Consider the following 61,911-nt stretch of genomic DNA (forward strand, 5'->3'; position numbering starts at 1 on the left):
TGACCCGGGGCCATGTGCCCACGGCAGAAGCTGGGCCCCGGCCTTGGCAAGGGCCTGTGCAAAGGAAAGTGCCCAAGGCCGGTGGGGACATATTTACCCCTGAAAGCACCTTGCTGCAAAAATAGCAAGTGGCCAGTGTGAGGCCGGGGCTTCCCAGGGGAACAATGCCCGGCAGGAGGAAGCGGCCGCGGCCGCCCCGCAGCTCCATCCCTGCCTCGCGCAGTGCTGAGCTGTGAGCCGTTCTGTGCCGGCCCGGCAGGGACCTTGAACCTGCCACAGATTTATTTTCTCTGACATTGGCATCGCGTCGGAACATCTGGCATGCGGCTGATAATTGCTGGGGATCAGGGCGGAAGCCACTCCGGGCCTGGCGCTTCTTCCAGAGCTCTGTTTTCATTAGTTTTTCTCCTCTCTTCAGCTGCAGAGCGAGGAAAAAACAAGCAGGGCTGTGCAGCTCGCCACTCCCGCTCCTCTCCCCGCAGCCACAGCACCGAGGGTCTCCCTGCTGCCCCCCACCCGGCGTGGGTACACTGCAGGGCTGTCACCGTCACCATCATGCTGTGTCAGGGCTGCGGCAATGCCGAGGGGGGACGAGTCTTTCCCTGAGCCCTGAGCCCGGGATTGCGGGTCCTGCTGTGCCACCCCAGGTGCCATCGGCTGCCCGGCCGGGGCAGACCTGTGGCACAGCCCTCGTGGCTCTGGCATGGGGCTCAGAGCCGAGCGGCCAGCCCGTCCCAGGGGCTGTTGTTGCAGCGGAACAAGGCAAGGAGCAGGACCCTGTGTGTGCAAACACGGGGAGACACCGCGGTGATGGACGGCTGGAGCGCAGGGCCGGCGGTGGGGGCAGATCCCCACTGTGGTGGCAGGAGGTGTCGTGCGTGGCCTCTCACCCCGACGCCCGGCCTTGCTGCCCTCGTGTTTTCACAGGGCACTGGAAACCCGAGCCCTGCGCTCACTGTGGTACCCGTGGGTCAGGACTGTGCCCGGCGCTGGAGCGTGGGGAAGCAGATGGCAAACACAGCCCCGCTGCTGGGGGCTTGGCTGCCCCACCGCCTCCTGGCCCAGGGGCACTGGCTTCCTACAAGCACTGGCTGCAGGCACCGCGAGGTTGCGGGGACCCCAGGCATGGGACCCCACATGTGGAGGAGCCACCTCCCACCCTCCCCTGCAGAAAAGACCCCTCGGGGCCACAGAGGCCCCAGCTGTGGGTCCCAGAGCTGGGTGGGTACAGTGGGCTCCCACTCCTCCCGCAGGCACCCTGCCCCATGGCCCCCTCCCTCCCACCCCATGGCCGTAAATCAGCGGGGCCATGGGTGCTGGCGCACTCGCCGCCTGCTGGTGCCCCCCGCCTCCCCGCAGGGTCTCTCTCCCATGGCGCGTTATCTGCTGTGGGGGTCCCACTTATCTCCGCTGTCACTTTCTAATGCTAGTTTATGGGCAGCGTTTTGTAGTTTAATTATGATGTTTTTCAGCGCGGTCACGTGGCCACAGAAGCCAATAAGGCCCCGAAGTGGGTCCATCCCAGCTGAGCCTGGCCCCCATGGGGAGGAGATTGGCTGGTGTCCTGCCCAGGGCGGTGTGTGCGCAGCCAGAGCCCCGACACCTTCCCAGCGGACGCAGGTCCCATAAATCCCCCAGCCCGCTGCAGACAGGGCAGCGGTGCCCAGCACCCCACGGAGGCTTCTCGGGTCACAGGTCCTGGCTGGTGGCGTCAGTGAGGCTCTCCTGCCACACCGGCCCATACTCAGCTGCTTCACGGTGAGTATGTATCCACAGGGAGAACCGTGGTCCCCCACCCCACTCCTCTCCAGGCCACTGCCGCCATTCCCAAGCATGGTGGCGGCTGAGGCCAGCGCTGGGGACGCAACAGGGCTTGGCGAGGAAGCGGGAGCCATGTGTGGGCCTCTGCTTCCCGTCCCGTCCCCATGGGTGGGTGTGGGGATGGAGGCTCCGCATGCTGCGGGCAGCACAGCGAGGCCTCACCGTAGCCTTGGCCCCTCAGCCGCGCTGCTGCCCAGAAATGACAGATCCGGCTGCCGAGGGGCTCTGGGAGCCCCGCCTGTGCTGGCTGGGGGTCCCCGGTCGCCCCAGTGCTGTGTTACCCGTGGGAGCCCAGGCACCCCCCACGCGCTGGAGCAGGCATGGGAGGTGGCTGGAACCCCCCAGCACCCAGGGCTGGCCAACCCCTTATCCTTTCCCCAACCCACGCTGGCAGGCACCGCAGCTCTCGGCTCCGAGTTGCTTTTGTTCCTCACGGTGTTTGCTCGGCTCTTCTCCCAACCCATGGCCCCTCCTGGGTTCCTCTCCTCTTCCCGGATGGCAGGTCCTGCTCCACTGCTGCCCGGCAGCTCCCCCAGCAGCTTGCAGTGAGTGCAGGGGCCATGGCCGAGGGGCTCTGCCGGCGGTGGGAGCACTTCTTCCAGCCAAGCAGCGGCCGACCCGCACCGGGGGCTGCTCCGGTGCTATTCTTAGCCTGGGCTTGATTCCTCGTGGCTCTGGAGCGATGCTCCGCCGAGCCCGTTTCCTGTTTGCCGCTCTCCCTGCCAGCGCCGCTTCCTACCCACCGCACCCGCGGGCGGCAGCGGGCCTGTGGGGCGGATTGAGATGTGTGGGGCGAGCCAGGCGGGGTGAGATGTGTGGGGCGAGCCAGAGGGGATGAGATGTGGGGGGTGAGCTGTGTGCGATGAGCCATGTGGGATGAGCCATGTGGGGCCAGTAGCCCCGCTTCACCAGGCGCTGCCGGCAGCACAGCCCCAGCCCCGCAGCAGCCCCAGGTGCCCGCAGCCTCGGGGCCGGTACTGCTGCCCTCCCTGCAGCTCCCTTGGCACCAAGCACCTGGAATCGGAGCTCGCTCCTGGCAGGCAGTGCAGGCAGCAGGCTCCTGCCCATGCTGGGACAGGCTGTGACTCTGCACCAGCCAGGAAGGGTCTCCTGACCGAACAGCTTGGCCCTGCTGGGACAGGTTCAGCACCAGTGACCGGCTCAGAGCCGGACCCTCAAGCCCATGGCCAAGCGGCCCAGGAGCATCCCGATAAACAGGACATGCTGGAGACATGGGTGCTCCTGTGCCGGTCTGCTGCCGTCATGGAACATTTCATTAAGAATTCCCAAATGTGAAGCAATTAATTAAATACCAGCGGTGAACTACTGCTGGGTTGCTGTTGGCTGTGGCTGCTCCACATGGTGTGGCCAGTGCGAGGTCCAAACTGTCACCTCCTTAGTGGTGGCCCCAGAGGGGGTGTCAGGAGCTGCCGCACGCCCCAGCGCTCCTCATGTGCCTTTCCCTGGGCTCCGTGAACAGCTGCCTGCAGCCAGGCCTGCCCGCTGCGGGGTGTTCGAGGTGGCTCTGGCTGGCCCCAGGGCTGCCGGGGCTATGCCCCGAGTGGGGCCGGCTGCTCCTCTCACTCACACCCGTCTCATCGTGCTCCACCCCCAGGACCCTGGGCTCCCACGCCGGTCCAGCTGCTGGCAGGCCAGATGCCTGGGGAGGTGGGGGGCTCGTTGTTCCCCAGGGATGGTGTGGGGCAGCCCCACCAGCCCCGGGGAGTGGGGAAGGGATGGGTGCCCCTTCCTGAACCTGCCCAGTGCCCCTGCAGCCCCCCGTGCCCCCGCGGCTGGAGCGCAGTGCTGCCGAGGCCTGGCCGAGAGCTTCCCCCAGCCCCGCGCAGCACTGCCTTCGCGGGGGGCAGCCCCCAGCCCCAGCTCCTTCTGTGGCCCCCTGTGCTCGGCACGAGGCTGCTGCCCGGGGCTGCCGGCCCGGGGGCCGTACCCACCGCCCAGCGGGGCCTGCGGGGCCGGGGCCGGCAGTGGGGCAGAGCGCGGCCCCGTCCCGGCAGGTCCCTCCGCCCCCAGCCCGTCCCCGGCGCCGTGAGCCGCCCGCTCTCCCCAGAGGAGGTTCCCCAGCCCCCGGGGGGGTGGCCGCTCGCCCGCACCAACATGGAGATGCTCTTCCAGGCGCTATAAAGGGCTCCGGCTCCGGCACCTGCCGCTCGGTCTGCGCCGCGCCGCGCTCCCGCTCCGCACCCGGCGCAGGGGCTGGGGCCGCCCCCCGTGCCCGTCCCCGGCCCGGCCCGGCCCGCTGACCCGCTGGCTTGTCCCGCAGCAGGGCCGCCGGAGGGGATGGACTATTCATATGATGAGGACCTGGACGAACTCTGTCCGGTCTGCGGGGACAAGGTCTCCGGGTACCACTACGGGCTGCTCACCTGCGAGAGCTGCAAGGTAGGAGCCGCCCGGGGCCGTGCGGGGCCGGGGCCGGGGCTGGGGCTGTGCGGGGCCGGGGCTGCGGAGCTGGGGCTGAGCGGGGCCGGGGCTGAGCGGGGCCGGGGCTGAGCGGGGACCGGCGCCCTGCGGGGACCGGGGAAAGGCGGCCGGGGCTGCGCGGGGAGCGGGGCTGCGCGGGGCAGAGGGGCCGGGGCTGTGCGGGGAGCGGGGAGGGGGCTCTGCAGGGGCCGGGGCAGCGGGGCCGGCCGCGGGCCGCTCCTCGCCCGTTTTCGTTAGCGGCAGATTCGCGCTCGGCGGGGCGGGACGGGAGCGCGGCCGCGACGGGAGCCCCGAACGCGGCGGGGGACGGTGGGAGCCTCCCTCGGAAGCGAGGCGAGGGGACGGGATGCCGGGATGCCGGGATACCCATGCGGGGATGCCGGTGCCCGCCGCATCGCCGCCGCCCGCCGCCGCAGGGCTTCTTCAAGCGGACGGTGCAGAACAACAAGCACTACACCTGCACCGAGAGCCAGAGCTGCAAGATCGACAAGACCCAGCGCAAGCGCTGCCCCTACTGCCGCTTCCAGAAGTGCCTCACCGTGGGGATGCGCCTGGAAGGTAGGGCACAGGGCACACCGCCGGCACGGCCGGCCTCTGCGGCTGCGGACGGACCGGGGGCTATGCGGGGCTGCGCGGTTCCCCCCGTGCCGGTCGCGCCGTCCCCGCCCGCCGCGCCGCGTCCCCGGGCCGGTAATTCCCGCGGCCGCTTCGATTCCGTTTTTCTCTCCCAAGTTCAAAAAAAATTCGTTTTTTCGCGTAGCCTCCTGCTTTTCCTTTTTTTGTTTTTGTTTTGTTTCCCCGGGGCTTTTGGCCGCTGCGCCTTCAACTTTCTAGGATTTTCTTTGCTGGCAGAACGGTTGGGAAATAGCGCAGAAATTATTGTTTTCCTTAAGCACATAATTCCAGAAGCCGACACTTAAGGAAAACGTTACAAATTATGGGACTTGCAATAAAACTGCTGCAGCCCCACCAGGAATTATATTTTCCCTCTTGGTGACATGCATTGTAGCAGATCCCCCCTCTGGCTCTCGGGGAGCGCAGCCGCAGCTCCCACGGCTGCCACCTCGCCCGTGGCAGAGGGGCCGATCGCGACTGAGCTGCCAGAGTCGGGCCCCGACAGCCCCAAGGCTTGTGGTGGGTTCTGCGACGGGCCAACAAAAAACATTCGGGGGGGGGGACGACAGGTCACGGGCAAGCGCTGGCAAAGCAAAAGCAGAGACAGAGAGGAGCCCCCCCCCCCCCCCCCAGCAGAGCCAGCCGCCCCCCGGCTCTTCTCCCCTGAAATCGTTTGCATTTTGCAGCAGATGAGAGCGGCCGGAGGCGCGGGTGGGGCCGAGCCCCTTTCCCCGGGCCGAGCCCCTTTCCCCGGGCCGAGCCCCTTCCCCGGGCCGAGCCCCTTCCCCGGGCTCGCTGTGGGGACCGCGCCGCTCGGGGCAGGTGCGGGCGAGGGCAGAGCGCTGCGGGTCCCGCAGCGGGGGGTGGGGGGTGGGGCACAGCACCCAGCCGCGACCCCCAGCCCCTGCAAACCCCCGGCGCGGGCCGGCTCCCAGCCCCAGCCCCAAACAGCTCCCAGTTTCACTCTCCTCCCTGGACTGGAGTTACTGGTGCGCTAAATCAATGTGTGCGTGCTCCGGCTGTTTTGATCGGTGCCACAGGAGAATGTGGGTGCGGGGCAGGGGCTGGGGGCTCTGGGGGCGGGCAGGGGCAGTCCGTGGGGTGACCGTGGTGAGGGGACAGCGCCGGGCTCAGTTTGTCCCTTTTCAGTAGTTTTTTTTCTTGCTCCGCACGGAGCTCCTCTGCTCCTGCAGCCTGGGAGGGCAGCAGCCAGGGTATCGGAAGGCTGCTCCTTCCCAAACACTGTGGTTTGAGTTTTTTTTTCCTTATTTTCTTGCTGTTAGCTCCTTAGCAAAGCCCTGCAGCTGGGCAGCCGCGGGGATCACCCAGCAGAAGATGATATTCCTGTAGGACCATCCCTTTTGCAGTAAAAACTGGAGCTCGCCTTTCCTCAGTTCCTAGGATTTTTTGGGCAGGGAATCTGAAGTGGCGCTTTGAAGGTGAGCGCCCAGCTCCACAGGACCAAAGCACCCCGAGATGGTTGTTTCTGGGGTCAGAGTGTCGACACAGGCCCCCTTGAACTGCCCGCAGGGATGCTGCAGCGAAGCCTGGCTGGGGTGACCAGCACAGCCCTGGCACAAGCATGCCCATACCACTGGGCACCCCCAGGCACCCCACGCCCCTGCCTGGGCAGGGAGAGGTGGGATGGGGAGGCTGAGCTCGGCCAGCAGCTCGCACCCACCAGGGCTCTGTGTGGGGTGAGGGCAGGTAAGGCAGAGGGGGCAGGCAGGGGGGCCACAGGGTGCGTGGGGCGCCTGTTCCTGCCGCTGTGCCGGCTGGCTGCACCCAGCTGCGTGGCTCGGGTGCTGCCTGCAGATGGTTTTGTTGGGGGGGTGCGGAGGGTAGGGCACTCCTTGGGCGGCCCCACTCCCCCCCCCCCCCCCACCTCCTTACCCCAGAGGTCAGGGCGCATTGGGGTGCATTGGTTTCTTCCCAGCAGCCAGCTGGGACGTGGCAAATGGCAAGTTGTTCCCAATCCCAACTGAGGCACAAACGGCAGGAAAAGTGGAGCAGAGGGAATTAAAAGGCCTCTTCTCCCTTTGTGTTCTTGCCGGGAGAGGGAAGGAGGTGTACTAGGAGGTGTACTCGCGGTTGCCTGCAGAGGATTTGTGAGACTGGGCTGTGAGCACCTCTCACTGGGTGTGTGGGTGCAGTCAGCACCCGTGGGGTCCCTGCCTGAGCACCCTTGCCCTGGGTCACTGGGGTCTACTTGGGATGTGATCCCTGGGCATCGCTGGGCCCAGCCTTGAGCAGTGGTGTGAACACACTCCTTTGAGCAATTGGGAGCTCTGGGCTTTCGGTGTGCTCTGGCATCACCAGGGTGCGTGGCTGGGGAACACCAGACCTGCCGGGGACACCAGACCTGCTGGGGCTGCGTGACCGGGTCTGGGGGATCCTGGCAGGAGCATGCACACATGCTAACTGTGGCCATCTCTATTGTACCCCTGAAGTTAGGAGCTGCCCCGAGGCAGCTGTCTGTTGCCCCGAGGAGTGGGGGCAGGCTTTCTGGAGCAGGGGGCCACAGCACCCCTTGCCTCAGAGGCTGCCTCTGCTGCCCCGCTCCCAGCGAGATGCTGTTTTCATGAATAAAGAATGAGGGAGGAAGCGCGGGGCGGCTCCCCTGGGAGCACATTCCTGCTCGCCCTGGAAATGCTGCTGCTCCCGGCGAGGCTCCCGCGTTTCCAGCCTGCCTGGGGAGAGTTTGGGAGGTGCCACTGGCTCTCCGGGGGGGCTGGCTGGACTTCCAGCGGCCCCAGGATAAGTAGGCGAAAGAGAGGCAGAGGTAACAGCTGAGACACAAAAGCAAGACCCGCCTGCTGTCAGCAGGGACGCAAACCAGCGGAGGTTTTTTCCCTTTGATGCTGCCTGCTGTGCTCGCTGGCAGCTCTCCTCCATCCCTCTCACTGCCGTCCAGCTCCCAGCTTCCAGTGAGCTGAAGCTCTTCCAAGGGTGGGCCGGGGCAGCAGCCCCCGGGAGCGCAGCGGGGCAGTGCGGCCGGACAAGCTGCTGCTGCAGAGAAGCACCTGCTCCCTCATGCGCTGACACATTCTTGGGTTTCTTTTGGGGTTCAGAGAGAACATCTGCTTTGCTACAGCTGGGAGACCTGCGATGGGGCTGTCAGAGTGACTCTGACAGTGGGATGCTCTGGCAGAGCCCCTCAGCCGTAGCTGATACCCGGCAGGGACGGGCAGCCTCCCGCGCCAAAGCTGGTGCAGGCCCGCCGTGGGGTGCAGCGTGCCCAGTGGGACCTGCCAGATGTGCTGCCTGTGAAAAGGACAGAGATTTGCAGAAAAGAAGCATGTGTGACCTCGATGCAGGTGAACCAGGGTCCTGAGGGGGCTGTGGGGTCCCAGGCTCTGCAGAAAACAAGGAAATCCCAGGGCTGGTCCAGAGTCAGGGGTCATAAAAAGGAAAGTGGGTGTTGGGCCCCCTTGTCTGCCTGGGCTTCACGAGCTGTCCCCCTCAACCCACAAGAGATGCAAGATGCTTTATCCCCCAGCCCATTTTGCAGTTAAAGCCAAATGTCTCTTTCTTTCCTGCAATTCCCAGAAGCTCTGAGGGTGACACCAGCAAGGCAAGACCCAGGACCAGGCACCTGAACCTGCTGTGTCACATCCATAGTGTGCATGGCTGGGCTGGGAGCAGCACAGCCTGCCGGTGGCTTTCTGGAAGGTCTCCCCAGTGCCCCCCAGTCCCTTTTGGCCACCAATTTCCCCCTTATCATTTTCTCCACGCTGCGTGGAAGCACTGGTCTGCTTCCACGAGGGTTCATTGCAACTTCTGCCCTCTCTGCTCCCCAGCTGTGCGTGCAGACAGGATGCGTGGTGGGAGGAACAAGTTTGGACCCATGTACAAGCGAGACCGTGCCTTAAAGCAGCAGAAGAAAGCTCTGATACGTGCCAATGGCTTCAAGCTGGAGACTGTGCCTCAGATCATGTCCCCCAGTGCAGAACGACTACAGCCTGTCCTCCACCATTCACAGCATCCATGCCATGGTCCAAGACCTTGCCGCCCAACCCTGCTGCCCTGACGCCCATCGACTACGAGCGCAGCCCCTATGGGACACCCTCCCTGGGAATGACTGTGCCCAGCCACGTGCCGCTCTCTGGCTACCACTACCCCTCCTTCCCCAACCGCACCATCAAGTCCGAGTACCCGGACCACTACACAAATGTGCACGAGTCCATGCCTGCCTATATGTACCCAGAGACCTACCCCAGCAGCTCCCCGCCTGACATCCCCGATGTCATCCTGAAGCTGCTGCAGCTGGAGCCGGATGAAGACCAGGTGAAGGCGCGGATACTGGCCTGCCTGCAGCAAGAGCAAGGCAAAGGCCGGCATGAGAAGCTCAGCACCTTCGGCCTTATGTGCAAGATGGCTGACCAGACCCTCTTCTCCATTGTGGAATGGGCACGGAGCTGCATCTTCTTCAAGGAGCTGGAGGTAGGAGCCTGGGCAGGGGGGAGGGATGGATGCTGCACTGGGCGGGGCGATGGGAGGCAGGTAGGACTGGGGCTGAAATGCCGTGAGGATGGGATGTTGCTGTGGGCAGGACTGGGGCTGAAATGCCATGAGAACGGGATGCTGCTGTGGACAGGTTTGGGACTGAAATGCCATGAGGACGAGGCAACAATGCCTGTGGGCATGAGCCATGGGCTGCCAGCCCTGCAGATCTGCTGGTGTCCCACCGTCCTGTTCCTGGTCCCTGTGTGACAGGGCTGGAGGCACCCGGGCCCGGCTGCAACACTGGAGCGATTCCCGCTGTTGCCACAGGACTAATGATTTCAGATTCATCATGGCAGGGGCAGGTGTGGAAGCAATTGCAGGCAGAGTGACTGTGGTGTCAAGCTCAAGATATAATTGAAAAATGTAACATTGAGGAATTATAGTTGAGACAATTCTCACCTCTGCCTTTAGGAAGAAAATGGATGCTGTCAGGTGGGTGCCTATTAGCACCAGGCAGCCAGGGCAGGGCTGGCTGGGGCAGGGGACATCACCAAGCCTCCCCCAGAGCTGCTTCTGCTGCTGGCAGCCTGTGAGCACACTTGGCTGGGGGACAAGGAGCTGACCCCCATCGTGCCAGGCCATCCCCTCTAGCAAATCTCCCCAAATACTGGGGCCAAGGGGTGGATTAGTGGGGGTGGTACAGCCTCTGCCATCCTGCAAACCCTGCCAAGCTTTCAGATGTTTTCCATTCATGTCCTGGGCTGACCTAAGATCCCAAACTGGTGCAAAAATGGGAGAGAAAATTTTGCAATGTGGCCAGACCCCGGAGAACCATGTCCTGGGATGGCTGGAAGACCTGGGTGCCTTCCTGTGCTTCCAGCGTGAGGCTGTGCTACCTGGCCCTGGCCAAAACCATCTTCTTCCCGCAGTGCCATGGGGACCATGCCCCAGCACAGGGCCAGGCTCTTCCCCCATGCCCACCCCACTGGGTGCCATGGGGCCAAGCGTGGCAGAGCTTCAGGGCCCAAAATAGCCCCAGGCTGCCAGAACAGTGTCAGGAAATGGCATTGTGGGGGTGGGTCAGGTTCATTTCAATCATATCAGTGTCCAGCCTGGATTTTGGGAACAGGGTGGTTGTTGTTTTGCAGGAGATATTGTAAACTGTGTAAATTCAGCTCCCGGCTGCAGTGCCGTGTAGCCTTGTAACTCCATTGTCAGCCTGATTGCGCCACCAAAATAGGCTGTTTCCGTGTGAATCCGTGTTGGCGGGTGCTCCTCCTCACGCGGGCTTGGGGGGGACGGCAGTGCTAGGGGCCTCACCTGAGCAGCACCACGGGTGTCCCACCAGGAGCGGGGCATACCCCCCACTGTGACCAGGGCACAGGGTGCAGTGCCCAGGGATTGGGGCTTGGCTGGGCATTCCCATCTGTCGCTGCCGTCACCACTCACACCTTTTGCCTTCATCCGTGCGGCAAGCATGGGGCAGATTCCTGCAGGACCAGGGACTGCAGGACACGACATCCCACCCTGACTCCAGAGGGAGCATGAGAAAGCACGGTTGTCGCTGGCCTTGGCTCCCTCCCATGTGCTGGCTCGGTGGCGCGCAGTGTAACCGGGCAGGTCCGAGCCCCCAGCACAGGGCTGTGGTGCTCGGGCCCCTTTGTGCACATCCCCCCGGGGACGGTGCTGGGGCTGCCTGCTGTCCACCCAGCACGGCACATCCTCCCCAGTGCAGGGCAGTGGCTTTCCCTTGGGCACATGGAGAGAAGCCATTGGAAGCAGGAGTAGGTCTACAGCTCCTGAAACCCTGTTCCTGATCCTGCCCGGCACATAAAAGCAAACAGCTGCTGGGGCGGTAAATGAACTCCTGCTAGTGCAGAGTTTACGGCTTTATCCTAAAGCCTGCTAGCACAGAGTAAAATCGCGATCTCGGAGATCGATGGCTGTCATGCAGGCAGTCTGCGCTGGGTGCTCAGGGCTCGTCAGAGCAGGGGATGCCAGCAGCCCTCTCCATCCCCTGGGAACGTCTGCCTGAAGGGAATGGTCCCCATCCCCAGCCAGAGAAGGGCTGTTGGCCGAGGCTCCGCAGGGATCCAGGCTGGAAGGGCACCAGGCAGGGACATTGCTTCAGGGCATCATGCCGGGCTGATGCCAAGTGGAGAGGGGGTGCAGGCAAGTGAAAGGAGGATGCAGGCAGATGACCCCATGCATGGTGTCCCCTGCCTGAACACTCCCAGCACCCACGTGCCTCTGCCACAGAGCTGGTTTGCAGACAGCTGGTTTCTCCTTGCAGGGAGCCTGGAGAGCAGGGAGCAAACCCCTGGGGGCACGGGGACCCGCTGGCTCATGCCTGGCCAGGACAAGCCCTTGTTCCCTGCCCAGGGAGAGCGGGAGCAGGTCCCCCCTGGAGCCAGCAGCTCTTGTTCCTGTTCCCATGCCCATTCCCACACTAGCAGTCCGACAAGGGGTAGTGGCAGACTGTGTGCTTTGCCATCTCCTCCTGGCAGAGTGGCTGGGGTGGGGGGTGTTGGCGAGACCCCCCCCCCAGCTCCACCACTGCGCCCAGGGAAGGAGGAGGGTGATGGGATAATGGCCTCTTGACATCGGCTCACACGCCACGTCTGCCCGCAGGCGCTGGGCAGTCAGATTGAAAACAGATTTAACTTCCCAGATATATCGTTTCATTTAAGGGCCAGTAATTCTGTCAGTCTGCCACTGACAAACGAGGGTCCCCATGCCAATCCGCCGGGGAGACTGATGTCGTGGCGTTCCATATCTCGTGTCACCAGGCAGAGAATTACGGACTGCGCTGGCCTTCGGAGGCAAGACTAATAATGCCGCACGGCAGAGGGGGATTTGGGGGCCCGCTTGTTTATCGAGGGCCGGCCAGGCAGCCGCGGCGCGAGGCCGCGCGGGCGGAGGTGGAAGAGGTCAGCGCTGACGCCCATAAATACAAACTTTAACTGAGTCTAGATGAGATGTGTCAGGACTGAGGGAAGATTTGCAGCATCTCTTCAGGAAGAAAAATATGGGCCGGGGGTGAAATATATTTTGTTAGGTCGTGAGTCTCAGGCAACTTTGTCCTTTCAGATGTAATTTTTTTATATATATATGGAAAGAGACAGAGAGGTGTGCATACACAAGCACATTTGCACACTCACATTGTGTCTGGTTTCAGTTTGGTTTATATACATGTATCTTGCACAGCCGGGTTTATATAGGTGTTCCACAGCCATCCATACATATAAATATCATGCACACAGGGGTGCAGTGACCTTTAGATTGGGATGAGCAGCCAGGAATGTTAAACAAATTGCCGTGGTTTCAGCCCGAAGGCTGGGCTGGCTGAGCGTGGCGGGTCCCCGTGCTGGTGGAGGGGCACGGCACGGCTGCGGGGAATTGGGCTGATGGCAGATCCCCTCCTCGACCCCTCCTCGCTGTGGAGCCAGGGCAAACCACCCTCCCATGGGCAAGCACCAGTGCGGGGATGATGCTGAGGGCAGCACTGTTCCCATGGACCAAGGGGTTCCTGTGGGTCGCTGGGTCTGTTTGTGGGGCTGCTCTCCCTCACTTCTCATTAGAGATCCCAGAGCCACGACGAAGCCTATTTGCAGTCAGTTGCTTCTCTGCCTTTAGCATGTGTGGGTCATCTTGACCCCATCTCCTGGCCAACAGCCAGAGCGTTTTTGGCAGATTTAAAATCTCCTTCTGGTTGTGGATGCTGCAGCAATGTTTAGCATCCTATGCACTGGGGGAAATGTGACGGCTTTTCCTGCCTGCTGGTGTCCTGGCTGGCACAGCCCTGCCCTCGCTCCTGGGGCACACACACACAGCACCATGATGCCCACCCAGCCTTGCAGCAGGCTGCCTGCAAGCCCCAGCAAAAAGCAGTAGCCTGGGTCACAGGAATGTGCTCTGCCAGCATGGGATAGGAGATGAGGTGGTCTGCCATGCTGGTCTTGATGGTTTTTTGCTTTAAGATGCCCATTGCAGTGGTGTCTGGACAGGGGGATGGGGACCCACATTGACCATTAACACCTTAGACTTCGTGGGGTTTTGATTGTGGGTGGCTGGCAGATGGTAATCAGCTTTCGTACTTCCCAGTAGCCAAGGTAATGGGTGCTGCTGGCACCCAATAACTGCCCAGGCTGTGGCTCAGGATGCTGGTGTGTGCTGTGTACCTGCGTGGGAGCTTCTGGGGCAAATCCTGCACCAGTGATCTGGGAGGAGGTCCAGAGAGCATCCCTGGGGTGAAGGCAGTTGGAGGCATCTGAGCACTCCTCGTGCCTGTGGTGTGGGGAGAGGTGGGGGACTGGTGTCCTGGGACCTGCCCAGAGCTTCCAAGCAAAGAGGGATTGCTGGTGGATCACTTTGGTTGATAATGCTGCAGAGATGTCCGAGGGCAGATGATGGTACCTGAGGTGGGGGATGCCCTGGACCAGCCGTGCACGAAGCAGCGAGCACAGCAGGGCTGTGCTGTCCCTGTGGGGGTTTGGCTTCAGGGTGCCAAGGCACTGGGGTGGCCTGGGCGCATTCTGTGGGGCCTCAACACTCGCAGGGGCATCTTTGACTCACACCTACAGACCCAGGGAGGGTTGCAGGAGGTTTAAAATTACATCTGCATGTGGTCCTGCAGCCCTGCATCCCGGCAGCACTGCCAGTGCCTCTGCTCTCCCTGCCTCCCCTCTGGCCCTTGGCCCAGCCCATCGGCTGCAGGGAAATCCATTTCTTTGTGGGTCGCAGGCCTTCAGCAGCAAGGCGCTTTCGGTGGCCAAGTGGCAGGGGAGGGCTCACCCTGCAAGGCGAGGGTTTCACTGCCGTGTTTTGTCAATGGGTTAAATGCTCGCTTTAAAAAAAAATAATATAAAAAATCGCCTCTTAAAGACAGCTTGCATCAGGTGCTTGATAAAGCACTCTTGTTGAAAAGCCTTGACATTAAAAGAGGAAGATCCTTTGCTTAACTTTTAAAGGCGAGAGTGTGCGTGCCGCCTCACCGGGTGGATGGATTGACTCCGCGTGGCCGCCCATTAGCAGCCCTCTCCTCCTGGGAGGCCAGGCTGGTGCTGGGCAGGGGGGAGGCGAGCTCCAGCCCGGAGCTGCCTTGCAGCGGAGCCACACTGCTGGAGTGGGGCCATGGGGGGATGCCCACCGCTGCCCCAGCCTGAGGCAGGGGGATACCCAGCTTGGTGCTGGGGCATAGGCAGGGCTGGTGTCCCTGGAGGGGTTCTTGAGTCCTGCCCAGACTCCAGAGCCCCCAGCTTGCCCTGTTGTGCTCCCAACCATATCCCCCAATGCCATGGCCACATGGCTCCACGGCACTGGGATGGTCCCAGGAAAGGCCACAGCGTGCTGGCAGGGGAACAGCCATGCAGCTGCCATGCAGGGCAAAATGGGCTGCAGGGAGGTGCTCTGCCAAGGGAGCTGAACCTGCCTGCAGAGTCTGGGAGAAGCTGATCAGTAATTTTTAAAGGAAGAAGTTGAAATGCTGCCTTCTAGAAAAGCTGACTTTTAAAAAACCATTTTCAAGGCAAAACCTTCAGTCTGTCCCTTCTGGAGTTCGTCCTGCTCTGGAATGAGGCACAGGAAGGAGCTTCCAAAACAATGCTGCGACTCAGCCGGAGCAGAGGAGCTCGGCACCGGCCGGGAGCATGCGGCTGGGCTGGCAGCACGCTGCGAGCTGGGAGCCCAGCTCCCTGCAAGGGCTGGCCGCGGCTACAGCCAGGCCACTCGCCTTGGGACAGAGGTCATAACGAATGCAGAAAACCTCCATTTTGTTTTGATGCAGAATGAGCTTTTCCCCAGTTCTTTGTTCAGCAGCTGAACAGAAACCTCAGGGTCCGTATTGCTGGGCTGCATACCGTGGCACCTTCACCACTTCGGGCGGTGTGACAGTGAGCCCGGCCTTGGCAGCCCCGTTGCGCCCATTGCACTTCGCCGCAGGCAGGTTTTGTGCTGTCGGGGAGGAGTGGGCACCGCAGCCCCAGCCGCTGTTGCTGCCTTCTGTGCTGCATCTCCCTCCTCGTGCTGCTGCGCGTCCAGCTCTGACCACCCACCGCACTTGAGAAACAAATCCCCGTGGCTCACAGGGAGTGTGGGGCTCTGAGACCATAAAGCTCTTTCTCATCTGACTTCTATTCCTTTTGCAATCTCCCAGCACTGGTTTATTGCAGCCTCTTCAACAAAACGAGAGTATTATCCAGTCCTGTGATACTGCATCTGTCTTCCTTCTATTAAAGGCAGTGACCACAATGGCACTGCAGAGCTCTTCTGCTGGCACTGAATGTGCTCTGCAGGGAAGCGTTACTGATAACCCCAGCCCTTCCCCTCCACCAGCCTTGCAGGAGAGGGGGGCTCCGGGTAGGGCAGAGGTTCAGCTATTTGCAGAAAGGTGTTGGGGTCCCGTGGACAGCAGTGCTGAGGGGATGAAGCCAGTGACCTGTGGTGGTTCTCAGCGGGGTGGTGGGGAAGGCAGGTGGATGGTGTCCCTCCTGCCTGCCCCCTGAGCTGGGGTGGCAGCATGTGTCCGGCCGTGGCTCCAGGCACAGGATCCTGGCAGGGCTCTTTGTTCTGCCAAGTGCAGCCGTTGGCTCTGGCAGCTCATCGTGCCCATCGCTGGCACTGCCTGCAGCCCACCGGCTTTCCCACTAGACCTTTGGAGGTCCCTGCAGTTTGTGTCCTGGGTTGAGCTTCTTACCAGAGGCAATCGCAGTCATGTATTTGAAAGCATAGCTGTGGACGCTTCTACCTGTGCCTGCACGTACACACCAGCACTCGTGCAAAATGAGCATGGGATCAGGTGTGTGTTGATGCGTGGGCAGGGAAGAAGCTGGCAGCTGCAGGGCACAGTGATGCCCCATAGCTGGCAGCTCCTTCATGCCAATGCTGCACTGAGGCAGCTCTGTGGGCCCCCCCACCCCCCAAACCTGCCATCTCGGGCAGGGAGGTGAGGATGGGTACTGTTTTGTTTCATTTTAAAGTATCCAGAGGGGCTGCCTGGAGACACAGGGCCTTTGTGCAGCAGCCCTGCATTCCCTCCCACGTGGGGACGTGGCCAGCAGTCATTTAGTTAAAGATTTGTGTGCTGTCTGGGGAGGAAAACCCATGCTGATAAGAGCCAGCAAGTGCCACCGAAATGTGCCGAGCTGCTTCAAAGCTGGTGCTGTGCAGCTGCCTGGCCGGTCTCCTCTCCTCCAGCCCTGGGACCTCCTTGCTGGGGGTGCAGGTCCCTCCCTGCCCACCCGAAAGGACCCGCCGCTGAGCTGGCCTCCCATGGGATCTCTGCAGAGCGTGGGGTCGGTGCTGTGTGAGCGCGGTGCAAGGCGTGCGGGGGGCATCAGCCTGCAGCTGCCTCCTGGCCGCAGGGTGCTGGTGGTTGCAGTCCTTGCTATCGAGGTTAACTGGTGCTGTGGGCATCAGTCTTGCCATCCTCTCCTCCCACCCGCCATGGAGGTGATGGAGGTCATGTGTGGGACACCAGCAGTGAGGTGAAGTGGGGCACAACGACCAGCCCGGTTACATGCTGGCAAGGGCAGACACGGGAAAAAGGAGCCAGACCAGGGCTTTGCAATTAATGTTTCATTAACCAGATGCAGCATCTCCTTGCTAGGAGCTCATTCACAGTCAGACTGCAATTTCCACATACACATGCATGTGTGATACTTTGGGAAATGCTCTGCAGGCAGCGGCGTTGAGGAGAGCTTCAGGTTCTTAAAAAAATGGGGCTTTTGCCCAGCTGCAAGGATCAAGCACAAAGTCCTGGAGGATGAAGTTCAGTCCCACCTTTTTCTGACAATGATGCCGGTCTGCTAGAAACCCCTTTCTCTTGTGCTCAGGGTGAGACACAGATGGGTCAAGTCTTGCCCAGGTCCAGTGCTAATGTGGCAACATGCCATAGCACCTGATGGTGTGAGTTTGAGGCATCATCGCCACAGGGCTGGAGCGTGGAGCTGATCCTCGGACACAGGGCTGGGGGGCAGAGGGGTGGTGTGGGGACCCGGGCAGCCCAGCTCCATCCTGCCAGCCGGGACAAGCTTGTGCAGCCGCAGCCTGGGCTGCCCCGGCGTGGTGGGTGTCAGTGGTGCTGCTCTGGCTGTGTTTCAGGTGGGTGACCAGATGAAGCTGCTGCAGAACTGCTGGAGCGAGCTGCTGGTGTTCGACCACATCTACCGGCAGCTGCAGCACAGCAAGGAGCACAGTGTGCTGCTTGTCACCGGCCAGGAGGTGAGTGCCAGTCCACAGAGACCGCGGTGGCTGCTGCAGAGGTGGCAGTGGGAGCCGGGTGGTGGGGCTGAAGGGGGGGCACAGGTGTGACTTGGCTTACTTTTGCTGCGCTATGGAAGTGCATGTGCAGAAGGTCCAGTCCCATCCCATCTCATTGCATCCCATCCCATCCCACCACATTCTGTCCCATCCCATCCTGTCCCGTCCTACCATCTAGCTCTGGTTCTGGAGAAAAAAAAATTCTCATGGAAAGATCAACAGCCACAGCTGTACCTGTAGAGGCAGGACAAGCGAAGGGCCCCTTCCCTCCCTGGGGGCAGTTTTTGGAGATGTGGGTGCCTGTGATGCCAGCACCCTGCAAAGGGCCCCTCTGTTTTAAGCAGTGCTGGAGAAACAGGGTTCCCATTTCACTCATCAGCCTTTGCTTTGGCACCCCTAACTCTCAGTCAGAGCCTTGGGCTGGTGTCTGGCTCCTGCCCTGTGCAGGGTCCACTGCAGCGGGTTTGGGGGGGCTGGCACGCCACGGCTGATGCTGTCCCTGTCCTACAGGTGGACATGTCAACCATCACAGCCCAGGCGGGCTCCATCCTGAACACGCTGGTGCTGCAGGCACAGGAGCTCGTCTTGCACTTGCACTCGCTCCAGGTGGATCGGCAGGAGTTTGTCTGCCTCAAGTTCCTCATCCTCTTCAGCCTTGGTGAGCACTGCCACGGGGGGCACCGGGGCGAGGGGCGGCCACGCTCAGAGGTCACGGCTGTGCTGCCATGGGGTCTCAGGGGGTGGGAGCACAGCCGGAGGAGGCACGTGCAGCCCAGGGTCCAGCCGCCTTGCCGACAGGCAATGAAGGGGCTTTGAACGAGGAGCCAGGAGCCAGGGCTAGGACTGGCGGCTCCCCCACCGTGCCGGGGGCACCCAAAGCGTCTCCCACCGCGGGGCCGGGCGCTGCCCCCATCCTCGGGAGATGCGGCTGTTGGCTGAGTGGAGCCTGTTTTGGTCCATCGCCCTCACACCAGGCAGGGAAACAACTGGCTGATACGGCAGCAGCAAAACAGGCGTGTTGATAGAGGCAGCAGCCAGGGCTGGCCGTATCTCCCGGGATTTGCGTCAGAGGCCAGTGCGTGGCGAGCAGGGCCTGCGTGCGGCTCTGATTAGGCTCAGCCGCGGAGCCTGCGGCCGGGCGAGGTGGCGGGTTCACACGGTCCCACCTCACCCAGACAAAACACACGGGAGCTGCTGCCGGAGCCCGCAACGTCCCTGGGGCTGCATAGCAGCGCTGCCCTGCTCCTGCCCGTCCCTGCCCCACTCCTGTCCTGCTCCTGTCCTGCTCCTGCCCCGCTCCTGCCCCAATCCTGCTCTGATCCTGTTCTGCTCTTGCCCTGCTCCTGCCCCATCCCTGCCCCAGTCCTGCCCTGGTCCTGCCTCAATCCTGCCCTGATTGAGCCCCTCTCCTGCCCTGCTCCTGCCCCGCTCCCACCCTGGCCACACTGCTGCCCCCGTGGGGAGCATCTCCCCATCCACCACAGCCAGGGATGTGCCTCCTTTCCCCGCAGGCATCGCTCTGAGGCAGGGATACCCATCTGAATCCCACTGGAGAGATCTCAGCCCTGGGTGGGGTGGTGCAGCTATGGGTGGTGCTGAGCACCACGGGGACCCCAGGGTGTCTGTCTGCCTTCATTACTGGTGCTGACACCTACCCCTTGGCCCCGTCCTGGTGGGAAATCTCACCTCCCGGCACGAGGATGGTGGTGGGGCCTGCCAGGGGCTCAGCTGGCCACCGCACTCCCAGCTCACACCTCTGCCACTGTGGCTGCTTCACTTCCCACACCTCCATGGCTGCTGCTAATTGCATGCACCTGGATGGAGCAGGAACTGGCATTTCCCCAGGGAAACTTGTGCTTGGGTCCCTGCAGTGGCTGGGTGCTGCTGCTGAGCTGGGATGGTGAGCCCAGCTTTGGGCAGTCCTACCTCCATTCCATCTCCATCCCACCCCATCCCTGACCCTATCCCCATCCTTGTCCCAACACCTTGGTCAGTGCTTGCACTTCCTCATCCATGGAGTCTCATCCGGGGGGCTCTGCCAGTGGCCCTGTGCCAGATCGCCAAGCACAGCAGGCCAGGAGCTCCGCTCTGTGCTGTATGTTTTGGTACTTTGTGCTGGAGGGACAGTTTGCATCACCGTATGTCCCTGTTGCTGAGGAGCCAGCCTACTCCAGGAGCAGCACCGCCACTGGGTTAATGGGGGTTAAGTGGGAGCACTGACATGCTGCAGGCAGTGGGTTCCACTCCCCCACCCCAGGGGCTGGGGTCAGGGACATACAGGCTGAAGGATCCATTGGTTTGGCACTGGTTTGCTGTGGATGTGTCCCCGTTAGCAGGCAGCCACGGGTGCCCGGGGGGCCCAGGCAGGGTGGGTGTCTCAGGGCGTGGGAGCCACACTGCTGTTCTTTCCTGCACCTGCAGCATCTCCTCCCTCAGCTTTCTCTTCCTTCAGAGCTGTTTTGAAATCCAGAGAAGTTAGATACGATAATTTGCTGCTCGAGCAGCGATAAGGTGTGGCACAAGCAGTGCCCAGGCTGGGACATAAATGAGCTGGTGGGGCTTGTGCCCTGAGCCGAGACCTTCCCCGGCTGCTGCCCTCGGACTCAGCACCAGGAGGACCAGTCGCCTCATGCTGCCCCACATCCCCCCACTGCCCCCTGCCATGGCCCAGCACGGTGAGCAGGAGCAGCGTCCTCCCAGAGCGCAGCCAGCACCGGCGGCTGTGGCTGCTGTGCCAATCGCTGCCCTGGAGCAGCAGCTTTCAGTGAAGGCATGGAATCAAATAGCTGTATTTTCCCATATATCATTTTGCCCCAAATCCAACTTTTTCTCTCCATATTGCAGAGCTCACTTGGAGTAATTTGCCCTTCGCAGGCTCAGCTGTAGAGGATGGGATTGTGTATTATGTGCAGGATGTAATTGCCTTTAACAAGAGAATTTCCACATTTACCACTCTGCCACAGCACAGTCAAAGCCAAGCCCCACTCACAAGAGCTGCCATTTGAGTTCTAAATAGATTTCTCTCCTGAGCAGGTAAAGAGATTTAATTAAAATTAGGGCTTCTCAAAATAGCAATATTTATGAGGACGGCACAGGTTAGCTTTGTTCTACAGAAGGGCTTAATAGAGCCTTAATGGATTGACCTATCATTCGATTTCATGACTTACATTCATGAAGCAGCTACTCTTGGGGAGGGGAGGAAGAGAGGCTTTTATAGCCCACATTCCCTTAAGCGTTTGCAATTTATCAGCGGCTTCTCCCAAACAAAAGGAGCCGTGAATAGGAAGAACACTTGAGGGCATAGAAATAATCCCAGGCATATCTGTATGTGTGATGGGAGGCTTTGTCACAGGACAGTCTTTGCAACTGCTGCAGTGTCTCTAAATGAAGTGAGTCAATGTTATTTGGACAACATTCTTTATTCCTTGCAGGAATGAAAAGATTATTCAAATATTCAATTAAACAGTGAATAGGGTCTTTCAGAGAACCAGGTGAGTTCATCGAGTAGAACTAGCTATTGTTGAGCCAACTCAGGGGATAGATTTGACATTTATCAATATAACTTCTTTTTTTAATGACATGCACAATAACCTTATGCAGATAAAGAGATTTCATAACAACAACCCGGGTAGAAGGGAGACAATAAGAGCAAATGTGCCGCAGGAGTGAAAAGGGAAGGGTGATCTGATAAAGTGCATCTTGGCGCGACGTGCAATGCTTTGTGCCTGTGCCACAGCTCTGGGCTGGCCGCACAGCCTGGCCATGGGCATGGCCGGAGGCTGGGTCTCCCCAGGGGCCCCGCAGCCCCCCACCCAGGGCATGGGCTGGGGGCTCCCAGCTTTGCAGGGCTGGAGCAGTGCCAGGTGCCGTGGCCCCCCCGAGGGAGCCATGTGGGGCCATGGACACCCCTGCCCAGTGGCACGGAGGCCCTGTCTGCTCCCTTCTGCTTGGGTAGCTCCAGCCCCAGCACCGCGCTTTGCCCTCCCGAAAGCTCCTCAGCCCTCTGGGTACAGCCATGTTCAGCTCCCCACTTGTTTGTGAGGAAATCCAGAAATAAACCTCAAACTCCCAGCCACCTTGGCCAGAACCTGTGCCCAGATTTCCCTGTTCCCAGCCCATGGTCGGGTTGTGTCCGGGCTGCCAACGCAGACCTGAATTTGGCTGTGCATCAGCAGCTGCTTGGACATGGACAGCAGTGCTGGCAGTGCTGCTGGGCGCCTCCATGGCCATACAGTAAATCTGCTAAATCCTCTTGCCCCACATGGGCTCGGTGCCAGGGTTTGCAGCAAGGTCTCCCACGGGCAGGCGCCAAGATCCCATTGCTGTGTGTAGCTGGAGCTGGCTGATGGGGCAGTGCACAGCACGCTCCCCTAAAGCCACCAAAACGTGTCCAGGGCCAGTTTAACAACGTGTTGCACAGATTAAAAATAGGTGCTTCCTTCACAGAACGCTCATGGCAACCTGAGCAGCGTCCTTGGAGGGCAGACCCCAGCCCAGGCTGCCCCAAAAGCCTGGAGAAACCCTGACCCACCCGCCTGGGTTGTCCCTGCAGCCACCCTCCCACCGGGGCTGCAGTGGTGGGGTGGCCCTGGGGCTGTGCGTGCCCCGGCTCCTGCACTGCTGCCGTCGGGGCTGCAGGGGCCTCTTGGCTGCCAGACCCTGCCTGCATCTTGGTGCTGCTGCCTGCTGCACAGCTTCCCACCCGGCAGGCAGCGGAGCTGGCAGCGCGATTACGGGGGAGCTGCTTGACCCTGGCGAGGCGTGGAGGATTAGGGTTTCCAGGCTGGTGAGCCTGGTTGCCACACTGGAAAGACCAGGTTTAGGGGGGAATTAATTCAGCCGCTTCCTCGACCTTCAGGATTTAAAGGGGGCTCATGGCAACAGTTCCCTGCGCGTGGGCACAGCTGGTAACACATTCTGGCTTGGCAGCTTCCTGGGGGCAAGGGCTGGGGGGCACTGGCCCTCCTGCTGCCTGGGCCTTTGGGTGTCTATCTTCAGCACTGGGGGGCAGGGCAGGGACGGGGTGTGGGACCCCCTCCTGCCCCGCGGTTTCATGCACAAGGGGCATCAACGCAGGCGTGTGGATCCCTCCTGGTGGAGCACAGCACAGGTGGGGCAGACACTGTGTTTGGCACCATTTTGCCATCATCCTTCCCCCTTGCAGACGTGAAGTACCTGGAGAACCACACGCTGGCTAAGGATGCTCAGGAGAAGGCCAACGCAGCGCTGCTGGAGTACACCATCTGCCACTATCCCCACTCCACGGACAAGTTCCGCCAGCTGCTGCTGCGGCTGGCGGAGGTCCGGGCGCTGAGCATGCAGGCAGAGGAGTACCTCTACCACAAGCACCTGAGCGGGGAGGTGCCCTGCAACAACCTCCTCATCGAGATGCTGCATGCCAAGCGGACTTGAGTGCGGCCACCAGCACAGACCCGGCAGAGCTCGGGCGCTGCCAGCAGCGTGGCAGGGGCAGGACTTGCGCCCGGGGCTGGCGGACCAGTGCTGCCTCTCTACTCCGCCTTTCTCAGTGATGCTGTTTAACCTGTACTATTGGAAAGGTCCCAGATGGTTTATTTTAGTACACAGCAAGGACATTTGATGGCCGTGGGGCTGTGCGCTTGGCTGCCGGTCTGCCCCATCAGCAGCGTGAACCCTGGCTCCTCTACACACGTGGTGCCCGACCTGTCGCCTGCCCAACCCGGCTCTGCAGCACGAAGGAAGGGTAAAGCCTGTCCTGGTTTTCTCCTGTTTATGCTCCTCTCCTGCTGTCCCAACCAGCCATTTCTCTACCGCTGCCATCCCTCCCCAAACCCTGCCCCATGTCTCAGGGCCCCTCGTGCACAGGGCAGGGGAGAGGTGAGGTAAACCCCCGGGGGTTGTGGTTTTGCAGCGGTTGGGGTGTTCCAAGGCACTGGCACGGAGGCAGAGGATTTCTGCAGGAGCCAAGCAGAATGCTGGGGCTGGGGCTGGATTTGTCAGCCCCACACAGCCGTGTCGGCACCCCAAGGTGCACATGATAAGGTCCCCACTCCCGGGTCCCCGCAGCATCGCTGTCTGCTCTGAGTGCCACTGCTGCCCCGGCCAAGCGAAGGTAGGCAGGGATGGACCGTGCTGAGCCCTTGGCTGAGATTTGTTTTCTCAGTGCTTGCCGGTGCCGGAGACAGCAGCTGTGGCTTTGCAGCCTGTGGCAGCCACCGTGCCTGGAGCTCACAGGTGTCCATGGTCAGCACCCATCTGGAATGTCACAGCTTTGCTGCAGAGGCTCTAAGAGATTCCATACTTGGAGCAGGGGACTGTCCTCAGGACACTTTGGGCCCCTGGCTCTGCTGTTGCACCCTTGGTGCCAGCACAACATCCTCATGGCTGGAAAGCTTTGCAGGTCACAATGCCCAGGTGGCATCGGCACCACCGAGCTGGTTCCCAAAGCGCGAGGACAGGGTGGCCTGGGGACGGCATCCCCGAGCAGCGCAGGTCCTGTCTTGCTCCAGCCCTCAGCCATGCCCAGGCAGCACCTGAAGAAGAGCCAAGGGGCAGGACAGGGCAGGGATGGACCCTGTCCCCTTCCTGCCCGGGGGTGATGGTGGTAGAGCAGCTGGGCAGGAGGGAGGTGCAGAGTCTGACCCTGCACTGCAGGTGCCAGGGCAGCGGCAGGTCCAGGCTGAAAACAGTCCAGAGCTGCTTCTGCACCAACATGTGCCTGGGGGCTCAGGGGAGCTTTTCAGCCCCCTCCTGCATTTACCTGCCCATGTGTGTGGGTAAGGAGTAATCAGAATTGTCCTGTGCTTCGTGCCAGGCTGAGCCCCCAGACCCCCGTTGCAGTCTGCCGTGCCCCCAGGTGACAGCAAATGTTGTGCCCAAGCTGCAAGCGAAGAGCTGTCGGTTCCCTCCCACCGGGACAGGGGCTGGCATGCACACCTGGGCAGCGCTGGGGGGCTGCAGCCCCCCGAGCTGGGACGTGCCACACTCTTGCTGCTGCTTTCTCTTAGTCTCAGCCATGCTCTCCTCTCCTGCCACTGGGCAGCCCAGCATGGCCCCCCGCCACGGCCGGTCCCCCTGCTCTGCTGGGGCCCCTCAGCGCAGCTGGGGTGGGTTCAGGTTTGCTTTCCACGGTGGGTGTTTGCCCCTCACCTTGCACGGGCTTTCGGCTGCCCCAGCTCTGCACAGAGCTGGTGCCTTGAGGAGCTGCAGATGCTGCGCCCGGAGCCGCGCAGTTTGTGGAAGCTTGTTAGATGCAGAAGAGCATGTTTGTCTCTGCTTTTCAACATGTTTGTGCATTTTCCTCCTGAAGTCTGTGGTTTGGTTTCACCTTCTTCTTCATGTGAACTTAACTGGAGAAAATGGTTTGGGAGGTAAAAGATGTTTTATTTTCAGAAAATGAAAAGTGTCCTTAAGTGTCTCTCTCTTTCTCTGTGTCTCTCACATCCTTGCCACCCTCTCATCCCCCTCCCTCCCCACTCCCCACCCTTCCTTCCCAGGCAGGAGGTTACCAACTTCCTTGTCAGGAGCAAACCACTGTAATAAATTTTGCAGTTCATTTAAAAAGGCAGACTTTGTCTTTTTGGACTGTCTCTCTAACCCTCCTTGTCCGTGCTGCCCCCTCCTCCTGGCTCCCCACGGGCAGGCAGGATGCCCTGCCTGGTGCTCCCATGGGAGAGCAGTGCTTGGCCCAGCACACGCCGGGTGCCCAAGGGTGTCCCTCCTGGAGTGCCACCTGCCTTTGGTGTGACCGGGACACCATGGCTGTGGGAGGGGGGTCGCTGCTGTGGTGTGAGTCAGGATCAGGTTCAAAGCACTGCTGGGAATTGCCATAGTGACTCTGAGTGTGTTCTGCAAGTGAGCTCACGAATGACAACATTTACGGGCAATTAGCTTAGACTCAGGATTTTTCATGTAGCCCTTGGTGGTCACTGTGGCCGAGAGCCCCCAGTGTGCCATGCACTGCGGCAGGGAGCAAACCCACCACAAAGCACAGAGCCCTGCAATGGGTTTGATGCCCTGTCTGTGGCATTTCAGTGCTGGGAAGTGCCCCATGCCCTGGCTCTCCCCAGTGCCAGCAGCTGGGGATGCTGCTTGGCTGACTCCGATAACTGGCACGATGGTCTGCACGCACACCTCGCCCTCCTGACCAGCACGGGGCTGCTCTAGGGCTGCGGTTCCCAACAGCACGCAAATACCTGCTGGCTGGCACATGCTGTGCTGAGCCCAGGGAAGGTGGCGCAGCGCAGGACACAGCACAGGGCAGCGTGCAGTGCCCTGGTCCCCTGTACCGTGGCCAAACCGCCCTCCACTGCATCCAGCCACGTATAGCCGCAGCGCGTGGCCGCGCCTGAATGGCAGCACATTCCCGCGGGTACATTGCAACAAGGAGAGAAGGTTGCCTTTAAAATCAGCATTTACTGTCATCATAATCAGCAAAAACCCCAACATGTTTTACGTGCTCTAAACACTAGGGAGCTAACAGGAGAGCCAGTTGGATGTAAAGAACAGAGGAAGAGAAAACACAACCCAGCTGGCGAGGGGCCACGCCAGCCGGGTGGGAGTCCCAGGAGGAGCAGGGAGAGGATTTTTGTCCTAAACAGCAGAAGATGCTATTGAAGTCAGCTGGTTTAGAGAATGCTTCAAGCCAGCTGCTGTCTTCCTTAGCGCATGTGCTTCCCGGGTGGCTGGTCCCCAGCCCTGCCCCGGCAGAGCGGTGTGCTGAGCCCGGGGAAAGCGGCAATCCTCACCGGGACGGGAGCACGGGTGCGCTGCCTGGGCATGGCTGCTGTGGGCAAAGAGGGGCTCACTCCTGTGCCGCCTGCTCCAGCTCCCCCAAGCTAAACAAGATCTACTGGCAGCAGTGACAGCAGTGCACAACACAGGCTGCCGGCGGTGCTTGGGGCTTGGCTGCCCTGGCAGAGGCGGCCTGAGCCACGGGGCCCTGGGCCGGCACGCAGGCTGGGCAGGAGTCACAACCAGTACCCACCTGATGGTTGCCCACCCCTGGGGAAGAGCAGGGCAATTCTCAGCAGCAGATGAAGCCCTGTGAGACCCCCACACTACCCCAGTCCTGCCTTGGTTTTGTCTGCACATGCTGCTAGGAAGAAGCACAGGGCTAACAGCTCTGCCTGGGCTGGGAGAGCCCTCTGCACGGGAGCCAGCTCCTCCGACCTGCCGTCCTCCAGGCTGTTGGAAGAGCCTTGGCGTTGATGGAGCCCATCACCCAGAAACTTCTCAGACTCCTAAAGCAAAAGAGAGAGGGTCTCAGCTGTGTCGGCGGGGAGGGGAGGGCAGGGGTCCCTCCGAGGGCAGTGGGTGCACTGGTGGGGTCCCACAGCACGCTGGGAGAAAGCACAGACCAAACCTGCTGTAGGACGGCACAGTGGGAGGAGGCAGCCGCTGCTCTGGCCCAGCCAGCCCTGCCTGTTGCCACTGTGGCTCTGCCATCACATGGACACCTCTGCCCTTTAGGGGTCTCTGAAAGATGGTCCTTACAGCAGGGAACCAAAGCAGCCTCCATGCATGGGGCCGTGGCTGTAAGGAGGAACCTGTTCTTCCTCTGATCAGTAATTTGCCCACTGCACACAGCACCAAGCTCCAAGAGCGCTGAAGAGTGAGGTTTAAATGGATTTAATGAAAATACCAGCACTACCGTGGCAGGGAGCACTGGTGTCGCATGGGCTGCACCTCCTTCCGTTGGGGCATAAGGTACCCTCTGCCTGTTGGGAAGGACCGTGGCACGGATGGCAGCAGTGATCCCACTGCGGGGCAGCCCAGCAGGGTCAGTGCGGGGGGTGCTGCATTTCTCCAAGTCCCCACAACACTCAGGTGCTTTACTGGCTTTGAATTCCAAAGAATATAATTCCAAAATAATTTCCTTATTATTTTAAAACCGATCTTATTTAACGTGGTATGGTGAGAGTTGCAGAATTACTCAATATTGATCAGAGAAAGGCTGGGCCCTGGAGACAAGATCCATGTTGCTATGTGTGGCTTAGCAACATATAAATGTATTCAAACAGAATAATGAAATTATCGTGGGGAAACAAAGCAGCCATCACTTGAAGAGATGGAGGATGTGGAGGCCTCTTGGAGCTCTTGTTTGCCAAGACAAGGAAGACAGTACTTATTGTTTGTGCAAATATGTGAACACCCCCAGCCATCCCCTGCTTACATAAAGGGTGTAATGAAACCGGGCAGTGCGCTCGCTGCAACGTGCAGCTTTGTACAGCTGGGCTGGAGCTCATTACTGCAGAAACGTGCGGCCTCTCCGAGTGAATTGAGTCCTTGCGGGGGGAGCCCCAATATTGGGGGTGGGGAGTCGGGGAGGGAGTCCACGCCTGCCTCCCAGCCACAGCCATGCTCCAAATGCATTTCTGTGGTTCTGAAACAGGCCTGGTACTTACCTGGATTTTATCCACCCTCATCCTCACACATATTAAGGCACCATTGGGAGCCCATCCCACCTCTCCCCACGGACCCACTGGCTGCCTCTTGCGCTTGGAGCCAGCGCGATGCCCACGGCTCTCACAGCACGGCTGAGGCCCTCGAGCAGAGAAGTGGTGGATCCCCTCCCAGATCCAGCACAGCTTTCCTGAGAGGTTGTGAGCAAGTCATTTAAGCCCCAAGTCTCCCGCCAGTGCCCAGGGTCCCACGGTCCTGCTGCCCACCAGCTCTGCCCACTGGACTGCAGGGCAGGTGGGCTCCTCCTGGGTCTCCGCAGGAGCTCCTGCAAGCCTGCCGCTGGTTCATCACAATTTTCCTTAGAGCTGGCTGGAAATTTTCAAATAAAGATACCTGGGGCAAAATATGTCTCTTTTCATTAAACTATCTGGGAGAAAATGTATAGAAGAGAGGAAGTGGTGTCTGTGTTGAAATGATTTGTCTCTTGTTCATCACCGAGCACAGGTTTATGCTTTGCTTCCCCTGGCAGCTCTTATTCCCAAGAGCGACACAGCATTTTGCTGTGTTGAACAAGCTGTGAAGATGGGAGCCTGTGCGAAGCTGAGCTGCCCTGGGGTCTTCCAGGCATTACTACAGCTGGGCATTACCACCTTTTACTATTTTTTTTAAAGGCTGGAAGCACTTGTCTTTGAGCCCGGCGCCTGGGAGCAGCGCAGCATAGCCAGCATCAGCGGTGTGTCGCACACTGGCTTACACAAGTGTGCAGAGGAGTGCTCTTCTGGTTCAAGGAGATCTTCTCATTCACCCCAGGATGAAGGACTGCCCAACCAAGGGCTCCCTCGCCCCGGGGTGTACGAGGAGCCGCTCTTGGTGCTAGCAGAGAGGGTGGCCGCGCACAGCGCTGCCTTGCACCCACCCGCTGCTTCCATGGCTGTTGTGCATCAGTCAGCATGTGAGGGGGCAGGCACCGAGCCCAGCCTGCTGTCCCCACTGTCCCCTGGGCAGACCCAGGCTTTTAAAAATATACTGAGGGCTTACCTGAGAAAACAAAACCAAACTAAACAACCCGCCTCTTTGCACAGCTGGAGTTTAATTACACATGTGGCTAGATTGAAATATGCAGGAGCAGGTGAGGGTGAGAGTGGGGCGGGGGGACAGAGCACAAATGCACGTGCTGGGTGTAGGTCTTGCTGTCTCTGAGACCCCACTCCTACACCTGAAATGCCGCAGCACATCTACTCCTGGATGCCACCGTTTCTGCCTTGCTCATGTGTCCACTGTGGGGAAGAAAGCTGCAATGCTTCTGGGTGGCATCGTCTCGAAAATAGTCTAAGCATGCCCTGCTTAGACACTTAATGTGGAGCAAAATCAGAAACCTGCTAATGCACTGCTTCTTTTGACAAAAGAAAATGTAACAATGCAGAAAAAATAGTATCAATCCATTCCTGGTGCTTCTTCACTGCACTGTCTGCTTGAGTGACCCCATCCAGAGACTGTACTGAGAGTGCCGAGAGTAATTGGCAGCAGTTGGTAAAAAAATAAAGTGAAATATGCTGCACCCGTACCCGGAGGAGCTGGTGACTTGCCCAAAGCCAGGCAGGGAAGCTGGGGAGGGAGCAGGGAGCTCTGGCTGGCTGGCCTCTCCCCAGCACTGCTGTGAGCAGAGGTCTGGGGCTTAGGAGGGATTTCTGGTTTTAATTCTACCCACCTCCACGGTGACATTGGCCTTTCTACAACCTGAAACAGAAGAAACTAAATGGCTGCTTTTAAGCTCATAAATCCAGTGCTGCCTCAACACCCCACCTTCCCTGGCTTCCCTTCGCTGGGAGCAAGGCACTCCTACCACCCACCAGCACCTTCTGCAGCACCTGCGCGTTTTAAATACCCTGTGGCTGCGAAGAGCTGCTGCCACCCCTGAAATCAGCCCAGGGCCTGCCAAGCAGGGAGAGGTGCTGGTCCCTGCTGTGCCTTGAGGACCGGCCGTGCTGGGGTGAGCAGGCAGAGAGCTCAGCACAGATATCTGCAGGTACCCACCGCCCCTCTGCTGCCTGCCACCTGCGACCTGCAGCTCCACTGCTGTGCAGGGGCCCAGGGAACTGGTGTGCAGCAAGCTGCAGGCACGGACAGGCAGCAAGAAAGGTGTGGAGACGTGGGGAGAAACCAGGTGGGTGCCCCAAGACAGGCACCCTTGCCTGAGCCACCAGTACTGCCAGGGAGAGGCAGCACAGGCAGCACTGACAGCACCAGCAGAGCTGCTGGGGCTCCATACCCTCCCTCTCCCTCATCTGTGCAGGGGAACACGGAGCTCCCAACAGCCTGGCCGGGACTGCACCCACCAGGGCAGTTTGGAAATAAAATGAAGCCTGAGCAAAAACCACCTGCCCTCTGGGCAGCGCTCCACCACGCAACCACAGAAACCAGTAGCAGCAGCAACAAAAAATAAAGAACATGATGTAGGCAAATGTTACCTGAGGACTTGAATGCTGTCAGCTCTACAGCCTGAAAGAGGGGAGAAGGTTTGTTAGCAGAAGGTAGAGGCCTGACTGCTTCGCTGCTGGCACCCCTGCCACGCTGCCCGGGGCCAGGCGGGGGTCCCCAGCACCCCACTGCTGCCCCTCACGCTCCGTGCCACGGAGCCACCGCACAGGCTGGGGACTGGAGCCTTCACCCAGTCCCCAAGGGACGGGCACCTTGCAGTGTCCCCGGACACAGCTGCACCTCCCAGCAGCATCCCCAACCTCATGCCCTCTACAGGGACCCCCGAGCCCTGGGGGGACCCAGTGGGCTGGACACTGTGGTGGGAACCACAGGAAAATCCATGAAAAGTGGAGGGAGAACTTTCTCCCCCACCCCCCGTGCTGTGGTGGAAAGAGCACACACAAGCCTGGACCCTGTGCTTAAGTGATGCTTAATGCTCTGTGAGGTGTGAAATTCCTGCTCCCAGCCCAACAGCAATAAATATCACCAAACAACATTTGAAAAAGCTGAAATACAAAGAACATCTCGTCTGTGTTTATATCTCCACTCACGCAGTGTTTTGTCATTTTAAGTGTTTTCAAACGTTTTTAAGTAGCATCTTCTCTTCATCCAAACTATTGTGCAGCTGCCAGTGACATTCTTAATTCACCGCTCCTCCAGCGAGTGCCGTGACTCATTTAGCCAGGGAGCAGGAAAAACAGCGCGGACTTATACAACCGCAGAAAGCAGCAGCTCTTGGGGGGGTGGGTAGCACCAGCCCCGGCACAGCTGCGCCAGCCCCCTCGCCGTGAGGATGGGGCTCAGCACCGCCGCTCTCATGCTGGCACCAGGTGAGTGCTGGGAGCAGTGCTGCTGCCCCACAGATGTGCGTGGGCAGGGGGCTGTGCCCCCCCTCCCCAGGCAGGCCCTGGCATCAGCTGCACCTTTTGCTGCATCCACCTTACTTAGAAAGGAAACAAATACATTAAAAATGCAATGTTTATGTTTAAGCAACAACGATACAGCACAGTCCTTGGTGACCCTCACATGGAGGAAAGTGCTTTCTGTCTTTGCCTGGTAGGAAATGCCACGGCCTTGGCATTTAGATCTGCTGCCTCCCAAGGCTCCCGGCCTTAGGAAACTTGGGCCCCTGGGCTAATCCCCTTGGCCCACGTCTCATACCTGGTGCCAGGAGCTTAGCCCTGGTCCCAGTTCACACAGCCAGCACCTGGCTGGCTGAGGAAAGCATCACCTGCGAATGAATCCCAGCCGGCGTTCAGCAGGAGGGGAGGAATGGCACTAACCACAGTATAAATCATGAGAGATACAAATATGGATTTTATTGAGTGGCTTCAAAATGATATGCCAGCTATAGAAGTATTATCTATTGGATAAATAAGAGCTGTCTATGTGACACAGGTTTTCAAAGGATAAATATTAGAGAGGGAGAGAGAGATCCTTCAGTGAGAGACTCACATGAAAGTAGTGTTGGATTTTATTCTGAGGAAATTACAGCACTTGTATGTCAAGTGCACAAGGACTGATGATCATTTCAATAGTGGGAGATGGAAGCGGTATCAGAGTAGTCAAATTTAAATTGTTCCCTGCTTTAGGCCATACCTCGCTGAGCTGTACATCACACTCCGGCAGGCAGCACAACCCAGCCTGCCCTCCCCGGACAGGCGCACTTTGCCCACTGCAGGGACAGCAAGTCCCTGCCCCGGTTTGAATGTGCTGTCATGGGGGAATGTCCTGCCTTGGTCTGTGCTAACCTCCACTCGGTGCTTTACTCCCTTAAATGCACTGGCTCCTTCTGTTCATGCGTGCCCTGGCTACAATCACCCTCCCGGCACGGCAGCGGGGCTGGTTCCCCATCAGCTCAGGGGTGAGCTCTTGCCTTGGAAACTGGCCATTCTGGGGCCTCACCTTCTCGTACCTGCAGAACACGTGCTCTGCCCCGGTGCCCTCTGCTACCTGCCCCTGCCCGGGCCAGCCCCTGCTCAGGCAATTGCCTCCTGAGATATGCCCTGCCCACACTGCAGAGCTGAGGCAGGTCACCGGCCAGAGCTCCTGCCTGCCAGCCCACCGCGCTCTCCATCCTCTGCTCCGGCAGAGCAGCAAATGCTTCATTGCATCTGGCCTGATTACCAGGAGTGGCCACTGCGGGCACGCAAGCATGCATCTCAAATGACTTAAATGACTTAAACCAGTACATTGCTAATAATGAGTAGGTATTTTAATAAACCAGAGTCTTCAGGATGTGTATCAAGACCTTGGTTTTGACAGGCAGGTGGCATGTCTGGACTGGCCCTGAGGAGGAGAGCGTGGGTGCTGTGCTAACACCTGCCTGGTCCCTCACCAATGCTCTGCAGCTTCTGTAATGCACTGGGGCAGGGGGGATCGGCATTACCCTCAGTCTGGGTGCAGGGTGCATGAGTCAGGCAGCTTCTGGGACTTGCACAACGTAAAACACTGAATTTGTGCCAGAGCTGGTAACGCTACCAGCTGCCTCGAGTCCCAGCCCCTCACTGGAACCATCAGACACCAATGCCATTCCTACACAACTACTGTGCTCTGTGCATGGGTGAAGGTGGAAGAATAACAGAAGACATTACATACCGGTCTCTCGGGTGACATAATTGATGAAATCCCCATCGGAATTTTGGCTCCAAAATTTCCTAGGAGGTGATGCAGCACAATGAGTTTGGAGACTAGAGAGTAGAAATATTCATGCTTTACCACGAACTCGGTGCTTTGTGTCCCCTAAGTATCTCCCACTGAAGCGAAGAGACCCAACAGGCTATCTGCATAATGGCACCCACAAACTAGTAGGGAGCACGCAACACCTTTTTTCCCCAAAGCTAACCCCCCTGTTTCCTTCTGCCACCTTTGCCTCCCCTCATCCACAAAATGCATTTTAAGACACAAACATGGATTCTTGCCTCTGAAGAATGCAATGCTGCATAACACAGTGATGAGACCCCCATGCCCACGCCCATCTAGCCTGTGGGCATGAACTTGACCCCTCTGAGATCCACAGAAGTCCCTGCCTTCCCTGGGAACCCTTCATTCTGTGCTACACTTGCAGCACCAGACCCCAAGTGCTCACAGAGGCTCAGTGTGCAAATGAGCTAATGCAGTGCCATGTGAACTTGCACTACAATTCAAGCCTTGGGAATAACATTTTACTGTGTTCTCAGCACACAGCCCGGGCCAACAGCAACGACAACCCTCTTTACCTTTGTTGGTGATGTTCTTCACTGGAGTGTCTTTCTGCACAGGGCTCGACAAGGCACTCTCAGCTGCAGAAGGACTCGGTTTCCCTGTCTCCCAGGAGGTCGTGTTTCTTGGACTTGATAAGTAGTTGATGGGATGAGAGCAGTTCTGTAATGACAGGGTAGAGACATGGGACAGTGAAAACTGCAACATGAGTCTTTGCTAGACCCAGGTCCAACTTTAAAGATCGATTTGATCTGCACTGTGGCCCCTGGCACTTTGACTCCCATCCCACCCTGGTACTGCAGGCTGCTATCTAGCCAGAGTAGATTGGCTTTGGGTCTGCGTTGTCCAACAGGACTGTAAAGAAGGGAGACGAAAAAAATAGAAAACTAAGACTTCTTTCCAACATCATCTCCTCAAAGCAGAGCAGATGTACGCCTAGGGCCCTCCTCTGGTGGCTGCATGATAAATGAAGCGGGCAGCAGGGTTTCCTTGCAACTTACTGTGAACGAGAGTGCTTTCTTCTTGTCCTTCATCCTCTGGATGGCATTCCTCACCTGGAGCAGAGCAAGGACATTAGAGAGGGCTGCAGCAGCTCTAGCAGAACACAAGATCCTCCAACAAGTCATGGAGACCAAGCAACTGCTGCTCCAGAAGCATGGTTGGGGGTATGCTGGCTGTCGCAACTACTACAACCCCAGCTGCCCCCTTGACTGCTAATAAAACAGTTGCCGTGATGAGTGACTGAGCCCCAGCCAGGGGCACCTCTTACCTCGCTGTTATAGACTGCATAGACAAGGAATATGTACAGGCCCTGAAAAGGAGAGAGCACAGGAAGGGTTAGAGATGTACAGCTGGTTTGTGCTACTTCACATGGGAGGAAATGAATTTGATGAGCACCAGCATGGGTGAGGACTGGGCTGCAAGGGAGAGGCACAGGTGGTGGGCATGGCACAGCCAGGGACAGCTGGGCAGGAAGGACCTTCCTTACAATCACACTTGAGACCAGGCTCTTCACAGAGAGTCCAAAGGAGAGATGGTCCCTGCCTCAGTCCCTCCTCCTTCTACTCTCACTCCATTTCAATTGTGGGGAGCAGGCATCCCTCGCAGGGCACTCAGCTTCCCGAGCCTGAAGCTCTCCCGTACTCCCATTCACTCATGCATGCAAAATCCCCCAGGAAACACCTCCCTCAGATCTCAGAAGAAGAAGCCATCAGATAAACAGAAAGCATCAGGAATTAATTGCTAGGGGAATTGAAATCTGGGAAGCAGACCTCCCTTCCCACTGACCACTGGCCCCAGGGGGGCTTTTGCCAGCCTCCCGCAGATAAAGAGCAGCATGAAGCCAGGAACAGGTCCTCTGTCCCATGCAGTGACAGACCACAGCATTAATGGGACCCTCTGACCCAAATTCAGTGCGGTACTGACCCAGGGGTTTTGCTCAGCCCCAGCCTGGACAAACCTTACGCTGGCGTGCCGGGGCTCCGGCAGCACAGCCTTGGCCACTCTCTCCCTGCTTGCCGAACCGGTGCTGTTGCTTGCACACACCAAGGACCAGTGAGCAATGACAGGCTCTGCCACAACTAAGTGCTCGCCCACAACTGTGTGCTTGGGGCCAGTGCAGAATGTGCTCCAGGAAAGTGCCTGGGGCAGGGCCGGAGCTAGCATTGCCTGGAGGCCACAGCCTGGGGCTAATTACAGCTCCAGACCAACGATTCTGGCCTTAAGGCAGTCCTATCTGGCCCACCAGATTTATGTTATATCTGTGGGGTGTTTGTTATCGCAGCTAGATAAATCAGCTGCAGCAAGAAAAGTAATCCATCTTGTCTTCAATGAGCCTTGCTCTTCATCTGCAAGCTCTTGGCAGGCGTTATGGTAGCAGTACCCTGGCACCGTGCCATGACCTGTCCTTCAGCCAGCAATGCTGGTCACTCCCCCAGACCAGATTTCTGGTCAGGCTGCCAAGGCAGGTCTTCCTTGAAATAATCATTCTGGATGAGAGTGGGGAGAGGGGAACGGCGAGGTCGGCTGGAAGGAGAGCAAGGAAGGAGAGGAGGCCCAGCTGCAGCGCGGGCGGAAGCAGAGCTGTGGCTCTGGAGGATCCTACTCCTGCTCACACTCCTGCCTGCGCTCCTGCCCATGCTCCTGCCTGTGCTCCTGCTTGCGTTCCTGCATGCGCTCCTGCCCGTGCTCCTGCCTGCGCCCCAAGTTCTCCCAGCAGGTCCTGCAATGCCCTGTCCCCTGCAGCTCCCCGCTCACAGTGGAGCAAGTGCTGTGTGGCCACAGACGAGAGCACAGCACATGCTGGGACCCACAGAGCAGGATGGATGCTCCTGCCTGGTGTCCGTCTGTCCAGCACCCAGGTCCTGCTGCACCCCACACACCCCTGCTGGGAGCAACGCCCCCTCCTGCTCCTCTCTCACTGGAGATGGGCAAGTGGCTCTGCAAGTCCCTGCCCTGAGCCAGCCTCAGGACCACCCCTCCAGCCTCAGGACCATCCCTGCAGCTCTACAAGTTCACATTCACCTACATTGTTTCTCAACAGCAGGCACCTCCGGCCAGCACTGGGTGCTCGGCAGGGTGTGGGTGCTGCTACCTGCAGAACGATCGGCCGGAGGGACGGTGCTGCTGCCTGCTCGCCAACCTGCGAGGCAGCTGCCTCCGGTGCAGCACCGCTCTCTGTTGCTTTTCAGTCACTCGGCTGAATTCCTGTGCTGCCTGGCTGCAGCAGGAGTTGTCATGTTTGGTGTCGACGCACAGAGTAACCTTGAAGACAGGCTTCAGTTTCCGCAGATAAACAGAAAGCAGTCAAACAACAACCACCACAGCGGCAAAACTTCCCTGCACAAGACCCGCGCATGAAGGAGCACGCTGGCCCAAAGGACATTCCAAGGTGATCCATAAGACAGCCAGCAAAGCGGCTGAGATGGGATGGCTCTATCCCTGCTTCCTCTCAACTCCACAGCTTCCCACCAGCATTTCTCTGCTGGGGTAAGAACTTGGTAACAAAGGGACAGAAGCAAACAAGCACGGCATATTCATGGACAAACCCTGGGCTGTCTGTCCACACAACAGCCACGGCTCCTACTGAGCTTGAGGAGAAAGAACTAAACCGAAAGCAGCAATAACTTAGAAAGCAAGGGAGGAAAACAAATCCTGATCCAGCAAACACCTCAGCTCCTATCTCACCCAAGGTGGACATTGTCATCGTTTGTGAGAGAGAGCCTCAGGAGGTGTATCATCCAGAGGACACATTTGTTCATGTCAGGTACTATTCCTTGTCTCTCAAAAAGCCCATATGCCCAGCATCCCTGTTACGACAGCCAGCATCCCACAGCCCCTCTGCTGGCATCACGATGGACCAAGGGCTGAGCGAGCCACGGAGGCTGCAGGCTGGGCACTGACATGGCTGGGCCATGGCCAAGGGTATCAGCAGTCACTGAACCAGGGAACTACTTGTGAGATTTCCCTTGCCAGTGCCGGGTGGCAGAGGAAAAAGCAGCCCTGAGTCCTTGTGGAAGTAGCTCTCCTGAAGGCTACCCAAGCCTGAGATCCTCAGCAGGACCCCTCCGGTGTCATGTACATGCTCATGTTTTTAACACAGGAACACTGAAGCAAGGCAGAGGAAGGCTGCCAGGCTGGTGCTGGGACACTGTGCTCTGATCTGCCTCTCTGCTAATATTGATGGATTTCACCCAAGCTGAGAAATGCCTTTTTCTCTGTGAATGAAAAAATGCTGGTGCTGTTATCAGCTCTGCTTACCTCATCTCTTCACAGCACTGAGCCTGGAGTTCTCTTCTGCTCAGTAACCTAAGCATGGCACGAGGAGGCAAGGAGAACTGATGCTATATTTAGTTACAGTTAGGACAGGCCTCCTGCCACCCTTCTGATGTCCCTAATAGCAGAGATGTCCTTGGACATCTCCATCTTCTTGGAGAAGTGGTCCTTGTCTGGCCTTGGAACATGCCCAACAGCGAGACGATGGATGCGTGTGAGCAGCACCCGGCCGCTAGACCAGCGCCAGCCACAGGCAGCACATCCCTGGAGCAACCAGCATCTTGTGCACGTGGTGATAACGCCTGCACTTCGCCCTTGGAGAGCTGGGCCAGTGCTACACAAAACCGGCCAAGTGTGCCAGAGGGAAACACCGCGAACTCTGCTGCTCCGTAAGTGAAAGCTACAGCAGGAGCCAATTTTTATTGAATCCAAAGAAAAAAGGGAGATGGGGGTGGTGACCTCTTTGGATTCCAATGGTTTGGAGCATAGAACCTAGCTGCTCTCTTGACTTGGATCCCCTGGAGCAGGATTTGTCCTCGAGCACTGGGCAAGGGGCTCCGAAAAGTACCTCTGTGGACAGCCGGCGCTCAGGGACAGGGCTGGAGGTGTGGGTGCCTCCAGCGCCACTTGTGCTGGTGCAGCCCCAGCCCCAGGGGCCGGACTGGGCCCATGCCTGGCCCCTGCGCAGGGACCCCTGCCCCCAGCCCCTGCCTCGGGACCCTTCGACACTGGTGGGCAGTGCGTCTCTAGCTCCATCTACAGCTGCTTGCTGTAGGGTTTGGAAAGCTGCTGCCAAGAAGCGGCTGATGCTTTGAGTCCCAGGTGGTAAGCACATGTTCAGAGACTTTTTGTCACCACGTGTCCCTGAGTTTCAGATATCCTGAGGTCCTGGGAACAGTCCTAGCTCGGTGCAGAACTGAGCGCTCCTGGCTGCTGTGACTAACACAGTTTGCTTTGGTCTCTTAACCACATACAGGCTAGTTACAATTAACTAATTCTTAAAACTCTTTCCATGAAATCAGTAAATGTAGAAGCAAATACTAAGTATTTCTTTACACATCAGGGTTACTCTCTGCCCTACAGAGATCCCTATTAAACATGACTCTGAAGTACAGTAGTCAGAGCCACGGCCCTGGAGGACTGCAACACAGGCAAGTAGCCTTAAAAATGGAGCCAATTGATGCTACCTAGAGAGGAATGAAGCACCTGAAGAAGACTACATGACTCATCCAAGGTCTTCAAACTCAGAGCTACAAACAGCACACACATTTCCAGCCTCCCTGTGCAAGGCTCTGATCGCCAGCCCACATTGCCACTTGTTCCACCTAATGGTCCTGCATCCCATCAGAGTCCAGTGCAGCTCTCAGTGGGTACCAGGAGCATCCCTGGAGAGCAGCTGCACAGCTGCAGATAATAAGGACTTTATGGGTAAAGATTTTCAGTCCTTGATTTGTAATTATTCTTCTCTTGTCTCCCTGCAATACAGCTGACCTCCAGGCAAAGAGAAGGTGATTCTGCTGGTACAATTCTTGGGCCACAACCTCTAAGAATGTCTGAACATGAACCAGATGGAAAATACTCATCCTGGAACACAAACCATCTAAGCAGCAATCAGGCACGCTATGGCTGGACGTGACCTTTGAGACGCTTTCCACGAACAGCCCTGCTCTAACAGCGATGCTGGCACACGTGGCCCATCCCTGCCCTGTAGGGATGAGGCTTGTTTCACTGATGCAAATAGCAGGTGGGATGTCTGCCCCATTAAACTGCACAGTCACCACTTTAATTATCCATTAAATGACCAAATCAACACTCTAATGAAGTTCCCTACAAGCACATCAGTTTGTAAGTGGCATTTTGAAACCACACTGATGTCTGAAAATCTAACAACATGAGGAACAAGATTTGAAGTGGAAAGCTGTGACACCAGGAGGACACTCCAGAGACTGGTGCTGAAGGACCGTGAGATGAACAAGGTCTCCAGAGCTGCATTTCACACACTGGGAGCATGAACGTAGTTTCCTCAGACAAAACAGCACAGTGGCTTGGGAAAGCTGGGCTGGGCTTCAGAGCTGCCAAACACCCCTGACTACTCGGGGGGTAGAGTACACCGAAGCACAAAGAACGGCAGGTACCTGCTGGGCTGTGACGTGAGGATCTGCCTGGCACAGGACTCACCTGGAGGGAGTTCAGCACAATGAAGATGTAGGCCCAAATGATGCTGAGGTGGACAAGGACCCCGCAGACCCAGGTCAGCCCCAGCACAGGCAGCAGCACCAGGATGGGCTTGGCCGTGGCCCTGTCGGGAAGAAGGGCTCAGGGTTACCTGGGTGCATTTCAGAGCTGAAGTGCTATGCACTGGCACCCACCTCCGAGCCACCAGCCCTCCACTGGGGTCTCTGTCGTGCCCCACATCCCTGAGCCCAGGGTGTCCTGGAAAAGAGCCCCAGCCTGCCCAGTGTCCTTCCTGGCTCTGCAAACCCTGCTCGGGGTATCGCCGTGGTCTGCCTGCGGCATCCACCCTAGGTTACGGAGCACTGAGTGGCTCTGTCCTGAAAGAGCTCCACAGGTTTAGGCGCACCCTGGCCTCTGTCTTGCAGGTTAGAAGAAATTTTCCTTGTCTTCATGCCAGAGACAGCTCTCCTCCCCCAGCAAGTGCCTTTCAGATATGTGTCCACCAAGAGGCACCCAAGATGGTAGCTATGGAACAAATTCCTTTGCAAACAAAATTAGTTCAGAGGGGAAAAAGCAAACATTTCACCTCTCAGCCCCCCGCATGCTAGCCCTGCTCTTCATTTATCACTAAGTGTTAGCAAGAATGGAGCCCTTTGACGTCATTAGCCATGAGAAAACAGCTATTTTCCCCCCAGTTGCTGCTACAAGGAGGGCTAATGCATTTGTTTTATTAGCATACGGATGTCACCTTGCCCTCCAGCAATGCCCTATCTTTGTGCTTCTGTAAATTTGGGAAAAATTATTTATGATACAGGGGAACAATGCGTGTCTAGCAGGGGTATTTGGCGCCAGCTAACAACAATAAAGATTCACAGAGCATGATAAAGTAATGACTCAAGCAGCAGTTTTTTAGAGGTCTCTCTATATTGACTGATTACAGAAGTCCACGTTGCCTCTTTCCCCATGTATGTAAATCCCCACCAGCATTACTTTCAATCCACCAAGTCCCAAAATCATATATAAAATGCTTTTTATAATTGCAAATAGCCAAACCCCCTGCAGTCTCCACAGCTGGCATCCTCCTGTGGGGCACACACAGTGCTAAGCATGGGACGGGTGTGAGACATGTTCAGTTACAGTCCCCTCGAACGGCAACGTTCTGCTAAGTGGAGAGGAGCTGTATAAAATTCCATGGAAACTGGGCACCCAGCTGGGTCTCTGGGTTCCTTGGAACACCCCAAGCTGCTACCTCACTTCCCTGTGGTGATGTTTTCAGGACACCTGCCCAAGCTGCTCAGCAGCACAGTGGGCTGACATTAGCAAAAGGGCAGACAGCTCGCCAGTATGACCTGAGCTCCCACACACGCTGTCACCAATGCAGACGATGGGGACACTCACACTGGCTATCCCCAGACCCAGAGTGATGCTCCTGGTCATGCCAATGGGCCCAGGGCAGCTTTGATTTCAGCAGTCACTGCCAAGGGACTCCCATCCCAAAGCGCTGAGGTTTAGGAGTGTGAGCGCAGATGAGTCCAGCACCGGGTTCCGCAGGCTGAAAGTGCTGGCTGGGCTTCTCAGCGGCACCAACATCAGAGCAGAGAGACTACCTTTGGGTGATGCAGTTACCCCAGAGGAGAAAATCCTTTCTGCCCTCACTCCCCCAACTCATGGTCTTCCACTTCACCAAGGCAAAGACTCTCAGTTTAACAGTAATTCCACCGTTTTATACCCTGGGTAGCCACGGCTGGGAAAACCAGCCCCTTCCCCGCTCACCATATCTGTATTCCAATCTGGTTCTCCAGGCTGCTGTTGGGCGTCAGCATCTTTGATCTCCTGCGAGCACTGGACACAGTCACCACCACCACCCGGAACAGCACAAAGGTGTTCACCTGCCAGAGAAGAGCTGTTGGACCCAGGAACCTTCTGTAATCTCAGCCTGGGGGGGATGACACTTTTCTACCGGGAACTCAATAACTGAGTGTCAGAACTTGGGGAGAAATGTTTCACTTTTGAGCAAGCGGTGAATAAAATACCTCATAGCCACATGTATGTGCTTCATAGCCACATACACATTATCCACATGTATGAAATCTAGAAAACTTATCTCAAAACTTCTCCTACAGAATGTCTTCCCTGTGAAGTGTCTATTCTGGACCCCTTAAACATTGCACCTTTGTCTGCTACCCTGCTGTTGTATAATGAACCTGATACTACTTCGAGGACATAGATGTTCCCATATTAAAATCAGACCTTTAGTTAAGACAACGTCACAGTCAACCCACACACCTATCTACATTTCCTAATTCAACAGTGAATACAACAACTGGTCAGCAAAATTTTCTGAAAGCACTTTTTTTCTGACAAAAAGCTGCTTTGGTTAAAGAGATTTATTTGTGTTGTGAAAGTATATATAAAGCATAACAAAAATTTTCCTATAAATAAAAGTAGCAGGCACAATAAGCCCTGCGAGCAAGCACCTTCGCTACAGGAGTGCTGACACCCCTGACTCTGCAATGCTGTCCTAAAACCAGACAGGAAGAAATCACACCTTCCCAGCAGGTTTTGGCACTTACGGCCAGGATGAAGAGAACAGGGCCAACAAAGGCCCAGATGACGTTGGTCTGGACGTTCAGCCAGCAGTGGTTGTCTGCCACATACTTGTTAAAGGAAGTTGCAAGGGTCACACCCACGATAACGACTGGAAGCCCTGCAGAAAAAAACCCCAGATTAAACCCCAGGAAAAGCAGAGATGACCCATGTGGGTCAGCTGTGCTCTAGACAATTGCTTCAAAACCCCCAGAGCCAGACACGCTCCAGCGTGAGCCAGCTTAGCCTCTGAAACCCCATGAGCAACATCAATTTACTGCAGCTTAAATCTGTCCCAGCTCTGCAAGACGAGATTTATACCCTGTCAGCATCATTCTCCTAGGTATAAAGCATTCCAAGTCCTGAGTCCTGATCAAAGCAATTTACTCCTCAGATTGCTTTTTTAACAAAATAGACAATCAAAGACATAAACCAATCCAAAATATTTGAACCTGTTGTCCAATGTCCAACTAGGTGCGTGTTTTGCAAGGAGCACTGACCTAAAGAGGCTCCTCTTTGGTATGGAACTCAGCTCATTCAAATGAATTCTACGTCCCTAAAGGGCTCGCTCAGAATAAAGGGTGCTCAGCCAGGAACATATTTATATTTGAATTACTATCAGACAGTAGTAATGCTCTCCAAGAACAAGCAGTTACCATAAACTTCCTCCTCCTTCGAACTCTTGGGTTTAGAAAAATAACAGAAATGCCTTTTATATTCTGAGACTGGCAATTTGACACATAAAGGTAAGAAAGCCTCTGCAGGGCAGTGGCACCCGGCTCTTGTATTGCATCAAACCAAACATTTGGGAATCTCTCCTGTTGAAACTCATGCTAGACAAAAAATTGACACATTTTTCTGAGTGCCCAATGCAGAGGAGTCTGTAGATACCCCAGCCTGTCACGTAGTAGAATTTCATCCTCCTGTCTTCACTCATGTTGACTGCTACCACTTTGCTCCACAGGAGAAGCCCCTCTACCAGCATCCATGAAAAGGCTGCCATGAAGAAGAGATGAAGGCAGGCAGTGACGGTGAAACACACCACCTGGGGAGGAGAGAGATCACACGCTGCGTCAGGAGTCGTCGTCCTCTGAGAGCTTCCGAGTGTGTGTGGTCAGGAGGAAGAGAGCAACCTACAAACTGTGCTGCAGAATGTGTAGAAATGTATGTAAACATCCACAAGCACCAGGAAGAGTTCTTAAAATTGTAACACATGAAGAGTGCAACTGCTGCAGCTCACACTTGTTTCATCTGTGTGACCATCTTACACCACAGAAGAGGGAACTGATAGCAGCTTTTCCTGCAGTTCTTGGCCTTCCTTGCAGGTCTCTCATCCCTGAGCTGCTTGCTCCAGCCATGGGATGTGGAAAAGGACACAGGAAGGGACAACAGAACTATACGTTGCTGTTTTATAACTGCTTAATTTCCTGAAAGATTTTTTTGTCAGACACAAACTGTCAGAAAAAAAAAAAAAAAAAGGTGAATTTTCCTGACAGATTGCTCAATGCATATGTGCGTATCTCCAAACATGGAGACACAATTCTTTCCTAGATGCAAGTTACAGGTAATTAATGAAACATTAACAAAAGGGATTACGCTTCTGTTCTGTTTGCTCTGACAATAATGCTTGAGCGGGCCTGGGCCCACTGGCTGACCAGGCGGGACACTTTCTGGTGGGTTTACCTGGTTGGTCTTGGCCAACTCACTGAACATGAGCAGAGCTTCTGCTGCCGCTAACGCAAAGATCAGGTTCTGGTGCACGGTTGTTCGTTCACTCTTGGGGACACTGAGGAAGGAGAGAGGAAGCGCTCAGCTGCAGCCAAAAGAAAGGGTGTACATGTCCCCTCTAGTCCTGGCTGAGCGCAGACCTGCCTGGGTGGCCTGTGAGCTCTGCTGCTTACTGCAAAGACGACAGAAGGAGGCAGGGGACTGCCCTGCTGTGCAAGCACTTGGCGCTGGGGATCTGCTTGGGTACAGCTGCTCAGACCTTGCCCAGTGCTCCAAGGAACAGGCAGCGAGAAGCAGGAGGAACATGGCCATGCTCACAAGGCAGATCTCTCTACTTGCCAAGTAATGCAGAAGGGTTGGCAACTGAAGAAACAGGTTTTGCTCCATTTGATTTATAAAAATTAACTCTAGCAGAGCAGTTTTTGTGGTAAACATTATTAGTCATTGATAAAAATATTTCCACGGACACTCAGGTGTGTGCACAGCTCATACAAGCATCTCCAGTCCCCCTCCCTAGGCAAGGACAAACTCCCTCCCCTCTGCTACCAACCACCAGTGCAGCTCCCCAGCCTCTCCTGCATCACCCCACACTGACTGAGGACATCTTGTTTGTATACTTCTTCTGAAGCAAAATATCAAACAAAAAATACAGAGAAAGCTACAAGTTCCTGGACTTTTCTTACCCAACTGCCAAGAATAAAATGAAGGTAACTATCAAGGCACAGAAGGAAACGCCACATCCAATAAAAGTCAAGGTCTGCAGTGTGAGCTCCTCCTTGGTGGTCCTCTGCTCCAGTCATGAAACAACAGAAGACACAAACCCCCACAAATTAACTGCAGGCTGCTCGCAGTTTTGGCGTCCACCCCACAGAGCTGCAGAGAAAGGTTCCTCACTTACCTGCATCTCGTACACCTGCAGCAGGACAGCAAAATTCGTGGTATGGTTGCAAAAACAGGCAGTGGAGTCTGGGAGAGATGTCACCACAGAGCAGCCAGCTGTGGACCACATCCCACCAGCATCTGGGCTAACAGGTGGCAAAAAAAACCCCAGAGAAAACACATAGAAATTACCATCCACTTCAACAGAAAGCCAAGGTGTTAAGGGAATTTCATTCTCCCAGAAGAAGCAGAGTTGAAAGAAGGAAGAAGAGGATACCAGAGACATGTCTTCACATGGACTTCCCTTTGGCTCATCCTCAAATCTCAGCAGATTTGCCTTACCCATCAGGCATGCACAAGAAAATAGGTCTAGTGTCAACGTGTGCATCAAAAAGCACAGTTCAGCCATCACTGCTTTAAACAGGACTCAGACACTGCATGGCTCGGGGAAGAGCTCCCTCACAGCACATTCTCTCAGAGCATCACTGGACCAGGCACATCAAATCTTCTCCCTCAGCTTGGCCTGCCATGCACCCTGCACAGTTCCACCTGACCCTTGATCTCCAGGGCAAGACAGCCTGTCCCCAGCCGGCCAGCTGCCCTCCACTGCCGGTAAGCCTCCAGTAAACGGTGGCCAGTAAAGCTCCAGATCTGAATTCCCTGTGCAGGGACCAAGGCTGCAGCAGGTCAGCTCTGCCCTCACTGGCAGCACTGCCCCTCTGAGCCTGCCCCAGGACCAAGGGAAGATCAGATTCAGAGCAAGGCTAGTGGAGCTGTTTGTGTAGTAACCAGCTGCTTCCAAAAACACCCACTTCCCACCTTCCCCAAACTGATTCATGTCTGTTACAAGACTGGGACTCTAAGGAGTTTTTTTGCACTTGAATGACTTAATTACCAATCCATAATATATCAGTCTCGGTGCTCTCACTGTGGTGACATTCAGCAAAAACACATCGCAATGCCAAGCAGTATTTATGAGGCTGGGAGTCCTGCATGTCTTTTGGGCTATATATCTTGGACCAACCCTTCTTTGTTGCAGGCAACAATCATCATTAACTAGGGCTTTCCATTTTAGTTATATGTACCTCATTAAAGGTCACTTGCTTGTGAGTGACTTTTTTCCAAAGGAAACCTTCCCAGGAGAGCGCTCTATGCCAGCAGATAGAGGATGCCAGCACGCAAAGCAAGCAGAGAATTACAGATCCCTATTCTTACCGTCACATTTATATTGTTATGTTTGATTTTCCAGTGGAAATAAAAGCTCATAAATCTGGGGACCCGAACTGAAAACAAGGCACCTGAGGCTGAAGTTCCAGAAGGCACAGATGGGCCCCACCAGCTTATTGGGCAGGTCCTGCAGACAGAGAGGGAGAAGAAGAGATTACAGAGCCATGCATGTTCTGTACGCGGACCGATGCAGTTCACCCACTAGGCTGCAACAAGGTCAGTCAGCACAGGACAGGGAAACGGGACAAGATGAGAGACCTGGGCATGGGACACCCTGAAGCGCAAGAGCTCTGGGGCCCCGTGCCAAGGTGCCGGGTCAGGCTGTGGGATGCTGCTGGCAGGGGATGCCGCTGGGACACACAGCCCCTGCACAGGGTACCTGGGCACGGTGCTGCAGGCGGTAGCGCACAGACGTGCTGATCTCCTGGAAGTCGCTGAGCAGAGCGGACGAGATCACGGCAGTGCCCACCGCGGTGCGCAGGTACCTGTCAGGGAAAGCGTGCTGCTGACGGGCACGGGCAACACCAGCCGTGCTCAGAAAGTGTACAAGGCAGCTGGCGAGATGCGGAGCCACTTTTAGAGTGTTTCAGTGCCAGCAGCAAAAGGCCCGGGCGCAGGGCTGACAGCCCCTCAGGTTGCCGGCTCACAGCAAACACCGCCACTGCCCCTGTAACCGCAGGAGGGGACCGTACAGCCCCGGCACCGGGGGTCCCAGGTGCTGGGCAGCGGAGCAGCACCGCGGCGCAGCCGGAGGCCGGGCTGAGCCGGTGGCTGGGATGCGCGGGCTGCCATCCCCCCCTAGTGTTCAGCGCTCCCTGGGGAGCGGCAGGGCCCGGCCCCAGCCCCAGCCCCTCTGCAGCGGGACCCGCCCCAGCCGGGGGCCTGCAGCTGCCCCCAGCCCGCCCAGCAGGGCAGGGAGCCCCCGGGGAGCCCGAGGCTCGCAGAACAGGCACCGCGGTGCACAGAATTATACAATCATTTAGGCTGGAAAAGACCTTGCCGATCATGCCCAACCGTTAGCCCCGCACTGCCAAGCCCACCACTAAACCATGTCCCCAAGCGCCACATCTACATGTTTTTTAAACACCTCCAGCGACGGCGACTCCACCACCTCCCTGGACAGCCTGTTCCAGTGCTTGACAATCCTTCCCGTGAAGAAATTTTCCCTTATATCCAATCTAAACCTCCCCTAGCACAACCTGAGGCCGTTACCTGGGAGAAGACACCGACCCCCCTCGCCTACAGCCCCTGTCAGGCAGCTGTAGGGAGTGATAAGGCCCCCCTGAGCCCCCTCCTCTCCAGGCTGAACCCCCAGTGCCCTCAGCTGTTCCTCATAAGGCTTGTGCTCCAGCCCCTTCCCCAGCTCTGTCGCCCGTCTCTGGATACGCTCCAGCACCTCAAGGTCTTTCCTGTAGTGAGGGCCCCAAAACTGAACCCAGAATTTGAGATGCAACCCCACCAGTGCTAAGTACAGTGGGATGGTCACTGCCCTGGTCCTGCTGGCCACGCTACTGTGGACACAAGCACACAGGCAGCCCTGCCGCACAGCTCAGGGGGGAGCTCTGCCAGTGCCAGGGGCCTCTGCCTCTGCAAACACTGCCTCGGGAGCCCCTCTCCACTGCCCGGTCTCCACATGTGTACTGGAGAAAGCAGGGACAAGGACAAATGGGATGGGATGGAGCAGGGTGGAGGTGACCCCAAAATAAAGGCACCAAGAGACTCAATGCAGACTTAAAAATGAATAGTGCCGTGGCACTAAGAGGGCAGCCCTGGGGTGCAGGGCTTCTGTTTCACTCACTTCTGTTCTCCATCAGAAGCAGCCATGTCCTGGAAGACAGCGCCGCTGCCCGCACTGGACAGGCAGCGCTGCAGGGAGCCGTAGCCAAACCACATGTTTTTCACCATGACTCTGCGAAGACCTGGAGGGATAGAGCACTGAGAGATGGGAGCAAGCAGCCAGGGCAGCTCTGACCAGTCTGTGCTTCAGCACCGCTGCCCTAATCTGGTGGGATACCCCCAGGGCACCCACAGCTCCGAGCTGTGTCTGCAGAGGGGCTGTAGATAATCTGTCCCCCATGGCCCACCTCCCTTTCATCAAGGGTACCTCTTCCGCACACTTCTCCAGACTGCATGTGTGCAGGGGAAGCAGTTTGGCCATCAAGGAAGATGCTGCAGAAGTGCCAAGGGTAGACCCAGGGAAGTGCAGGCATCATAACCCACCTCTGGCTTTCAGTCTTTGCATTTCTTCTGCAGGAACTTCAATGAGGTCGTGCCTGCCCTTCTCAGGGCTCTGGACCAGGTACGCCTCACTGCTCATCTCCTGCCTGCTCAGCTCCAGCTTCCTGACCTCCATCCCTGTGGAGCGAGAAAACCAGGCACTGAACCAGGGTTCAGCTTTCCGCCAGAGCTCCCACTCCAGCAAAGTACCACAAGGACATTGTAAGCCCAGCCAAGATCCACAGCAGCAGCAGCAGCAGATCCCTTTCAGTGCAAACCACGTGGGCTCAGTTTGTCTCCTGCACCCAAAGGTTTCTTACAGTCCTCTTACAATGCATGGCGTGAGAGGTGCCCCCACACTATGAGATTTCTGCATGGAGGAAACAGGGAGAAGGCTGTAGGGTTAACAAGAGATGAGCCAGAGGGGGAGAAGTGCCAGGAGTGGAATTGGTCTGGGAACCAGATGGCATGACTAAGCTGGGTCCCAGTGAGCTGCCCTCCCCTGGCTCTGCTGGTGCCACTCACCAACGTTCCCATGCTGGATCGTGATCTTTGTCCTCCCTGCAGTCAGCAGTGGGGCTAAGTGTGACACCACTCTGTCGCAGAGCTCAACAACAGCCATGGGCCCGCTGATAACCTGCAGACACAGAGAGAGCAATGAAAATCAGCACCTGCGCTGCCAGCTCACACTTCCCACAGCTCACAAGAGTTTTCTTCAATGCTTGGTCCTTGGCAGAAAAAGAGAAGTTGGGACTCAAGGCTTTTGCTTTGCTTTTCTCTGATTTCTTCACTAAAGGATGTTCCTGATTCCTTCAGCAGGGAGACAAGACTGGCAATGAGGGAAACCTGCTGGTCTTTATAAAAAGCCATTAAAACAGCATGGGTATAAACAACTAAATAAGCCTCTGGAAAGAAAGTAGATTTTTAGACCTGACTCCTGATTGTTGCAAAGCTGTGGAACAACCATCCTCTCTTCCTGGAAAAGGTTTCACCCAGAAACAGACTCCACTTCTGGAAGGGTAGCTGGTGACTGGCCCCATTACTCAAGGTCCTGGGTGTGTTGGGCAGCACAAGCGCCACCCCTGCCGTACATGCACTCAAACCCTTTCTTCTTCAGCAGAGATATCTGCTGCACCAGCTACACAGGGCCACAGCTGGGTTTCTGCCACTATCGAGAAGCTGTGAGTAATTGTGGCCACGGAGACCTAAGCAACTCTAAGCGATGAGGTAAACTCTGAACTATTCAGCATCCTTTTGTCTCTTGAGTCCCTGGCTTGGTTCCTGGAGCGCTGGCCAGGCCAGACACTGTCACACATTTCCCAGAGACAGGTGGGGAGTGCAGACCATACAACAGACACAAAAGACCCATGTGAGACGGGAAGAAGCTAATGGAGAAAATCCTAACTGGGGTGGGATGATGGCAATCCCTCACACAAAGCCTGACAGTGTTGTGAACAGCATGGGGGCTGATGACAGATAGCTCCTTGGCAGCCCACCCACTGAAAATACAACAAACTATGAAGTGAAGGGCACTGCCCTGCCAGAGACAGCAGGATATGGGAGCACGGAATCTACAATGTACCGGGAATCTGCAAACTGTGAGTAATCAGGCTGACAAAGTGGAGTGGCTTGAAGAGAGCTGAGAAAGCCATCGGAAGGGTTTGCAAGGCAGGCACCGCCTGACTGAGCCTGTTTGCAGGAGAACTTTTTTGCACCTCCAACAAATGAGGCAACAGTAAGGCAGCTGGTCCTTACCTGAGCTGGCAGCGGCTCCATGCCCATGCTTGCAGCACTTTCACAAGCTCCATAAGACAGGCAGAAAGGCTGCATGTGACCATGCAAGGACAGGTGCTCAGCCTGCTGCCATACACCTGGCCAAGGAGCTGCACACACACAAGATGAACAGATGCGGCATGCAGCGACCAGACCGCTGGTGACCGTTACCTGGCTGACTGATGACCAAGTTTCAATATTCTGCTCTTTCAGGATTAACTCAGTCACTTCCACGTAATACTGGCCCAACTGCTCCAGCATCTCCAGCTCCTCTCCCTCCTGGACTTCCACATCAGAAACTTGCTTTAGTAATTGAAGCACTGCAAGGAGATCAGACGACTCCAGCATGGGTGTCTCTCCTTCCCTCAGAACAGTTGCCAAGAGATCAAGAGCACCAAGAGCAACAGAGAGGTTCATGTCTTGGACATCACTTGTGAAGATATTCTCAGGAATCTGCCAAGGAAAAAACGTTTTAGTTCAGTGCAGAACCCTGATTCTGTGTGATCATCAGCTATGCCCTGGCAATGCCCTGCATGCCCTCGCTGCTGTGAGGCCACCTGCCTGGCCAACCAGGCACACCTTAGGGGAAGGAGACGTGACATTTTGAGCTCTCATGTCCAGCCTTTCGACCTCAGTGAGACAAGTCAACCTGAAGCAACACTTTGCTTGTTTGATCACAGCACAAGTTACAGCTGTATTGGTCACACTCTCCAACAGCATCTCAGAAAAAGCCACAGGTGTAACTGCTGGCAAAATGATCTCAGACACCAGTAGGTCCAGCAAGTCCACCCCAATGGCTCCTGCCTGCTCCTGGTGTCATCTGCCACTGCTGGGGCTGCAGGACTCACCACAGTCCTCTCTGCAAGCGTGTTCACACGGCCAACAAGCGAGCGGCTGGATTCCAGCTGAGCTTTTTTCAGTTGCCAGTATGCATCTGAGAATAAACCAAAAGCATAACCATTGCTGTGGTGTCTAGCAGTGTGCTTAACACATGCCATGCTCTAAGCCAGGGGAATGGTCCTCAGATGGTGGGTAAGTTTGTAGGACAGTTCAGGACAAGGAGACTTCACAGCTGTATTTTATTTCTAGTATAAGATCCCATCTGCAGAGACAGACTAACACTTCTTTTCTGCCTCCTCCCCACATCCCCCTGGCCAATGAGTCTGGAGATGCCTGGATGGGAAGGCACTTCTACAGCCTTGCAGCCAGAAGCCATGCAACATGTTCAACCACTGCCTAACTGGAGAACAGCAAAATAACCCGTCAGAGTGCATGCAGCTGAAGCAAAGTCACAGCTACAGCAGGTTCTGCATGAGATCTCTGCAGAGCAGGCATGAGGCCTCCCCCTCACTGGCCGTCCCCTAGCTAGGATATCCAGGAGTGAATGCCATGGAAGTAACGAATAAATAAATAACAGATGCTGTACCCTTTCTGTAGCGACAGATAAAAGGCAAAGTCTGCAAACAAGATGTGTAACTGAATCCACTGCTGCCAACTTCAAAAACTCGGCATTCCTCAACAGGCCCTGTGGAAACACACACAAACAGACGGCCTGGATCCCCCAGAGCTGTGCCACCCCCAGCAGGTACCACGTTCCCTGCGAGCAGTCCACGAACTCTCCTGAACACAAAAGCTGTGAGCTGCTCCTCCAGCAGCACCAGCGCCAGAGCAGAGCAGGGACCGGGCAAATCTTGCCCAGAAGGAACTCGGAGGAGGCAGCAGTGCCAGGTCCTGAGTGCGTGATGTATCCGTAATGTCACACCAGCCTGGCTGAGGCCGAATCCCTCCTCCCAGCAGAACACCAAAGCACCGGGCATGCAAACCCCAGGAAACAGCATCACTGACAAGTAAGCCATTTCTCTCAGTAGAGGAGAAAGCCTGTAATTAGTCAAGGACATCTGACCAGCTGTCTTTCCTAGGGTCATCGCAGGCATCTTCAGTGACCAAGGGTTTATTGATGACTGTGCCTTTAAGTTTGATTTGTAACCTGCCTGGCCCAGCTCTGAATGTGATTCTGCTTTTCTTCCCAAAGGAGAAGCATCACTCCACAGACTGCACCACATTCCCTCTCTATGGATGGGACTGGCTTCTTGGACTACCCCGCATGCTGCGCCCCCGCTGCAGAAGGGAGCTGAAGCAGAGGGCAATGAGACTCACCTGGGCAAAGAAACTGTGCGGTCACCTCCTGAACGCTGCTCTCGATCTCCAGAGCATTGGAGCTCCACCCAAACACAAGGTCTTGCTCTACTACCCAGCATGACCGAACTTTCTCAATCTGCTCCACGCTGAGGACTTTCTGCCAGATGTGCAAGTCAGTAATGTTCCCACTGAAGGATTCCTTCTCCCTGAAGGTGCCCCCCAGGGAATCTTGATCCTGCCCAATTATCAAAGTCCCCTGGCCGTAGATGGCCTGGGGGGAAGATGGTCCCACAGCACACAAACCGCTGGCAGATGCCCTCCTTTTACCGTCGGCGTAGATGGCCCAGGTCCCATTTTCCTGCTGCCAGGTCACGCAAAAATGATGCCACTGTCCATCGGCACGGAACACTGGCAGGTATGGGGAATGGTGCCCGTGGACTATGAGAGCAAATCGAACAAAGCCTTCCTCGTCGACAAAGCCACGGACCTGGAACTCGTTAATAAAAGCTGGCACAGCGTAGGAGAAGATGGTAGCAATCTCCTGGGTCCTGGTGTCCCACTGGAGGTGGGCGCAGGCTGTGACAGCAGGCAGTCCTGGGAAGTCAGAGAGCACCTTCACATATTTTGTGTCTGTTTTGTCTCCAAATATCAGGACTGGTGCAACGTGGTCCCCTAGAAGGAGAAATTTCAGCCAGCATAAAGGAAGAAGCATGGGCCAAAGCCTGCTCATCTTCCACTGGGACGAAACCACCATTTCCATCTGCCTCTTAAGCTAAGAGCTCAGCACGCAGCAAGGCTTCTGACTCCCCCATGCCTGGAGGGGATCAGGAAGGCAGGCAAACAGAGATTGCATCATTTCAGCAAGTGTCATTTCCAGAAACTTAAGTTTTCTAGCAAATAGGATTGCAAACAATGAATATGGAAGGAACAGCATGTTCCCAAGCATCCCATGCTATAGCAAACAGTCAAGTAAGACCTTTGAGGCATCTGCCATGCAGTGCCTTACCACTGCGGAACACCCATTCTCCTGGTCCTGTCTCTAACATCATCTCCGCAGGACCTGCACGTCACAAATGGTGAGGCTGAGCAAAGCCACACCTGCTTTATAGGGAGATGGTACATGAGGACCAAGCAGAGGAGCCCCTTTGCAACTCCCTTCTGTTGCAATTCATTAAAAAATCTTGACAGTGACCAGCCGATACTGCTGGGATAACTGTTGTTCATGCTGCCAGCTCCAGCTTGTGACTAGAGGTCCTAGGCATTGCCACAGTGACAATAAAAAGAAGAGTGGCAACTTTTCCAGTCAGATTAATTTTTCAGAATTAAAAAGATCCACCAGTGAACACGTCTCCAAATAGTCCAAGCCCACTTATACTCACGTCTCCATTTTGGTTTGTGCAGGACACCATCCCTTTCATTTAGCCAGATGGAACCTCTGATATGGTGGGACTGCAGCAGTTTGCTAAAGGAAGCTTGCTCACTGTCTTGGGGTTCAAAAAGCAGCTGAGCAAAGCGTTGTTCACAGTATCTATCTGCATGCCACCAGTTCAAAGCAGTGGTCACATATTCGTACACGTGTCTTGAGGTCTCAATTGTGACAGGAACAAAATCTGGAGAAAGACATACACAACGTGAAACAGAAAATCTCTCCAACCCACTTTCGAGCCACATACACTACAGGGTCAGTCGCTTGCAGCATCTGCAAGCATCTACAAATACTGTCTGGTGCACTCTGGAGGAGCCAAAGGCAGGAGCTCATTTCCCTACCCAGCCCCCAGGATGTTCAGTGGGTACAGTGTGATAGAAAAGTCCAGGCTATATTGGACCTAGAATGAGGGATATCTGTGATTCTGCTCACAACCTGCATTGCTGACCTAGGGCTGGAGCTGGGCACGCTCTGGTGGGACACAGAACCATGCCAAGCTCAGCCAAAGAAAAAGTTCACTGCGGTACGCCCAGGGATTGCCCTCAGGACAGCTTGCTCAAAGCAGTTATGTACAAGCAAGTTTTCTCATTTTATCCCCCCTTCCCAGCTCCTACCAGCTTCTGCATTTGCAGATGCAAGTTACAAGCACAAAATAATCTCTTTTGTTTGCAGCTACAGTGGCACAAAGACGAGCAGCTAAGCAGGACTTACCTGGTTTTAGGCAGTAATTTCATAATCAGCCAAGCAAATACTCAGCTATGCAAATATAATTTCAGGCACAAAACAGGGCATCAGAAGAAGTTTATTTACCTTTATTTCTGCCACTGGACACCTTTCATGTGTTGCTTCTCTGTGCTAAATATTGCTTGTAAAAACATACAGAAATGCTGCTAAAAACACTAACCTTTAGAAGTCTGGTTCTTGGCAAGGGCTGCAAAGGCAAAGAGACTCCTGGACAGATTACCGACCTGTTGGAGAGGATGTGTTGTAACATTCCTTTAAAGCATTAATACCATCTCAAATCCTGAAATTATAAAAAAACTCACCAGAAAGCTGAAGAACCAAGAATCAGGTCTCAAGTCTCTCCTAAACATGCTGAACAGCTGGAAAGCTTTCACCCTTTGCTAGAATAAACAAAATACTATTAGAGATGCATTGCAGAGACAGAAGCATTCTGCACAAAGTCAGTTCTCAGGCAAGGCTCCTTTCCTCACAAAGTCTTGAATCAAAAAAGAGAGCACGATGCTCTCTGAAATACCTGTCCTGGGTAGCGTCCTATCAAAATAATCCTCCATTCTTCTTAAAGAACTCAAGGTCTCAGTTTACCATTTGTTTCCAGGATACAGGTTAATCATAAAACATATACAGATATTAATAGACAGGCAAGTTAGCAGAGCCTCTTTATCTGCATTAACTAAATAAAAAAGCCATCACAAATCGCATAGTTAAACCGTGTCACATCACTGGCATCTTTTCTCGTTTCTGTTAAAGCCCGCAGGAATACGGATCAGAGCAGACCCTGAGGCCAGCGCACCTGGGCCCCACGAGCAGTGCCGACCACACAGCTCCGACGCCAGGGCTGAGCCGGTGAGCTCCGCCGCACCACCCTGGCCGGCCGGGGGAGCCCTGGCTGCGGCTGTGCAACACCTCGTAAAGTCCTAGAGGAGGGCACGTAAAGGTACAAACACGGAAACCGGCAGTGCGATCCCCAATGCAAACAAGTCCCAAAGCTGCCTCTCGGCCCCGACGCTGCCAGCCGCGGGTGGCCCCTGCGCTTGGCGGGGCGCTCCCCCGCGCACAGCCCTGCGCACAGCCCCGCGCACAGCCCAGCACTGCGCTGCCGCGGGACCCCGCAGATCCGTGCCGGCGCCCGGGCTCTAAAGACGTTCGCAGTTCTCCGAAGCTCAGCAGCGGCTTTTTACAGCCGCAGAACGCAGCTCCGAGGCCGCCAGGGAGCAGCACGCCCGGCTCCGCGCCAGCCTGGCACCGGGGGGGGCAGCGCCCCGCCAGCCGCGTCCCGCACGTCTGCACCGCGGGGCCGCCGGGGCTCGGGGCCCGCAGGCCGCCTGCAGCCTGGGGGAGCCGCCAGCGAGCCCGCCAGCGGCGCGGGCTGGTACCGGGCCGGAACCGCCGGGAAGGACCGAGCTCCGCCCGCAGCCGCTGGCCGCGGGAGCCCGGCGGGGGCTTGGGCAGCGCCGGCCCCGGCGGAGCCGAAGGGACCGCGACGCCTGCTCCGCGGGGCCACCGCGCCCTGCCCCGCACACCGCACACTGCCCCGCACACCGTTCCCCCTCCGCGCCCCGCGCTCCGCACACCACACAGCGCGCCCCGCCCCGCACACCCCGCTCCGCTCCGCACACCCCGCACCCCGCACACCGCGCTCCGCTCCGCACACCCCGCACACCCCGCACACCGCCCTCCGCTCCGCACACTCCGCATACCGCGCTCCGCTCCGAGCTCCGCACGTCCCCCGCCCGCCAGCGCCGGAGCTGCCGGGGCGCCCCGTGGGCAGGGGGGCTGGGCCGGGCCGAGCGGCGGCACGGAGGGGCTGCGGCAGCGCGGGGCCGGGGCCGGGCGGGTGGCGCCTGAACGGCGACACCGAGTCTCCGGGCGGTGCTGGGCTCGGGCATCCCCTTCCCGCACCCCACACCCCCCTCCCGCAACCCCATCCCGCATCCCCATCCCACATCTCCATCCCACATTGCCCTCCTGCACCCACACCCACACCCTGCATCCCCATCCCGCACCCCGCTCCAGGATGGCTCCTCCAGCGCGCTCTGCTCCCGACGCCCGTGGCCCCCGACAGCGAAGCACTCACACTGCTCCCCACGCCGCAGCCCCACTACCAGCACGGGCGAGCTTCTTCCCAGGCAATCACTTCTTCATGGAAGTTCCCGATAAAGCTTCCTAGGAAATCTGGCACATGGTCTTGGCAGAAAAACCAGGCATGGGGGAGTTACCCGAGATCCTCGCAGTAGCAAGAGTCTAGTAGCAGCGTGCCCAGGGCGCAGGTGGCGGCAGCCGGCACAGGAGCAGATGTCGACGACAAACACAAGAGCGGGGCGATGCAGCGGGCAGGGCTGCAGGGTAGGGGCGGCGCAGACACCCCCAGCACGCGATCACCTCACCCAGCGGTCTCAGTGTTCTGACATCTCCGCAGGCCTGGGCCCGCGGCAGCCCCGGGGAGGATGTGGATACTGGGGGGCCCCAGGCTGCCCCGCAGGCCAGCAGCGCTCCCACCTCGCAGGACAGAGCTGGTCTTTTGGTTAATGCCCACTCGCTTTTGCTACAGCAACAGGCACGCGGTTCCCACTCCTCCCCTCCGAACAAATGCTTGGATCGCACCATGGATTCATGGGCAACTGGCTTTTGTTCTTCAGGGTCTTCGTCTGGGAATGAAGGCAATTACCACGTCCCAGCCTCTCTGCTCCCTGCAATAAATCTCTCACAGAAGAATGGACCGTGGAGGCAGCTGCCCCCGGCTGCTTAGTCACCGCTGCCTGTTGGGAAACGGGCTGGCACTTGGGGACAGCGCGGCGTGGAGCGCCAAAGGCTCACGAAGCCACATGGCAGCACCGGGAGAGGGCTCTGCGACTCGCGGCAGCTTGGCCAAAACTTCATCCTGCTTCCCTCAGTGATGGAGGGAGCAAAGGCTCTGAGGTAGAGCCCAGGTTTACACCAAAGATCTTCAGAGGAAAAGTGCAATGAGTTTTCCAAACTTAGGGCTGGATTAGCTTTAATAAGAGTTAAAAGAGTTCCCCAGCAGATATTAAATTGTTTTCTTTATGCCCGTGTCTTAGACAGAATTAAACACCATTTGTAACAGCACTAAATGCAGTTTTCTGATAGTATTAGAAACAGAATCCAGCCCACAGCCTCCACAGCCTCCAGCATCACTTCTTTTTTCTACAGCTGCATAAATAAATCATCCTCTGTGCACATGCAGAGAGGTGAAGTTTCCCGTGCTCACTGGATGCCACCTGAGTTTCCAACCTCACCAAAGTTCTTTGGATTTACATGTGAACTAACTTCCATAATTACCCACTAGACTTTCAAACAAAACTTGATGCTTTGGCTGGCGCAAGGATGGCTCTAGAGATGCCGGCAAGAACACTTCACTGGCACTTCAAAGGAAAGGTCACAGCCAGCAAGCGGAAGCTAATACTTGGTACCTCATTGTCCTTTCACCTAAAAATCACCCCTAAAAGGCCCCAGAAAGTGCAGGCTCCTGGGCTGTTGAGCAGGTCCAGAAAGTGGGGTCCAGTGCCTGGCCTGCTGGACCCTTCCTTTGGACCTCTCAGCTCTCTGGAGGGTTTCCTGCAGCCACATGGACACTGCCATCTGCTCCTTACCATGGCGGCAGAGTCATCACCACCAGTGCTGGTAATTCATCGTTGTACTGGCACTAATCCCCACAAAGCTAATATTCTAGCCAGTCGGCTGTCTCCTCAAGGCAACTGCAGTTCCTGAAGTCAGCCTCCATTCACACATCTCAAAATAAATCAGAAATAACAGAGTTCTTAGAGTCCAGAGGTGTCCATCCAGTGCAAGAAGACCTTGGCAAGAAGACATATGACCTTGAGACAATTAGATGGAAAAATCCCAACATACTTTTAATGCCTGTAAAACAAGCAGCTGAGCAAAGGGCAAATTGTGTTGCACAGTTTGGGTGTTGCTGTCACTCTGAGGTAGCTTATTTTTGAATCAGTTGCAATTCTATTTACGTGCAGAGAATTTTAACAATCAGCTCAGGTGCATTTTAAGAAGCGCTATCCTTACCAGTTAGCAAACCCTGATCTGCCACCCTCAAGGCGCATCTTTCACACAACCCTTGGAAGAGCTTCCCAGCACATGGGCTAGCAACATGTTAATCTTTATAAATCAAATATTTGCCAAGTAGAGTAGAAAGCCATGTGTCTGAGCAAAATGCACTGAAAAATGGAACAAAGTGCCGTGCGTGTCAGAGATCACTGGGTCGTGTTGCAAGCCTGTCCCTTGCAGAGTTATCCTTCAAAATGACATTTCCCTAGCACAGCTGTAGATGTTATTCCACTCCAGCATTTGGTTTATTTCCCACTTTTTACTGCACCAAACTGAACCAGCTTCTCCTTATGGAGTTTAATGTCACCCAAACTTTGTTTGAACTAAATTCAGTTCTGAGCTGAGACAGGGCTTGCCTGTCAGACTTGCAAGGCATTGGTAGAAGAGACGGAGACTCACCTCCCTCCCCCCAGCACTGGGGCTGTGAAAGTATGTCAGACTCCTGCCATACCTCAATTATTTTACACTTTCACACATCTGAAAATTTCACGAGCTGCTGTTTGGTGCTGATGCCTCACACTGATACCAGCACTGCTTCTGCAGTTCAAAGCTTCCGCGGTACCCTTATTTATCTGCTTATGGATGTTTCTCTTTGCTTCTGCAAGGGATACATCTATCACAGCGTTTGGGAGAAACTCAAAGCACAGAGCCTCCATATAATAAACTGTCTTTGACTGTCCAACTACTTATTATTCAGAAAGATGAGTGAAGCAGTTGCTGCTTCTCTCAGCTAATGCCGAATACTTGTAAAGGGGCAGTCGGGCTGTTTGTGAGAGCACAGGTAAGAACTGGAGCCTTCTGCTGCCTATAATTCAGGCACTTCCTTGAGAAGCACAGAGCCCAGTTTGTCTCTCACATGCAGAAACTAAAACTCTAGGCTGCTTCTATGGGGCCAAAACACTTCTGCTTTCCAGTTCCACCAACAAAGCCTTCCATCAAGTGCCATCCACCCCTGCTCAAGAGCGTTGCAAATGGGCAGTTTGTGACTTCCACAAATAAAAGTCTGTGGCAGACCTAAGGCTGAGAATAGACAGTCTACCACTGAAACAGGAACAGGACTGATGATTCCTGAGTGTGCTCTTGGCCTGTATATTTAACACATCCCTGGAACAGACACTTCCATGCTAAAGCTCCTCTGTTTTTCCTTCCTAGCCCCCTGAGATTCTCATGTATGAAGAGATATGGGAGCCTGCTGTCCCATGAACTCCAGCTGGCTGAAAGGCTGCTGGCTTCTGCTCTGCAGGACCTCCGGGTCAGCTGTCCCCAAAGAAGATCCATCAGTATTCAGGAAGCAATTAACACTGCATTGCAGTGATCAGGTCATGGCACAACTTCCCCTGTTCCAGCTGACAGGGAGACATCAGTCCAGGACATCCCATGCCTGTCACTCCAAAGCAAGCTGTTAACACATGTTACCACTCTCACATGGATCAAGCTATCAGAAGCAGAAGCGCCTGGAAAAATCTAGACAACTCTTCCACCTCCTCTGGACAAAGCCACAGCATTGCTACCTAACCTCCATGCACACCTTAGGCAGAAGACTGGTCTGTAGCACCGTAGCAGCCACTGACGAGCCGAGCTAGCCAGCACCCTTCAGAAGTGCACACTTTGCTCTTTGGACTGTGGATCGTGGACGCAATTTCACAATCACAGCTCTGCAGGACAGAGACATAGAGGACACGTGTTCAAGGTAATTCTTTAGGTTTCCAAACAAGCATCCTTATTCTGCATACCGAAGGTCTGTGCTGATTTGCTTTCATGGCCAGACACCTGCATGTTTGGCAATGCCATTATTCGTCTAGTTCTCTCAATTTCCTCTCCCCATGTCCTTTCAAGTCTGTCACATCAGGGCTGATCAAAGTTCCTGATGTTACAAACCTCACATCAAGAGTCTGAGATGTCAGGGATATGTGCCCCAGGAAGCTGAGAAGAGAGGGCACAAATTCACTGGCATGAAGAACAACACCTGCCCAAGGGGACAGAGTGACCCAAGCACCTCGGTCTCAAGAGCCTGTCTGTACTGCCACCTCCTTGCACAGCAAAACACACCATTCGCCCTGCAGTTCCGACTGTGCCCTGCCCCCATCAGCAGAACGTGGCCTGCCTTCAGCGCGTGGCTCACACCTCAACTGCATGCACACAGGACGACGTGCAAGAGCTCTGCAGCCAGTGTCGGCGCCTGCTCTCCCAGTTCTGTGCACTGCTCAAAGCACAGCGTGGCATCGGTCGCTGAAGACCCGCAGCAGGCGCAACTTCACGGCATATGGCAATCATGTTATATGCCTGGGGAGACTGAACCGATAGCAAGGAAAAGACTGTCCTAATTTACCTCTGTGGCTTTCCTGATGCTTGCTTGCTGGAAGAACTCCTGCACCAGCAGAAAAAATGTTGGAGACTTGCTGACTAAATGAGTTTATTCTAATAGATCTTGCTACAATGGCAGAGGTGCTCAGCTGCTTCCCTTCCAGTTTCAGTGCTGGTCACAAGAAGCAGCTGAGACTATTTGTGTTGCTGCATTGCTTTCAGGGCCTTTGTAGGGTTAGTAATTTGGGAGACTGTTAAACATTCAGAGTGTCAATTACAGAGCATTGCCCAGGGCTTAGAACTTGCATTAGATGGGTAAAAAAATCTGTTCTGTGAATGCTGGTGCTTAGTCCTTGTCCTGGCTAAGCAATGCAGAATGCCTGCTGCAGTTCTGGTGTGCAGAACCCCACTTGGTGCTAATTTCCTGTGATACACCACTGACAGCTACAAGACATCTCAGCTGAGAAGAAAGTCTTTCCTCTGCAACCCCAGGCTTATATTTCTAGAGCCAATGATCCTATTCCAGTGCTATTTTGCTTTCTAGACTTGTTCGTAGAGTTAGATTTAACCATGGTTTTATTTTGTTGTTTTTGTTTCTTAAACGCCCCCAAGTCTCAGTGAGGTTTGTTTCGACAATCTCTTGTGGACATGCCAGCCTTAATCTCACTCTTCCAGGCCCTTCTTATTGTCTGGGATGAAAGCACAACACAGACCCTCCCCTGCTAATTGCCATCTTTATGTTTCCCAGTGACAGGTGTATTGTCTGGAGGAACAGACCCAATTGTGTGCCTGCGCAGTAGGGCATCAGCTGCTGATGTTAGAGAGCCTTTCAGGGGAGCTTGGGCACGGCTGCTTATTTAGTGCCATCATTTATAACAAATCTGTGTAGCCTAGAAACTTGTAATAGAAAAAAATAGGACCTGCCTTTATTCATCTTTGTTTTTTTCTCAAGCTACTAACTACTCCTAAATCTCCCATTCCCTTACCAGCAAGACAGGGCATTTGGTTCTCACTCTCTTTGAAACAGTAAGTATCTCTAATATCCTTTTTCCATAGTTTTCTAATAAATGGGTTTTGCTGGTTTAACCAGACACCCACTGTGCATCTGCTTTGACCTGTAATCCCAGCTAGCAAAAAGTTTGCAAACTGTTATTCCCATGGGGTGCATTCTGAAGCAATGGGGCTAGTCAAGATGCATGGGCTGATTCACAAACATC

General features: G+C 56.3%; 2 protein-coding genes across 2 annotated transcripts; one reads left to right on the forward strand and one right to left on the reverse strand.

Annotated features, from left to right (window-relative positions):
* Positions 1 to 1,569: 1,569 nt before the first annotated feature.
* Positions 1,570 to 25,129, forward strand: NR5A1 (nuclear receptor subfamily 5 group A member 1). Its single transcript, XM_055720884.1, is given in 9 exon segments — positions 1,570 to 1,758; positions 4,103 to 4,221; positions 4,680 to 4,821; positions 8,679 to 8,818; positions 8,820 to 8,873; positions 8,875 to 9,321; positions 17,425 to 17,544; positions 18,094 to 18,241; positions 22,748 to 25,129. Coding segments are annotated over 8 exon segments (1,401 nt in total). The 5' UTR covers positions 1,570 to 1,758; positions 4,103 to 4,119; the 3' UTR covers positions 22,996 to 25,129.
* A 3,880-nt stretch (positions 25,130 to 29,009) lies between these two features.
* On the reverse strand, positions 29,010 to 55,236 carry ADGRD2 (adhesion G protein-coupled receptor D2). The gene is made up of 26 exons (XM_055721371.1): positions 55,104 to 55,236; positions 54,616 to 54,693; positions 54,474 to 54,537; positions 53,523 to 53,753; positions 52,162 to 52,815; positions 51,431 to 51,529; positions 50,853 to 50,938; positions 50,176 to 50,457; positions 48,757 to 48,868; positions 48,235 to 48,369; positions 47,813 to 47,933; positions 46,394 to 46,499; positions 46,086 to 46,141; positions 44,807 to 44,933; positions 44,592 to 44,695; positions 43,864 to 43,966; positions 43,072 to 43,225; positions 42,168 to 42,301; positions 41,368 to 41,483; positions 39,598 to 39,718; positions 34,415 to 34,456; positions 34,146 to 34,199; positions 33,663 to 33,807; positions 33,043 to 33,101; positions 30,435 to 30,465; positions 29,010 to 29,703 (listed from the first exon to the last, which is right to left on the reverse strand). Exons 2-26 carry the CDS (start codon positions 54,661 to 54,663, stop codon positions 29,642 to 29,644), a joined length of 3,246 nt encoding a protein of 1,081 aa, XP_055577346.1. The 5' UTR covers positions 54,664 to 54,693; positions 55,104 to 55,236; the 3' UTR covers positions 29,010 to 29,641.
* Positions 55,237 to 61,911: the final 6,675 nt, after the last annotated feature.

The sequence above is a fragment of the Falco cherrug genome, chromosome 9 (genome assembly GCF_023634085.1).
Source record: "Falco cherrug isolate bFalChe1 chromosome 9, bFalChe1.pri, whole genome shotgun sequence".
In the NCBI taxonomy this organism is placed as follows: Eukaryota; Metazoa; Chordata; class Aves; order Falconiformes; family Falconidae; genus Falco; species Falco cherrug.

Coding starts and splice junctions, on each gene's coding strand:
- ADGRD2 (XM_055721371.1), bottom strand. CDS start 54,663: ATGTTTAGGAGAGACTTGAGACCTGATTCTTGGTTCTTCAGCTTTCTG. Junction 51,530..52,161: donor CGCACAGTTTCTTTGCCCAG/GTGAGTCTCATT, acceptor GTGTTTCCACAG/GGCCTGTTGAGGAATGCCGA. Junction 48,370..48,756: donor GATCCAGCATGGGAACGTTG/GTGAGTGGCACC, acceptor CTCGCTCCACAG/GGATGGAGGTCAGGAAGCTG.